The sequence below is a fragment of the Protopterus annectens genome, chromosome 8.part1, assembly GCF_019279795.1.
Source record: "Protopterus annectens isolate FY-2018-M chromosome 8.part1, PAN1.0, whole genome shotgun sequence".
Classification (NCBI taxonomy): domain Eukaryota; kingdom Metazoa; phylum Chordata; order Ceratodontiformes; family Protopteridae; genus Protopterus; species Protopterus annectens.
This window is the reverse complement of record NC_056742.1, coordinates 188,106,407-188,178,495: the sequence shown is the minus strand read 5'-3', so window position 1 is coordinate 188,178,495 and position 72,089 is coordinate 188,106,407.

Genomic DNA, 72,089 nt, shown 5'->3' with positions numbered 1-72,089 from the left:
TGGAGGCCAAACTGACCTCAAATTTGGCTTTGGTTGACTTTTTGTCCTCTGAGCTGTTTGTTTAGTTTGAGGAGAGTGACTTTATCCTCATAGGTGTTACACTTCCTAATTTTTGCCATGATTTTCTTACTTTTGTTATACAGTCTACCAATGTTGTGATTCCACCAGGGTGGCTTGTGCATTGAGTTAGTTCCATACTTCTTCCTGTTTGGTACAGATGCCTGTATGCAACAATTAACATCCTTGTACAGAGTTTCTGTGAACAGCTCCATGTAGGCAGCAGTGTTCTAAGGATTTATGGTCCCTTGAAATTTTGTCAGGTTATCAGTTAATAGTAGAAACTATCATGAGAGAAGTTGCTGAACCTTCCATGGTTAACTGGTGTTCTGAGTTTTATTTTTCTTCAGAGGAGACCATTTTGTGGTCTGACCTTACCAGGAAAGACATTGTACTAGCGGGTGTGCAGTACTCTCCCATATTTGTAAGGATCAGATCCAGTATGTTTGCACCACTGGTTGGTGTATTGACAATCTGATCCAGGGAGTTTTTGTTTACATAATTCAGGAATCTCTGGGCCTGCATGTTTTGCATTGTATAGGATTCCCAAATTAAGAGTGGTGTAATTAAAGTTACCTATAAATATGGTATGGAGTTTGATGGCGAGTGTTTCTGGTAAGATTAAGCACATGTTATGAGTTTCCTGAGTCATAGATGTCAACCTATAGCTCGCAAGGAAGTGGTGTAGGATTTTGTCTATGGTGATTTGAACATGGAGAAGCTTAAGTGCGTTGTCCTGTTTGACCAGACTTGAGGTATTCTTATTTTTGATGTAAATCAAGATGCCTCCATAGTTAGTCCCTGTCAGTATAGTAGCTGGTCTAAATGTGTGGAAGGTATAATAGCCTTGCACTGCTGGCGTGATGTACAGATCTTGAAACCATTGACTGCATAGATGTCAACATTCTCTAGTGTGAGGAGAGCCTCTAGTGAGTGGAGTTTCTTGTTCAGATTCCTAGTTTCAGAAAACATATACCAAATGTTTGACATACAGTAGTTGTTTACTTTATTTAAAGTAAGGACAATTCATTTAGTGAAAAACTGACACCTGGTCCACCCAAACTTAATACTTTGAGTGGGTGGCCACATTGGTGCAGCGGTTAGCATTGTCGCCTCACAGCAAGTGGTTCTCTGGTTCAATCCTCAGTTGGGGTGCCTTCTGTGCAGAGTCTGTATGTCCTCCCTGTGGACACGTGGGTTTCCTCCAAGTGCTTCGGTTTCCTCCCAAAGACATGCTGTAGGTGGATTGGACACTCTAAATTTGCCCTAGGCATGAGTGTGTGTGCCTTCTGTGGAAGGTTGGGCACCAGGCTGGCAACTTGACACCATAAAAACTCTACTGCCAATCATGAGCAGACAGGTGATCTGCTGTGGTGACCACTAACTGGGAGAAGAAAAAGTAAGAAATACTTTGAAACATTTCCAAACATCTTAATAATGTTTAACTCTAAATTAGAGTTGTACTCAGCACTTGATTTCAAAACCCTTTTCACTACAAAAGCTCCTCTTTTGCTTGGATTACTTTTATAAGCATGCAGCAAATTTACATGAAAAAAAATCCCCAGCAAACATTCCTTATCATTATACTACCCTTCTTCTGAAACACGATCATGTAGGCCCAGGAGGAACACAAACATAGAGATGTTAAATGATTTATACTTGTGCATCAGTACTCTTGAATCATTTCACAATAACATACAAATTAGTCTGCAAATACAGGATACATTTTATTTTGTTTCCTTAAAAGAACACTGTTTAAGCATTAATGTCAAGTTGTCTATCTCGCCTTCATTCTTGCTGGATGGGTTTGGTGCTGATCCTCAGCTCCGACTCGGCCTACTACTAAAGCTCAAGAGCTATTTACTGGCTCGAGGCCTCCCCATATCCCACAATGCTAGGCATCAGATACCCAGATCTCGTTTGCCGCTTCAGCTACGAGGTTGCGATTTTACTGGCTCCAGGTCATATAAATCTTTTCTTGTATTATTACCTTTATATTGTCTTATTTTTAGATAATCCTTCCCTGTTAGTTTAAATAGATTGTGTACCCCTTGTTATCCCACTCAGAAACTCGTTGTTGTTGTTAGAGAGTTTCCCCCCCCCCCATTAGGGTAGTGTTAGGCCCTGTTTAGCCACAATTAGTTAGTCTTGTACTTTTTTCTTCTATATTTGTATATTTTTATTAGTAGTAAGGTAGTTGTGTGGTTATAGTTCTACAGTTATTATCAGTGTTAGTTTTATCTAGTGCGTGTGTGTGTGTGCCTTGATTAAGCACTAGTTATTTTTTTCCCTTTGGTATCCCATTACCAATATGTCTAAAGATACCAAAGTTTCAGGTTTCAAGAAGTGTGATTCATGATGTCAGATGATGTCTCTGACAGACAGTCACACTTCTTGTGTTTATTGCTTGGGTCCCCTACACCTGCAGGACTCCTGCTCGGTTTGCCATGCCTTCAGCCCGAGAGTCCTGCAGGAGCATAGGAACAAGCTCATTTTGAGAGGCTTACTTAAGCCAGAAGGATCCCTGGCTAAGCCTCCGTCGGGAAAATCCTTAAAGCCCGCCAAACCATCGGCTCCTTGTTCGGAGCCATCACCGAGTGGAGCTCTTGCCTCCTCATCGATTCTGGCTGGAACTGACATCTCAAGGCCTCATTCGGCTCCGACCTTAGCGTCAGAACATTCTCTGAGCCGAAAACATTCAAGGTCCCCCTCTATAGAATCTGTTTGTTCGGCTCCGAGGTCTCCATTGCTTCAATCGGAGTGAAGCCATAGGTCTCACTCCTCTCGGTCCTCCAGGCTATCCGATCATGACTTGGAGAGGATGGTCAGCAGGCTCCTAAAATCGCAGGCCCTGGCCAAAATGTTGACCAGCCCTTCTCAACAGACTGTGGCTATCCCTGTGTCTTCTGCAGTTCCTCCTCTGACTCTACCACTGTGTTCGGAGCCGGAGCTCATCGGGGCTCGAATTGTAGGAATGTCGGAGCTGATACCACACCTTTTGGCTCCCTCGTCGGCTCCGATCTCTTCATTGGTTCCGTCCTTGGAGGGATCCGGGTGCCGAGACTCCCTCATCGGCTCTGAGGGAGCGAGAGGCATCGAACCCTTGTCCGACCCTGTTCTCCCTCTCGGGGCCTCAGCGCAGGTGAGCTCGGCCCCGACATTGACCTCGGAGCCATCCCTCTTGGTGCCAGGAGGAGTTCAAATCTCTTCGGAGTGGGGACCCTCTTCTCTGCCTGATAGGGGCGCGTTTGAGGTCATGAGGAGTGTGATGACTCCTGTGTCGGCTCTATGATCGGCCCCTTCGGCTCCTCCCCCCATGGTGCCTGCATCGGTCTCCATCCACCCTCCTGACCCTAAGCGTGGAGAACAGATGCTCCAGGTCACCCCATTGAGTATATCATCCTCTTCCGAAGCCTCCCCTGATCATTCAGAGGATCCCCCTCAGAAGAGAAAATGTAAGAGGAAACATGTTGACTCCCCCGAGTCAGTCACGTCTGATACCGACTTTGAGGATTCGGAAGGGTCCCCAAGGTCCCCCTCTGAGGATGTCCCTTTTCAGACATCCTAGAGATCCTTAGGCAGAGGGGGAACTGGACTGTCCTTATTCCTTTCCGAGGACGAGTTGGTGTACCTGGACGCATTTGGTTCTCGCCCTTCCACCTCCTGGGTGTCTCCACCTTTCGACCCGCTCATGTAAGTGGTGGCTTGAAAGGCATGGACAGCCCTGGACACAGTGGAACCAACTCCCCGCAGGCCCACTAAGTTTATTACAGCCCCATCCGACAAACAATTTCTGACAAAAGGTGTCCCTGTTGATGCCATGGTGGTGGCAGCAGCCACTAAGAAGGAGTTGGCTGACCCTTCGGTGCCTGTCCATCCACCTAATAAAGAATCTAGGACAATGGACAGGTACGGGAAGTGGATGTTTTCTTCAGCGACCTTTTCCATGCGGTCGCTGAATTATCTGTGCCATTTCACCTGCATTAAAAGGGATCTTCTCAAGGAACTGGGTGATACCCTTCAGGATCCATCAGCTGCGGGGTCTCAGGATAAGATTAACTCCCAGCTGGCGACCCTTAACTCTATATTCAACTCCTCCATATGGCTCATTTCTTATGCAGCCGATGGGGCGAGTAGGGCTGCAGGTACAGGCGTGGCTTTGAGAAGACATGCCTGGATGCAGTTATGTAACTTTGCTGACCCCTTTAAGGTGTCCTTCACCAATACCCCCTTTGATGGTTTGGCTCTGTTTGGACCACAGGTGAAGGATACCCTTACCAGGTGTGAGCAGGAAGGCAAGACTCTCTCTGCCGTGGGAGTCCATTTGTCTACTCCCTCTAGACCATACCCTAAAGGTCATAAGAGTGGAAAAATGTGGTTTTGGAAACCCCAGGGAGTCATGCCTGACACATGTGGTGAGTTCCCCTCCAGGGGCAGAGGAGGGAACAATAATAGATGCCGCCCAAGGGGCAGAGGGGGTACGCAAAATCAGGGTAGCAGAGAATCTTTCTCTGACAAACCATTTCAGCTCCCCTGAGGGGCTGCCCGACTGTCCACCTTCGGAGGCAGTCGGGGGAAAATTGTCACTGTACCCAGAAGCCTGGCAACTCCTCACACAAGACAAATGGGTACGGTCTATCATATCCAAGGGATACAAAATCCCCTTTGTCCACACCCCTGTACAAGCAAACAGGTCCTTTCCAGATGTTCCACCTGGTCTAAGGGAACAAGCAGTACTATAAATTTCAAAACTGCTAGGAAAAAGGGCCATCCAGCCAGTCCCAGCAGACCAGCAAGGATCCAGGATTTACTCCAAGTTCTTTTTGGTACCAAAAAAGACAGGGGACTGGAGACCCATTTTGGATCTCAGCAGGTTAAACAAATCTGTTCAAAGAACGAAGTTCCGGATGGTAACACTTCAGTCCATTCTACCTTTTTTGGGTCAGGACAATTGGATGTGCTTCATAGACCTTCAGGATGCGTACTACCATATCAAAATGGACAGACACTCCAGATGTTTTCTCCGCTTCTGGCTGGGAGCCAGTCACTATCAATTCAGAGCCCTGTCCTTTGGTGTCACCACAGCCCCCAGGGTGTTCACCAAATGCATGGCAGTGGTTACGGTTCACCTGAGATGGCGAGGATTCCAGGTGTTTCCATATCTAGATGACTGGCTCCTGACTGCTTCCACCAGGCATCAGCTACTATGAGCCAGGGATTATACCATCCAAACTTGCTCCGAGCTAGGTATCTCTATAAACATTGAAAAGTCTGCATTGTCGCCTTGTCAATCTATAACCTTTATAGGCGCAAGATTAAATACAAAAGAGCTGTCGGCAAAACTTCCCTTAGAAAGAGTATCAGACATTTGCCAACATGTCCAGACCTTACTACAGTGCAAGAGAATTCAGGCCAGATTTGTACTGAAAACGTTGGGTCTCATGGCAGCAGCAATCACATTACTTCCCCTGGCTCGTTTTCACATGCGGATTCTTCAATGGATGCTTTTTACCCAATGGTCGTTTCAACAGCTTCCGATGTCTCACAACATAATAATCACCCAATCATGCAAAGACCACCTTTCTTGGTGGATGGTCTCCTCTCAAGTACTTCAGGGCAGGCTGTTTGTTCTTCCTCCTCCTGTTGCCACGGTGACAACGGATGCCTCCCTGATCGGGTGGGGGGGCATTTTCAGGGCAGGACTGTCCAGGGTACTTGGCAACCTCTAGAGTACCACCATGTCTTGGAGATGAGAGTGGTACTTTTAGCGTTGCAAGCTCTTTAGGACTCTCTACCCACCAGGACTATTGCAGTTCACACAGACAATATGTCTGTAGTGTGGTACATCAACAAGCAGGGCGGAACCAGGTCCTATCCCTTATGTCGAGAAGCACTCAGACTCTGGCAGTGGGCGATCTCCTCTCAACAGTTTCTGATAGCAATGCACATCCCCGGGAAGTCCAACGTCATAGCGGACAGGCTAGGCAGAGCTATTCTCATGCCTCACGAGTGGTCTCTCAATCAGTTAGTAGCGGACAAAATTTTCCGCAGATGGGGTCAACCTTGCTGCGACCTTTTCCCAACCCCTCTCAACAGCAAGTGCGACGATTTCTTCACTCTCTTCCCCCTCCCCGGCCACTCCCCCAGAGACACTCTAGTTCACGACTGGCCCCGGGGTCTTCTGTATGCATTCCCACCATTTCCCTTAATTCCCAAACTAATTCAGAAAGCAACCGCATTGGGATCCAGGATGATCCTCATTGCCCCTTACTGGCCTCGACAAATTTGGTTCCCATTCCTGCATCGTCACCTGCTGGAGCAGCCTTGGAATCTGGACCCAGTGCCAGACCTCTTGGTCCATCAGTCAGGCGGGCTGCACCAATCCCTTCAGTCTCTCAACCTCACAGCTTGGTTGCTCCACTTCTAACCTTAGCCAGGCTTCCACATATTTCTCAGCCAGTGCGTGACATCATCCTTTCTTCGCACAAATCTGCTACCAGGAAGACTTATGCTAGTAAGTGGAAGCATTTCTCTTTCTGGGTGGAGGCTAGAAATATAGACCCCCTTTACAGCCTCAGTCCATCACATTCTAGATTTTTTAGCAGAACTTTTTGGAGCAGGATCCTCGTCTGCCACCATTAGGGTCCAATTAGCTGCTATCACTAATTTCCATGCTGGCCTGTCAGAAACCAGCATCATGTCCCACAAACTTTGTAAGGCCTTTCTTAAAGGGACTATTTTACTTAGGCCCCCGGTTAGAGATCCCCCACCTCTGTGAGATTTAAACTGATATTAACTTCCTTGATTCTCCCTCCCTTTGAACCTGCGGCCTCCTGTTCCTTAAAATTACTCTCCTGGAAGACTCTCTTCTTAGTAGCCATCACCTCAGCTAAGAGAGTGTTGGAACTTCAAGCCCTCTGTATTCGTCCTCCTTATATTGTGTTTCACAAGGATAGAGTTTCACTCAGGACTAATCCCTCTTTTCTGCCCAAAATTCCTTCTGAGACAAACCTGAATCAGGCTATTGATCTACCTGTCTTTTTTCCTAACTATTCGAACAGAGCCGAACAAAAATTACACCAATTGGACGTTCACAGGCAATTATGTTTTTATTTGGATAGGACTAAACAAACAAGAAAATCGAACCAACTCTTCCTATCCTATGCTGAGGGCAAGCAGGGCCTGCCAGTTTCTAAAGTAACCTTATCCAGGGGGTTGGCCTCTATTATCACTTTGATTTATCAATTGAGACATAAAGAACTCCTTACAAAACCAAAAGCTCATTCCACCAGAGCGTTAGCTACGTCGGTAGCTTTTCAAGCAAGACTACCAATGGAATCTATTTGTGCTGCAGCCACATGGGCTACTCCTCATACTTTCATTTCACATTATAAGTTGGATATGGCCTCTAGGAGTCAAGCTGATTTTGGTTCCACTGTGCTCAAGAGTCTGTTCCGATGAGCCACCCAGGGCTAAGGTGCTAGGGACGCTGTCCCATCCAGCAAGAATGAAGGCGAGATAGACAACTTAACATTAAGACGTTATGTACCTACCATAACATTCCATGTTAGTTGTCTTCTTCTCGCCTTCTTTCTTGTGTCCCACCCTTCATCCCCCTAGCTTGGACAGAAGAGAAGAATCCCTTTTGAGGCCTTCTTCTTCTGGCTGAGTTTTATCTAGGTTACGTCCTCCTCTGTTTTTAGTACTGTAGGAAAACCTTGTAGTTTGGACAGGTGTCCTTAAAAACTTTCCATGGTGTTACCTCTGCCAAACGAGATCTGGGTATCTGATGCCTAGCATTGTGGGATGTGGGGAGGCCTCGAGCCAGTAAATAGCTCTCAAGCTTTAGTAGTAGGCCGAGTCGGAGCCGAGGATTGGCTCTGAACCTATCCAGCAAGAAAGAAGGCGAGAAGAAGACAACTAACATGGAAAGTTATGGTAGGTACATAACTTCTTATTTTGGTACACACTGTGGTGTCATTATTTTCTACTGCACAAAATTCAAAATTATCTGACGTATATTTACAGCATATATGTTTTTGGCACTATTTCAGAAAACAGACTTTGTACTGCACCAAAATTTTGCAATATATCTCTTCACTAAATCAATGAACTAACTATGCACATCTTTGTTAAGCAATCTCTTAGCAATTTTCTGAACAAACCAGTTTGCCATGCAACTGTTTTCAACTTAATTTAAGTGAGCAATAATGCCTTCCAGGGTGTGTGTGTTAATGTGTAATTAATGCCCATCCAAGGGTGTGGTTTTGGTCCTCTACACCTCTTAAAGGGCATTAATTACACATTAACACACAACCTGGAGGGCATTATTGCGCTTAGAGAATGGGCTCTCTCTAAAAATTGTTGCGTTTTACTTATGTTTTTTTTTTTAAGTTCTATTTTTCTTTAATATATTTTTGATGTAAAATAGTTCCTCTGTCTAATGTTTCATACTTGCTGTAGTATATGTTAATGGTGTTGGAGAAAGTATGTTACATCCAAAATATATTAAAAAAATTAAACAGTACTTAAAAAATTTCATAAGTAAGTAAAACACAAAAAATTTACAGAGAGCTCATTCTCTAAGGGCTGGCAGAGATCATTCTCTCGTCACTCTCTCTCACACATTCTACCATGGGATTGTTGGTTCACTTTCACACTTCACTCACTCACACTCTCTCTATCCCTCACCACACACACACACACACACACACACACACACACACACACACACACACACACACACACAGACTCTCTGCTTTCATGCACACATTCACTCACACAAGATCAGTCATTGGTTTCACCCTCTTTCTTAACCTCTCAAAGTCTCCAGCTGCTTACATACACACATTCAGTCTCACTCTATTGATCTCTCTCACACGCAGGCTCCTCTGCTTAGATACATGCATTCACTCACACATCACTCTCACTTTCTCTCTCACTCTGTCGATCTCTCTCTCTCTCTCACACACACACACACACACACACACACACACACACACACACACACACACACACACACACACACACACAGTCTCTGCTTACACACACACACACACACACACACACACACACACACACACACACACACACACACAAACACACACGCACAAAACTGAGAGCTCACTCTCTTACTCACATACATGCATACAATCTCTTATACAAGCTTTATTTTATTTATTTTTCTTTATTTTATATTCACTAAACAGCAAAAGCACTGCTTAGCGAGTGTAAAATAAGAGCTCGCTCACTCTCACTTTCACTGACATGCATGCATACACTCGCACACACACACACACACACACACACACACACACACACACACACACACACACACACACACACACACACACACACACACACACACACACACTTTTTTTATTTTTTTTGTCTTTTTTTTTTTTTTTGACATTTTACATTTTCTAAACATCAGAAGCACTGGTCAGTGAGTGTAAAATAATGGCAGCCATTTAATTTTCTGAGTCTCAACTCCATGGCAGCTTGATATGCTGCCATGAAGTAGCGGAATCATTTTTCCTCGGGCATTACTTGTACATTAATACTCTGCTGGATAATGTTCGTTTTCCAATCAGGGTACTGGTGTAAGCCCATTCTCTAATAATTATTCAACTTAACTTCACTCTTGGTTTCCTGCATCTGTTTTCATTATACTTTGCTTTGAGAATAGTAGGGGGGAGCTTAAGGATTTTGTTTGGTGTAGAGTACCAGTTAGACTTGCCCTGGAAATATGCTTTCCTCTTTGTAGGTAATAAAAACATTTCAGGCAAATCACAGTTCATGGCTTACAATACCACTAACTTCTCATACTGGGAAGTTGTTTAAGTAAAATGCAGTCAACAACTGACTCAGGTTAAGGCTAAATTTGCTACCCAGTGAAGGACAACAGTGGTGTCTCCTGGAAATTCATGCAACATTAAAACAGTCTCTGGAGTCAGGTTCTGTTTCTTTTTAATAAATGTTTATTTAAAAAGAACAACGCAGCTGGGTATTTAACTAAACATTGGGGATAAGTACAAACAGACAGTTTCATGTCCTGACATAGTTTTCAGTTCAGTCTTCTCACCTGTTCAAATAATTAAGAATTTTCAAAGCTGGATAATAAGTAAATAAAAAAGATAGTACAAACATGCAGCTCATTCACAAGAAAAAAGAAAATTCCCAGCTTTATAGCCCCCCTAGTTCTTTTTCTTCAAACATGTATTTTTTTTTTTTACTTTCTGACAAACTGGCTGGTGCCTCATTACCACAATGTCCTCTTAGTTTGCATCAGCTTCCATTCAATTCTGTCTTTCAGGCTTCAGGGCTCAGTGCACCTTCTGACCCTAATTCATTCTCTCTCTCTCTCTCTGGTGAGATCATCAACACAGTTTCTTCTACCATTTCACTCATCTGGTCTTCAAACCTTCAATTTAAAGAAGAAGGAATCATTCTTCCTCCTCCTGTACAGGAATGTCATGAACTCCAACTAGCAATGAATACATTTTATGCCAATCTCTTGTGCTATGACTATTTGCATTGTCATAGCACAAGGCATACATCTAGGAGGTGTTATATCACACAGGATACTAAAGAGATCTCTTGTTGCTGTTGAATATCTGACTGATTAAGAACTTCTGCTGAGAGACAAGGATAAGATTATTGTTTCTAAGAAGAAAATACATTATTTAAACCTCATAGAACTGATACCAATTGTTGAAGACCTTTTCAGTTAGCACATCAAACAGAATTCTAATATTAATTTTTGTTTGAAAGGAATTTGACACAACTGACTAAGAATGAAAGAAGCCAAGCTTTTATTTCATATTGGTAGACTCGAGGAGAGTGTGTTGAGTAGATGGAAAGAGTACTTTGAGGGGCTGATGAATGAAGAGAATGAGAGAGAGAGAAGGCTGGATGATGTAGTGAATCAGGAAGTGAAACTGATTAGCAAGGATAAAGAAAGGACAGCTATGAAGAGGATGAAGAATGGAAAGGTTATTGGTCCAGATGACATACCAGTGGAAGCATGGAGGTGCTTAGGAGAAATAGCAGTGGAGTTTTTAACCAGATTGTTTAATGAAATCTTGGAAAGTCAGAGGATGTCTGAGGAGTGGAGAAAAAGTATTTTGGTACCTATTTTTAAGAATAAGGGTGATGTGCAGAGCTGTAGTAACTACAGAGGGATAAAACTGATCAGTCACAGCTTGAAGTTATGGGAAAGTGTAGTGGAAGCTAGGTTAAGAAGGGTGGTGATAATTAGTGATCAGCAGTATGGCTTCATGCCGGGAAAGAGCACTACAGATGAGATGTTTCCTCTGAGAGTGTTGATGGAGAAATATAGAGAAGGTCAGAAGGAGTTGCATTGTGTCTTTGTGGACTTGGAGAAAACATATGATAGGGTGCCTAGAGATGAGTAGTGGTGTTGTATGAGGAAGTCAAGAGTGGCAGAGAAGTATGTAAGAGTGGTACAGGATATGTACAAGGGTAGTGTGACAGTGGCAAAGTCTGCAGTGGGAGTGACAGATGTGTGTAAGGTGAAGGTGGGATTACATCAAGGATCAGCTCTGAGCCCTTTCTTATTTCCAATGGTGATGGACAGGTTGACAGACAAGATCAGACAGGAGGCCCCATGGACTATGATATTTGCAGATGACATTGTGATATGTAGTGAGAGTAGGGACCAGGTTGAGATGACCCTGGAGAATTGGAGATATGCTCTAGAGAGGAGAGGAATGAAGTTCAGCAGATCTAAGACAGAATATATGTGTGTGAATGAGAGGGAGGATAGAGGAATGGTGAGGATCAACAGTTCAGAATAATTATAGAATAATGGTGAGTGTGGAAGAGAGGTGAAGAAGAGAGTACAGGCTGGGTGGAATGGGTGAAAAAGAGTGTCAGGCGTGATTTGTGACAGATGGGTACCAGTAAGAGTGAAAGGGAAGGTCTACAAGAGGGTAGTGAGACCAGTTATGTTGTATGGGTTGGAGATGGTGGCATTGACAAAAAGGCAGGAGTCAGAGCTGGAAGTGGCAGAGTTAAAGATCTTAAGATTTGTACTGGGTGTGACAAGAATGGACAGGATTAGGAATCAGTATATTAGATTGTCAGCTTAGGTTGGACGGCTTGGAGACAAAGTCTGAGAGGCGAGTTTGCGTTGGTTTGGACATGTGCTGAGGAGGGATGCTGGGTATTTTGGGAAAAGGATGCTAAGAATGGAGCTGCCAGGTAAGAGGAAAAGAGGAAGGTCTAAGATCAGGTTTATGGATGTGGTGAGAGAAGACATGCAGGTGGTTGGTGTGACAGAGCAGGATGCAGAGGACAGGAAGAAATGTAAACAGATGATCCACTGTGATGACAGCTAACAGGAAAAGCTGAATGAGAAGAGAGAGAGACTCTGACATCTCGGATATACTGATTCTCTAACATTTATTGCCAATTGTTGAGCCAGCTGTCCCATTGGAAAGGATTTCAACATATTGTATCATTAAATAAATATACTGCATATCACTGCATAATTAAAGGCTTTTTGGATAATAACAATATTAAAACAAAAGATTCTTGTGGCCAATCTTCAGTCAATGCAGCAAAATCATGGCTGACAAATTCAACGTTGTCCAGGCATACTTAAAGGAGCCATGCCCTTATGCAACATGCATATTTTATACATCTGAGTTCCTCAGTTTTATTGTAACAATAAATAAATAAATAAATAAAGAAATATAGCAGTGCAGAATGCAGTAAAGTGCTGCATTTTGTAAAAGTTTGGAACAATTGTATGTTTTTTTTTCATCAACAGCTTCATATAACTCTTTTTCTAGACTGAGAGCACATTTTTTCCTACCAGATTTCTGCAAGCATTTTACAAAAACATTTTACAGAATGGTCTATAACATCTTCCTGTTACATATTCTCTTCAGATTCATCTTGTGTCAACTGCTGCTCCTTCATATGGGAACTCATTGGCCCATCTCTCAACAACATTGCCTGTATCACAGTTGCCACTGTTTTCTGTTCCTTCCCTTATTATTCAGCTTCAACTGAACATTTTCACTGGTTTCTTGCAGGAAGCTCCAGCACATCAGCATGTGTCAAATATTCTTATGCCTCCCAGTCTACCTGAATATCCTTTGGTTGGCGACTCATTGTTCTATTGTGCTGTGTGTGATATTACCTATGATAGATTTGCTATACTAGTAAATCCTTTACTTCACAGGTAATACATAACTTTAGTTTCTACTTCTTTAACTTTTCATTACTAATCCTTTTTACTACTTTCCCCCTTTGTTTTCTTATTTTTGGTGCTGTGAAATTTTACATATCTGGTTGCCTTTGCCTGTTCTCTTCAAATACCTTTGATGCTGATTTTTTATATTGATTAGTTTTGTTTTTTTCTTTGCGTAAATATTGCACCACCTCAGACTTCTTTCTCATGACCATACTTCTTCTTCAGATACTTCCTGTTCCAGTTGCTGCTCCTTAATCTGGGGACTCATTTCTCCATCATGCTGCGGTATTCCTCTGTTGTATATCCCACACTAAATCCTTCACTTCACAGATAATTCATGACTGCAGTTTCTATCTGTTTAACTTCTACCTTATTTATCTTCGGTTCTATATTCCCAATTTGTTTTTTTTTTTTTTTTTTGTTTTTTGCATTGTGAAATGTTCCTTATCTGGGTGGATTTGCCTGCATTTCTCTTCTAATATCATTGGAGCTGTTTTCTTTATTGATTAGTTGGGCTTTTTCCTTTGCATACATATTGTACCATATCAGACCCCTTTTCTTTCCTATCAGAAAGCTCCCAGGAGGCAACAACTTGGAAAATGACATAGAAAAATTAAATAAAGAGGCAGGCAAAGTGACTAAATGTCATAATTTTTTTTAATGAAAATTGAACAGGCATGAGACAGATCATCTCACAGCAGTATTAGTCAAATACAAATAAATTAGAAGAGATGGTGTTGCTGAAACTGCTTAAAAATGAAAATAGTGTAATGGTAACTTGAGTAGAAAATGCCCCTAAGTGAATGTATAACTACAGGAATTGAAAGGGAATAGAGGTTATCAAAAATTATGAAGAAGACTGAGAATTATTCTTACACACAGATGAAGTATATTATTGGTATGCAGTAAGTTGCAGTTCACATATGTGAAACCCAACAATAAGTAAGTTTAACAAATGGAAATGACTATGCCTCTCTACAAGTGAAGGCAAGGCTTTTTATGTTGAATTGAGGCCAGCAAATGTGGGAATTTTTCTTTTGACTTTAATGACTGAAACAGAATGATTAGAGGCCATTTAAGTACGAAGGTAAAAGGAGACAAAGACAGCTTAAGTGGAAGACCATTTTCACATCAGTTCTTCCTAGTATTAATGGGAATTCATGATGTTGCTAGCTTGAAAACTCAGCACTGATTTTAAAATATTTTGTCAGCACAACATACCATCAGTGTCCCTGCACATCTTCCTGCACATAAATACAAGGAAGGATATCTCATACGTACATAAAAATAAATAATGTGGATGGAGTCCAGGAATGCCTCAAATACTTTCAACATGATCAAAGTAGCATGGAAAACACAAGGCAGATAGGTAAGGAGGCAATTAACACCTTGCCAGTGCCCATCTTAGGCCTTATTTTCCTTCCTTCCTTTCTACAAAAAGACAGGCTAGTCATATCAGCGCTGAATTTAACAAGGTCTATCCAATTATCTACCTCAGTTTTGAAGGACAACAGTGAGTTAAACTCCTTCATTTAAAGAGGAGGTTTGTTCCAGAGAAGGGGTAGGTGTACCATGACTAATATATCTCACCATCTTATTTTATTTGTTTAATTAGATTTAGTTTTCTGGACCTAGTACTTGTAGGACTGTTCCTTTTAGGAATATATAAGAGGTCTTGTAGTTCTGGATCCTATACTGCCTGACAGCGAAGGTGCATATAACCCATAAGGAGTCTACAAGATACTGAATATAGGGATAGAGCTTGAAGTCTCTCCTGGAAGCTCAGATTTTTAAGCCCTTAATCTTATTAGTGAGGAACCACTGAAGTCTTTTCAGTTGCTTGATGGATCTATTGAGATACATTGCAGTGGGGGCATTATAGTCTATGATAGGCCTAATCAGTGTTTAATGCAGGGGTAAGGCCTTATTTTGATCTTTAAGAGATATACGATTTGCAATGACATGCATAAAGTAAAAGGATTTTCTAAATAGTGTTGCAAAGTAATAGTCAAAAGAGAGGGACCTAATCACTCCCATTCCAAGATCACACACTACATTCCTATTGTGAAGTTGTGTATTGTCTATACAATAAGCCTGAGGGAGGAATTGTTTACTACAGTCACAATTCTGCACATATTGGCTTTTAATTTGTGTCTGTTTTAGTACTCCAGTTATTAACAAATGTGAGCTCATGTTGGAATGTTTGTATGCCAGAGGGGGTCTTGAGGATGACAGTTTACACATATCTGAAAACTGGTTAACCAGAGATTCTCATTTGAGATTTGGAGAGCTGATAAATAGATGCCAAGTAGCAAAGTTCCCAAAACCGATGTCTGGAAAACTTCGCTGGATGCCTTCACAATCTTTGAAGAATCACATCGACCCTCACCATGTTGGTTCTGTTTATCAGCCAGTTTGCAATCTAATTTCATATGGGTCAGTTTGGAGTGCATTTAGTTAGTTTATTATGCCGATGTGAGTTATAGTATCAAGTGCCTTGGCAAGGTTTAGGTACACTGACTGGAGTGTATGCCCACTGTCCACTACCTGAGCCACTCTCTTAAAAAAGTTTACCATATTTATCAGACAGGATCTACCTTTGACAAGGCCAAACTACTAAGGTGGCTAGTCTATAATATTTTTGATAGCAGTGTGAATCAGGTCTGTTATGATATGCTCCATAGCTTTGGATATGAGACTTTGTAGATATTATGCCCATTATATCTAAATGTATAAATATCTTTAGGTAACAATGTAAACCATGCAACTTTTTTTCGCTGTGTTGTCTACAGCTCCAGCTAGAATATCACAATGATATGCTGACTGTGCTAAAAGAGACTTAAAGCAAAACAACTGTATTCAGATTAAACCAGATCTGCCTGTCTTGTATGCCTCAGCCTGAATGCAGACTGCCACATACTCAACTTTCTGGTTCTGCACAGAACATCTGTATAACAAAAGGAACATTCAAATTGTTGGCAGTTATGTTACCTTTTACTAGCAAGAACCTTCATTTAGCTCAATTAACTAAACTTTGTTTTTACTGCATTAGTATTGGAAAGTGTAATCAGAGCATTATTTAGTAATCTTTAATAACCACAGTGTTAGCGTCATATTGTTATTAAAAAAGGTTATCTGACAATTGGTGAGACAATCCAGCAGGATATTAGATTTGTGTTAAAAAATTTCTAGACACCCACTCTGAGCTGTTTTCAGTTTCAAGACTGTCCATCTCCTTTGTAGGATCCAGTGTCATTGTAGAACTCTCCTAGTTCCAGCAAAAAAAATAAATAAAAAAATACAGATGTGGTGGACAAAAAGGAAAATAAAAATATCCACAGGAATCAATGGAAATTAATCAAAGCTAATGGGTACAGGGAGCATGAAAAGAGCTACAGTAAGTAACTTGCTGCTTTCTGTTTTTCTGATATCAAAATGAAGGGATACCCTTTCAGAATTTCAAGACAGCAGAGTTGCCAACCTGTCTTTAAGTACACTAGACAACACAAATAATTCGAGTAGCATCCACCAGAGAAAATCGAAGAAAAATTCATTCATTAAGTTGCTTCTTTATATCAGTTTCCTATGTCTATTAATTAAAATGTTAGCAATGTAAAATATATTCCTGTTTCAACAGATTGGTCACCTCAATTTAGGTACAGTGCACATATAATGTAAGTTTTGCCAATGACTTGTATTATTTAACATATTGTATTCTTTGGACACCATCAGGGCTACCTCCATGTAAGGAATACTACTACATGTGTAAAACAAAGACCAACACATGGCTACCCCCAGACTGGTATGGGTAATGATCTACAGGGCTAGTTTCTCCAATGATCAGACAAGTTAATCATCTACCAAACAGCAAAATCAAAAATGTTAGAAAAAGAAAAGGAACACCAAAAAATCATGTAAGAACAGTAATTATGTTCTAGATATACAACCATAATTTAGAATATGCAAATAAGAAGGGTCTATGGCATACAGATTTAGGAGAAGACATCATCTCTACAACAGCTATCTTTCCTTGCTACCAGACAGCCAGACCTATTTGGAAATAGAAAAATCTGTCTAAACTCTTGGAAACTCTAGCCAGTTCTACTTTTGGGGCAATCTCAAATATCACAGAAGAAATTACAGGTATGTATACTGTGTTTCTACAAAAAAAAAAAAAAAAAAAAAAAAGATTTTCCCTTGGGGAGACATGTTCTTTGATAGGTAATAAGTGCTGTATGATAAATTTGAATCCATTCAAAATCATCATGAAAAATTCCACAGGTTTTACAGACAACCAGACCAAAGAACAATTAAAAATTATTGGGATGGTTTGCTAGTCTACTCATGGATTGGAAAGGGGGAAATAATAATATTTGTCTTTGCTGTGACTACCATTCTGGTTTTTCTTTTGTGTATAAAAATTTGCCTGGCTGAAGTTGCAAATCTAACTAATCCTTTTTCATGATGGGGGACTGAGAGATATCATATAAAGTAAAGATTGTGACTACCATTATATCAAAATATATACATATCTGTAAGTGCTAATTTCTTTAGTTAATAATGATATGTCGACTGCAGAAAAAGACACAAAGTAAAACAAAATTATCCAGGTTAAACCAGATCTGACTGCCTTTTGTGACTTTGCCAACATGAAGACTGCTCAGAAGTGATATATAAAAAAACAACATTAAAGCTACCTGTAATTTATTACCTTCCACTTAGGGAGCAAAAGCCTTTATCTAGCTCAGCTGGAGCTGCAATTTAGCAAACCATGTTTTTACTGCTTTATTATTGACAAAGTATAATCAGAGTGCTATTTAGTAATCTCTAATAACCACTGAATTAGTATATTGTCATCAATAAAAAGGTTATCTAACAAGACTCATCAGACTTGTGGGTCTATAATTTCTGGGGTCAGTGGTGGGACGTTTCTTGTGAAGTGGCAACACCATAGCTGTATGCCATAACTAGGGGACAAAAAACAGCTGTTATGTTCAGGTTGACTCAATTAAGGAATGAGCCTGCAGACACTTGTTTTGTGTTGTTTATTAGGTATCCAAATATATTGTCACGATCCATGGATGATGCATGTTTTTGTTTTACAAGTGAATCTTCTTTGCTGATAATTGGGGAGTTGGAGACCTTCAGGAATATGTGGGTTAGTATACTTGTCTCTGGGATGAGTATACTCTGAATATATTAATATGTTGACAATTGCCATCAAAGTAATTCTTTACTTTCTGAATGAGTTCTAAGCAATGCTGAGTGTTATTCCTTTTCATCCTGAAGGATTTTCAATAGCCTTTAGCTTCTTATGCTAGTCCAAAGTCATAGAATGCCTTTATTTTCCTTAAGGCATTTTTTTTTCCAATTCATTTGATAAAATCTTGATATTATCCTTGATTTGAGGGACTGTAGTTTTGCTGGATATTTTCACACCAACACACACACACACACACACACATATATAAATATATATATATATATATATATATATATATATATATATATATATATATATATATATATATAATAAAATGAAGAATGTTTTAACTTACAGTGAGGATCAGCTAGTGGGTAGAGTGAACTAATTTAAACATGAAGGTAATATTAAGGATTAAAGAATGCACCTGTTCTGATAGTTGTCAACTGCATTTAACAACAATAGCAGAATTACTTATAGCATTTCATTGAATATCCTTCAGTAAATAAAGGCAGTATTACTTATGGAAAGATAATGAATGAAATGTTACCTGTGTGTATCTTCTAGTCTATGTTGTGACATCTCTACTTGTCTCCTAGGCTATCAAGCATTAAACCTCCCCAATCTCCTTCATATTCCTTGTTGTCATCTGGGTCTTCTGTAGAAGATTTCTGCAGGTTTTAGCACTAGTATTCACAAGGTCACGTCAGCATTGACTACAATTAAGACACATGCTTTTATTTTTGCCTTATTTATGTTGTTTTTCAGTGTAACAATTCAAGCATGAGCTAAAGTGTGCAATCAGCTGCATAGCCCATATGCAGACAGTGCTTGTGTGTGTACACTTAAAACAGTGATGATAACTGTGATGTATAATTTGATACTGTAAGAAGATGCAGTATATATATATATATATATATATATATATATATATATATATATATATATATATATATATATAGCAAAGTTTTACTTTTTGCACACTTGAGTATTATACTTTATGTTTTATTGTTTCAAAATCTTTCTTGCTGTATAAAGTAAGGTAGTCTGTTATTTTGTATCATTTTATTTATTTATTTAATTATTTTGTAATAGTGTCAGGGCCGCAAGGAGAATATTTGATGGCATACCATTATGCAATTGTAACTGATAAGAGAGACATTTAAAAATTTTTGCTGTGATATGGTGTACCATATTTTCTGTATTTTAATGTACCATACTTTTATTAATGTATACAGACAATTTATAAGACTAATGAAGTACTGAAATTATTTGTTGTTGCATCAAGTAAGAGTGTGCTACTTATTTACTTGTTTAAAGTACTCTCAGAGAATATTTAAATATCTGTTGCTATGCTCTGGTCTTCATAGATAGGAGGCAATATACTTCATGGAGGAAGTATAATAAATTTCTGTTGTAAAATGTGCCATACTTTCTGTAGTTGTAAAATATTTACAGCACTTCTCACTGCCAAAATTTTGTATTGCTGGATGAAACAATACAGTCTGTTACTTTATTCATCTACAGCGGTCTCAGGAAAAATACTATATTTTATTTATTAATGGTTTCTTGGAATACTATTGTTGCTATAATATTTTATTTATTAATTAAAGACAACTCAACGCCATATTTTATAGAGTATAAAGTAAAATAATGTACAACAAATGTGTATAGATACACTTCTCCCTCCTCATATATACTTTTAATTAAAAAAAAAGAGTTAAACTGCATTTGATTTTTAAGCTCTCTCGGAATAAATGAAAATACAACAAATTTGAAACCCAAAAGTAAATGATTGCTGTCTTTATTTTGTGAGACTTCTTATTTTCTAATTAATCTAAAAGTCAAGAATTCTGCTGGTAGTATTTGATATATTTCTTTTCATTTCTGGCTAGAAATAAAGTGAAGGTACAACCACTGTTTTGGCTTCCAAATTCCAATTTTTTTTTTATTTAATTTCATAGAATCTTTAATTTCATCATTTTTAGATTCTGTTCTCAATAAACATACACTATTTACTTTTTTTCATTGAAACCAATATGTCAATACATAAAATCAGATATTTGTATCAATCTGCTTTCTCTCATTTAAAAGAGGCCAAGGTGTCACATCAACAGCAATTAAATATGTTTACTTTAAAATAAAACTAAACAACTATTTGTTTTCTCCAAATGGATACTCCTCATAAAGCATTTTTTTAAATTGTATCAATAATATGTCAAAAGGAGAAAAGCAAATGCAATATATTCTAAATCTGACTCCAAAATACTTAACGCAGACTGCAAAACACACACACACACACAAACACACACACACACACACACACACACACACACACACACACACACACACACACACACACACACAGTTAAATAAGATAAAATATACTGAATTGAGGCAGTTGGGTACTCATGACCTGTTCAGAAGCTAATTATGCAATCCTCACTTTATTCAAGTTTTTTAAATCTTCATTTTGCTACATCTAGAATCCTTAGTAGTCAGAATCTTCAGATGCACTGGAATATTTATTTTATCATATTTATTTTATCAATTTGAACCAAGTCACATTCCCCTTCAATGCTTTAGCAATAACACTTCAAACTTAGCTAGCTAAGATGAACACAGTTATTTTATAAAAGAAAACCTAATCTACTTGATTGCCTATCAAGCCAAACAAACAAAATTGCCATTCCTTCAGGACATGTCTTCCAAAATGTGCTTCTCAATACAGAATTCCTAATAAATGAAAATGGCAAAGCAGTCCCAAAACATATACATATTTATTTATTTATTTATTTATTTATTGCAGTTGGTTTACCAGGATAGTCCATTGGGCCAAAATGAACCCATTTTCAATGGAGTTCTGGGGAGAAAAGCTCCAAAAATGTAGATACAGAATCAATCTATCTAGGTTATATCTATCAACAATATAGGTATAGCAGGTTATTAATGATAATTATACAGATGTAAAAGATTAAAGCAAATAATTTCAAAATAGTACAGCAAACATTAGAAATAATACAGACTTGTGATGAAACATACTGATGGTACAGACTAACAGAAGGAATAGTACAAAGTAATACTGAAAGTCATTGCATATTAGGAAGCATAGACTTAAAGGCCCAGTCTAGTACATTCTTTGCAAATACCATAGGAATAATAATGTGTGTGTTGGGGAAAATAATAAGGAAACAAATACCATAGGAATAGTAATGTGTGTTGGGGAAAATAATAAGGAAACAAATACCATAGGAATAATAATGTGTGTGCTAGGGGAAAATAATAAGGAAACAAATACCATAGGAATAATAATGTGTGTGCTAGGGGAAAATAATAAGGAAACAAATACCATAGGAATAATAATGTGTGTGCTAGGGGAAAATAATAAGGAAACAAATACCATAGGAATAATAATGTGTGTGCTAGGGGAAAATAATAAGGAAACAAATACCATAGGAATAATAATGTGTGTGCTAGGGGAAAATAATAAGGAAACAAATACCATAGGAATAATAATGTGTGTGCTAGGGGAAAATAATAAGGAAACAAATACCATAGGAATAATAATGTGTGTTCTAGGGGAAAATAATAAGGAAACAAATACCATAGGAATAATAATGTGTGTGCTAGGGAACATAATAAGGAAACAAATACCATAGGAATAATAATGTGTGTGCTAGGGGAACATAATAAGGAAACAAATACCATAGGAATAATAATGTGTGTGCTAGGGGAAAATAATAAGGAAACAAATACCATAGGAATAATAATGTGTGTGCTAGGGGAACATAATAAGGAAACAAATACCATAGGAATAATAATGTGTGTGCTAGGGGAACATAATAAGGAAACAAATACCATAGGAATAATAATGTGTGTGCTAGGGGAAAATAATAAGGAAACAAATACCATAGGAATAATAATGTGTGTGCTAGGGGAACATAATAAGGAAACAAATACCATAGGAATAATAATGTGTGTGCTAGGGGAACATAATAAGGAAACAAATACCATAGGAATAATAATGTGTGTGCTAGGGGAAAATAATAAGGAAACAAATACCATAGGAATAATAATGTGTGTGCTAGGGGAAAATAATAAGGAAACAAATACCATAGGAATAATAATGTGTGCTAGGGAAAATAATAAGGAAACAAATACCATAGGAATAATAATGTGTGTGCTAGGGGAAAATAATAAGGAAACAAATACCATAGGAATAATAATGTGTGTGCTAGGGAAAATAATAAGGAAACAAATACCATAGGAATAATAATGTGTGTGCTAGGGGAAAATAATAAGGAAACAAATACCATAGGAATAATAATGTGTGTGTTGGGGAAAATAATAAGGAAACAAATACCATAGGAATAATAATGTGTGTGCTAGGGGAACATAATAAGGAAACAAATACCATAGGAATAATAATGTGTGTGCTAGGGGAACATAATAAGGAAACAAATACCATAGGAATAATAATGTGTGTGCTAGGGGAAAATAATAAGGAAACAAATACCATAGGAATAATAATGTGTGTGCTAGGGGAACATAATAAGGAAACAAATACCATAGGAATAATAATGTGTGTGCTAGGGGAACATAATAAGGAAACAAATACCATAGGAATAATAATGTGTGTGCTAGGGGAACATAATAAGGAAACAAATACCATAGGAATAATAATGTGTGTGCTAGGGGAAAATAATAAGGAAACAAATACCATAGGAATAATAATGTGTGTGCTGGGGAAAATAATAAGGAAACAAATACCATAGGAATAATAATGTGTGTGCTAGGGGAAAATAATAAGGAAACAAATACCATAGGAATAATAATGTGTGTGCTAGGGAAAATAATAAGGAAACAAATACCATAGGAATAATAATGTGTGTGCTAGGGGAAAATAATAAGGAAACAAATACCATAGGAATAATAATGTGTGTGCTAGGGGAACATAATAAGGAAACAAATACCATAGGAATAATAATGTGTGTGCTAGGGGAAAATAATAAGGAAACAAATACCATAGGAATAATAATGTGTGTGCTAGGGGAACATAATAAGGAAACAAATACCATAGGAATAATAATGTGTGTGCTAGGGGAAAATAATAAGGAAACAAATACCATAGGAATAATAATGTGTGTGCTAGGGGAACATAATAAGGAAACAAATACCATAGGAATAATAATGTGTGTGCTAGGGGAACATAATAAGGAAACAAATACCATAGGAATAATAATGTGTGCTAGGGGAACATAATAAGGAAACAAATACCATAGGAATAATAATGTGTGTGCTAGGGGAACATAATAAGGAAACAAATACCATAGGAATAATAATGTGTGTGCTAGGGGAACATAATAAGGAAACAAATACCATAGGAATAATAATGTGTGTGCTAGGGGAAAATAATAAGGAAACAAATACCATAGGAATAATAATGTGTGTGCTAGGGGAACATAATAAGGAAACAAATACCATAGGAATAATAATGTGTGTGCTAGGGAACATAATAAGGAAACAAATACCATAGGAATAATAATGTGTGTGTTGGGGAAAATAATAAGGAAACAAATACCATAGGAATAATAATGTGTGTGCTAGGGGAACATAATAAGGAAACAAATACCATAGGAATAATAATGTGTGTGTTGGGGAAAATAATAAGGAAACAAATACCATAGGAATAATAATGTGTGTGCTAGGGGAACATAATAAGGAAACAAATACCATAGGAATAATAATGTGTGTGCTAGGGGAACATAATAAGGAAACAAATACCATAGGAATAATAATGTGTGTGTTGGGAAAATAATAAGGAAACAAATACCATAGGAATAATAATGTGTGTGCTAGGGGAACATAATAAGGAAACAAATACCATAGGAATAATAATGTGTGTGTTGGGGGGGGGGATAATAAAGACGTTTGCTGGAAAGAGAAGGAGAATGAAAATAGCCAGTGTTAGTTATGTAGGTTGGGAGCAAGAGCATTCCCACTGGGATGCTAGATATGAGTAAAGAGATCTTTTGAAAGTAAAATGGTTAGAGGTGGTTTGAATGGACGGTGGTAGGGAGTTCCAGAGGCGAGCTAGGCCATAGGATAGAAGGTTTTTGCCTGGGGGATGAGTAGGTTTGTACACTTCTAATAGATTTTGATTATTTGACCTTAATACTCTATCAGGTAGGTGCATTTTAAAGGCAGAAGAAAGGGAGGGACAGAGGGAGGGGTTGAGAATGAGCTTCCCACAGGGCCAAAAAATGCTGGTGTTCTAAACTACCTATGGAACCATCCCATATGGTGATATAACACACCCCCAGTAATAATTTGAAACTGTTACACATCCTAATACAGGCACCCCATGTCTCATCAGTAAACTCTAGCCCTTTCAATGTTGCCACCTGTTATACAAAGAATCCATAGCAGATCTATAAAACTTTCTGAGTTTAATTTTGCATACCTTAGTACAAGTCATTTTGCCTCTTAACTCTTAACACTTCTCCTTGAATCAGGGAAAACTTTCACATGGTTTTGACTGACCAGACTTAGAATTCTTGACCTTCCCAGAATTACTTAAGCAACCCCTCACAGCTAGATTCAACTTTTTAAACTTTAACCATGCACCACCAGGAAGGTCATATTTGTCTTGAAAATCACTCCACTCACAAAAGATAAAACCCACTTCAGAGGAAAGTTCTATAAATGTTCCACCATCAAAATAACTTTAAGCTGCCATGACCTCCAATATACAGAGCACTCCACAATCTGTATGTATATGTTATACCACAGGCCAGTCTTCAAGACTACAAAATAAAGCTAAATGTTTATAAGAGAAAAAAGTGAAAACATCATAGTGAATTATGACTTGGCATTCAGAAATTTAACAGGCTGATCTTCTAATAACATGTCACTTAAAAGTACAAGATAACAGCATTTTGCAACTGAATATCAAGATACAGCATCCAAACAATTTCAGTAGAAAATTTCAGACTGTTTCAGAGACATAGCATTGCACTAAAACGTTACACCAGTAGATTAATACTGTAATTAGAATGCTTATGGCTGCCGAGTAGCATTGTATGGTGTCCATTAAGTCTGATTATATTACTTCAGGGTGGTAGGAAGCATCTCATGTCCAGAATATATCTTTATGATTTTGTCATTGCAATGTATATTCAGAATAAAATGTACTGATTGCCTAAGGATAGAACAGTGGAAGAAGTTACATTTTATGCTCAGCTAACTTGTCATAATTCTATGCAATTTTACTCGTAATAGTAAATGCAGGTACTGACATTTGGTCTTTTACGCAAAGAACACAAGTAGACATTGCAGCTTCATCTGCAGACATTGCTTTGGTTTATTTTGTACAAAGGTACCAAATACAGGGTTTCAAATGCATTTCACTTTGCATGACTTTCATTAGTAGTTGGTATGCAACTCTTCTTCTAAGGATGCAAAATGCAATATATATCCAGAATACAAATGCACTAATCTACCATTACATCAGAATAACAATCATAATTAATTCTCTATAATATGTGTCCTCTTTTAAGCATCCAGCAACTCTGGCAATCAGAAATCATGGAAAAAATGTCTTTTTAAAACACATGAATATGCTTTCAGTTTCTTATACGGCACACTGTTCACAGACAGGGTAGACAATTTAGTACAGACAAGATGGATTCAGACACAAATGATGACTTAGCAGTCTGTGTATAGATCCAGAGTTAATACAGTCTTAGGAAAGTTTGCTGCTCTGGTTATTAAAAGTGATTCAATTAAAGGATTCTGGAGATGTTGATGTTGTCATATTTGTAAATGACTGGCCTTCATGCAAATCAAAAGAAACTAGCATTCAGAAATGTATTTAGCTCTTCAGTCTCTTGACAATTTAGTGTGCTATCTCAGAAAAGTAACCATCATGACATTCTCAAAGCAGTCTCAGTGGGTCAGCTTGCTGCAGAATTTATTTTGTTTATTTATTTTATTTGCAGTTTGTTTACTAGGATGGTCCATTGGGCCAAGAAGAGCCCATTTTCAATGGAGTCCTTGGGAGAAAAGCTTCATAAAAGCAAACAATTACATTCAAAGTGTTATGTTACAGTGAATACAGTGGTACAAGTAAATACAGTAGTATAAGTAAAATCAAAGCATTTAAAGATACAATTTCTGGAATGAACAAGTAAAAGTTATAAAATTATAAGTAATTATTGCAGATAAATTTGATCCTGCTATACAAGTACACGAAAAGGACACTAAGTACATGAGATGTCAGAGGTGTAGAGATTAGAAGAAATTATATGCGGTGGGAGCAGGAACATTCCCAGAGAGATGTTAGGTGTGAGTGAAGTGAGTTTTTAAAGGTAGTGTGGTTTGTGTTGGCCTGGATGGATGGTGGTAGGGAGTTCCATTGATGTGCAAGGGCAAAGGATAGGAGATTTTTGCCTGGGGGACAGGTTGGTTTATGTAGTTCTTTTGATTGTTAGATCTTAAGTGTCTTTCTGGAAGATGCATTTTAAATGTGGAGGAAAGGGAGTGAGAGTGGAAGGGGCTGAAAATGAGTCTATGTGCATAAATAAGTTGAGTGTAGGTGAGATAATTTTGCAGCTATAACCAATTTAGTTTGTGAAGGGCTACACAGTGATGTGTAGAAGATTTGTGGCTTGTGGAAAACTTGGCAATCTTATTATATCAGGAAGAAGGTTTTGTCTTAAGAGAGGATTATAGGTTGGTTAGGAGTGGGGCACCATATAGGGGAGAAAGGATGAGAAATGTGGTAGAAAGAATGAACTTGGTAGAGGGAGTGAGGTAGCGATTATGGTAGTAAAACATTCCAAGTTTCTGGTGTTTCATTTTATGTTTATTTGTAGGTGGGAGTTGAATTTAAGCTGGTCATTGATGTGGACACCTAGTAGTTTGGCCTCAGATACTAATTTGAGGGATGTATTGTTCAAGCTGGTGATTTAAAATGAGTTTTTGTCTATAGTAGCTGTTTTAGAAGGGGTAAATAGCATAAGTTTAGTTTTTGAGGGATTGAGTGCTAGGTGATTGTCTATCATCCACTGTTCAGTGATAGTAAAAGCATCTTTGGTTAGTTTATGAGTGTGGGGATAGATGTGGCAGAACAGATTATAGTTGAATCATCTGCACATTGGATAAGATTTGCGTTAGGGACTGAGTGGTGGAAATCGTTTATGAAAATATTGAATGGAAGGGGACCCAGTATGGAACCCTGTGGGACACCAGTGGGGGTGTTGAGGAAGGAGGAGGTGGCTTTTTTCCATTTAAGTGCTTGCTGGCTATTTGAGAAGTAACTGGTGAACCAGTTGAGAGAGGAAAGGGATAGTTTTAGATTAGAGTGTTTAACTAGGAGAAGGTTGTGAGAGGTGGTATCAAAGGCTTTAGAGAGGTCAAGAGGGAGAGTAGACACTATTCTGCCAGAGTCACGGGCTTTGTTAACAGTTTTGAGGAAGGAAAGAAGAGCAGTGGTAGTGCTGTGGCCAGGTCTAAATCCATGCTGTGTGGGAGTTAGTAAGTGATTGTCTATAAGATATGGTAGGAGTTATAGATGGATACATTGTTCAAGAAGACTAAAAATAATATGTCTCTCTCTCTCAGCTAAACATTGCTGCAGATGATTCAGGCAAGAATAAAATGTATAAGCTGTTTCCAAAAAGGAAAAAAAGTTCTCTGCACACTAGAATGACAATAAGGGATCTATAAGAGGGATTACAATTTTACTCTTGTATTTTTGTCTATGTTGGAACACTCCACCTTGGTATTGCTCCCCCAAACAAGAGGCCCCAATGGGTGTCTATACTATTAAAGCAGGTATCCTGCTTTTAACAATTTGACTTTTAAAGCTAAGTCACAGTCTTTTAATCATGGAAGGACTATCTCATTGGAGTGGATTTGGCTACAGGATCCACTAAGGACAAATCTCTTTCCCATCTGATGTCTCAATTTATTCAGCTAGCTTGCATAAGCTGGGTGAACTCTTGCTATTTTACATTTTCCAGCCTTGTTATCATTGTTGTTTACTTATTATCAATAGCTGATATAGAAGAAAATGTTTTGCTAAATTCAAAGGGCACAAATAAGGTAACCCAAAGAAACTTACTAGTTTTAAGAGCTAAAAGTAACTAGAAAACACCAAAGATAAAGTACTCATGAAAAACTAGGTTTACTGGATACTTGCAGGGGCATTACACATTAATGGCTATGGGTATACATTTATTTCACAGACTGTGGATGCATCTGCACAGATGTTCCATAGCATCTTAGACATCAGCACAAAATATATGTCATCTCTTCAGTACACAAACATGATATTTTAATTTCCTTTAGTGACCTTTCAGACCACAGGACCAGTGTTATGATGGTAACCATGTTAAAAGGGTCTAAGACTAAGGTATACAAAGTAGACCCACTTGCACATAAGAAGGAAAACGCCATTGAGTTTCTGCGTGTATCAATAATATTTATTTCCAAGGATGGACTCAGCACCATACACATTAACACTTCATAGAAAAACTGTGATTAAAGGACAGTTGCAAAAAAGGAAAGAAAAGAAAAAAAATACAGTGAGAAAGATGAGCTAATTCACACACTGGAAGAATTTTCACCTCAAAACTATTGCATATTTGAACATTACATTTTAAAATGAGGTCATAATCCAAAAAATAAGAAAACAAAGATTAGCAGCTTCAAAGAAACATATAAAAGGAAAATACATATTTGCAAAGAATATGCTTGTACAACTTGAAAGGCATAAACAGACAAAGAATACTACTTGTGTATCTAGTTTACAAAAAAGGGTTCAAAGAAAAATTTCATTCATTCTGATTGAAAGGAGTATTACTTGCCCAAAGACATTAATGAATTGCTTGCAAAGTGTTTTGTCATACAAACACACACACACACACACACACACACACACACACATATATATATATATATATATATATATATATATATATATATATGTATATATAGGTATATATGTGTATAATAAAGTGCCTGGCTCAGACAGTTTAACAGCAGAGATGTATAAGGTTCACTCTTACATGTTTACTAGAGTCATTACTTCAGCTTTTAATAAATGTTATTTAACCTGGTACTGTGTTCTTCTCCAATCATCCACAGAGGATGTTTTAGCTGTGTTCCTAAAACTTGTCCAGTATACTTGCTTAATCTGGAAGCTAAACTGCTTGATGGCAACCTAAGAATACTACTGTATCTATGCTCTAAGCCCCAACTATTACCCCTGGTGTTTACTGTAAAATGAGTGTTTCTTTTTATGCTGCGACATCTCTTGTTTTGTTATAAAATTCACTGGCTTCACCTTGCCCTATGTCACAGCCATAAAAGCTTAATACTACAATATGAGAGTTTGTACTCTGACCAAAACATATCCCATCATTCTTCTTTCTGTAAAGTGGCACAAGATCAGGAGTCCTTTTTCCTCCAGACACTTAGGCCTGGCCAAACTCACCCTATATGACCTATTACAGAATTGTGGTAAGCAGCATCACATAATCTAATTACTTATATATGGTGACGATTCTCTGTTGATAATCTGCTAATCAATATACACAGCTACCTATCTTGCACCAGATTTGACAGAAGTCTGCTGACATTTCTGTACTAAAAGCAGATGTGTAGAAAGTCTGTGTCTTCTATTGCAATGCAGGTGTCAGTCTCATTCACTCCAGTACACTTTCACCTTCTCATGGCATACTATTCTCACAATCACAAAAAAATGTTTTCTAGAGTTTATAACATATTTGATGTCCCTCAAATTTGGCCATTTTTCAGTTTACACAGTGAACTTTCCATTTTCTAATAAGCTGTACCTTATGATACAAACAGTATTATCAGCATCATTTGGAAAGACTAAAAGGTCATCTGCACAAACAATTTTTATATTTACTCTGATCTGTATGTATACCTCTAGTCGTCCACTTTTGTTTAATAGCTATTAGTATTGGTAATGCAGTTAAAGGGAAAATCCACCTTAAAAGTAAAACAAGTATGTTTTCATCATATATCAGCATTGTATGCAAAAAAATAATGAGAGATGGGGTGGTTATTAAAGGGAAATAATGCTCCAATTGCCAGTGTTGTGAAGACCAACCCCAGAGGCATTGGTCCTCCATGACTCATGAAATTCCATTATTTCACTGTAACACTCAGACAAAATTTCATACATAAACACACACACACACACACACACACACACACACACACACACACACACACACACACACACACACACACACACACACATATACACACACACACACACATGAAGGTTCACGGACTCTCATATACATAGAAACACACTCACAAACAAATACAGAGATGGAAACATACACATGCAAGGCGCCCAATAAGTATGTCCACTTTCTTGACTGTGCACACCTAAAAGTATCAAAGTATCTCATTATGTTCAAATGAATGAACAAATACATAAAGTGCAAAGCACTGCACTCTCCCTGCACACACATATACACACACCCTTCTAGAAGCTTCTGAGATTAACTGTATCAGTTTTGCTTATTTTTTTTTTAACTATGATTACTAAACACAGGTTTTTAACATCTCTAAGTGAGGGGAAAGTAACATAACATCTTTGTAACTGCTGTTCAAGTTACTTTTTACTACTCTAGTCTTTTTTTTGTTTGCTTTTTTGCCGAGTAAAAAACACATTTAGCCAGAATAAAGAATATACCATTTTTTCTAACAATGCTTCATGATATCTCAATACACAGCTCTGAAGCAGAGTGTAATTATTTATTTACGCAGAAGATTGAAGGTTGATATTGGCTAATCAATCTCCACAGCTAGCTATCTTGCACCAGATTTAATAGAACTTTGCTCACATTTTTGGACTAAAAACAAACATATAGAAAGTGTGTGTCTTTATTTGCAATAATGGTGTCAATTTCATTTAGTCCAATTCACCTTCTCATGGCCTACTGCACTCTTTAAATACCTAGATATTTTTCTTCATCTTGAAGCATTTTCCATGACAGCTTAAGTTTTGACTGTTATATTAACTGAAACACAGCAACACTTGATAAAGTAATGCTTTAGTAAAGTTTGGTAACTATCATCTTAACTTAAGACTTTGCTGGAGCTTATATAGACTTCGTTTGGTCCATTTATTTTAAATCTAAAAAAAGAAAAACTGGTAAAACTTTATATTTTCATATGAATTAGAAGATACTTAACTTAGGATAAGAGATAATTTTTCAGCAAAAGCTTCTGTTTGATGGGCAGGTTAATATTCTTGCATTGATCTAATAATTCACAAGCCCATTGACTCTTTCCTTAACATTCATATCTGCTATGGTTTGAAACTTCAGTATGAATTGAACACCTTGATACTACAGATGTTTTTTTGGTTTTAGAAATTAAAAGAATGACAGACACATCACGGTAAACTTTTAGTATTCTACAAGGACCCTAACACCATGCAGCTGAACTTTCCTTGGTGGCTTTTTACAAGGACAGTTTGTTGTCTGGAGCTTAGACTGCACAAATAAAAGCAATTGTCAGGAAAGAAGGAACATTTGAAAGTATAGTTACCAGACAGAGGTATGCATTGAACCCTTGGGTAATATCACCCAGTCCTGGCACTCTGTTTCTCAAATTTGGGTTTGGTTGTAAATTCTGTGCCAAATTTCTAGTGTATTAATATCTACATGGAAGAGGTATTCATTACTTAGTGAAATAGGAGCTACATAATGTGACATAAATATAGAGGCAACCATGATGGAGCAGAAATTAAAACAGATTTTGCAAATTTTGAAAAAAATGATGCAATATGTTTGCAGTCTTTTCATGCAGCAGTGCATGAGCACAATGGAAAACCTATTTAGCTTGGTGAGAACAGAAATTTTATCTCAAAGTTTGTGCGGGAGGAGGTTCTTGTCTTTCAGCAATATAGACACAAATAATGTATCTACTAGGAGAGTGACTAGAAACAATAACTGCATTCTCTCTCTGTTGCTTTTCTTTCACTCCCAGGACTTTTCCAATGCTGAACACACATGACAAGCACTAGACACATCCTAGTCAGAATATGCTGTGAATCATCGCGCATCCACTATTGTTGTTGACATTATGGCATAACAAAACTGTGCACACTTCTACATATAGGACTCTTCAAAAATAGACTTATAAGTGCATATATTATGAAGTGGGTTTTCAAATGTCATATGACTGATTGACTTTGCTGTTACTGTCCAGACTTATGAAAGCACATGCATTTATTTACAAGTCTGTATGACAAAACACAGTTTTTATTTAAATTGAATTATTTCATGTAAAACGGAGACTGTGCTGTATGATCTGGAATAATGGATAACAATATCTGTACGTATTTACATGGTTTTATATTTTTCACAGTTTATATGCAGAAGAGTTCTGTTAAGGAGGAGGGATATGGAAGTAAGATACTCCCAATCATGCATTGCACATTATACTTCAATGCTAAAAATCTGCTGCAAATGGGATTTTTTTTGTACCTGATGGCACAGATGAACTTTGCTGTTATTATGCAAATCTAAATCTATGGCAGTGCATCTGCTTGAGGTGGTAGTAGCTCAGGAGGATGTAAAAAAATCTCATGGCAAATAATGAAAAGAGTAAGAGGAAGTACTGAGATACCCTGCATCAAATTTCCCCAAGAAACTGAAATTCTAGCTCAGGTCTCCTCTGAAAAGATCTAATGGAAGAAATGGAGAGAAGTAATCGAGTTTTCAGAAACTCTAAATTCATACCAGTGAGATGATATGATTGGATTTCCGAAAACTCAAAGCTTTTGAATGTAGTATGTGGTGCAGTGAGGTCTGGGAAATTGACTGTTTTCCTCAATGTAGTGCGATCTTGGTGTTGGTATGTATAATTTGCAGTGGGCTGTTTGCCCCCCTGCAAAATGCAAAATGTAAAAAAAAGATACATTTGCATGTGTGTGTGTGTGTGTGTGTGTGTGTGTGTGTGTGTGTGTGTGTGTGTGTGTGTGTGTTTTAATGTTCTTGTTTTTAGAAATTCACTGATATCATCTCTCTCCAATATGAATTTCAAGTTTCTGAAAACTCGATAAACTGACACAGATCTATATATATATATATATATATATATATATATATATATATATATATATATATATATATATATATATATATATATTTGTTGTTGTTGTTGATGTCTTTCGGCTTTTCCCGGTTAGGGGTCGCCACAGCAGAACTCTGGTCCGCTAATGATTGGCAGTAGATTTTCACAGTGTCGAGTTGCCAGCTCGATGCCCAAACTTCAACGAAGGCACACCCATTCACGCATGTCTTTTGGAATGCCACTCGACCTGCAGGACATGCAGACTCCACACAGAAGGCATTCCCTGCACACTAGCTGAGAATCGAATGGGAGAACCTCTTGCTGTGAGGCAACAACGCTACCGCTGCACCACCGCATGCAAGTATATATATATATATATATATATATATATATATATATATATATGTATATATATATATATATATATATATATATATATATATATATATATATATATATATATATATATATATATATATATATAAAGGATTATATGTAAACAAATTATGTTTAGACATTTTCTGATAAATAGAGGTACAAGAGAAGTGAACAGAACCCAAATACTTTTTTTTTTGCATTTTTTTTGGATGTTTTTGCTGATAGGAAAGTGGATTGCTTGAACTCTAATTCAGTATATATGGGGTTAGACTTTTCATTATTCATTTGAAAACACAGAAAGGCAGTTGAGGGGCCTATAGGTACTTGATCAGTTTAACTCATTATCACAAACTGCACTAATCATGCTGAAGTGTTAATCATGCCTATGTAACTAGGCCATGTGAGCAGCCTTGTACCATTACATGTGATAGTGCTTGAAAGGCAGACCACTAACTGTGCTTAATGTGGGTGTAATTTAATCAAGAGTACTGCATTTACTACATTCAGTGCCATGATTAGACATATTTGGTGCCAGAAAATGCCTTGATATGAGCAAGAAGTGCAAAAAGGAAAAAAAACATGCTTTCATGTTCAGTTGAAATGTAACTTTCTTTTTGCATTTCAGCTCTAGGCAGTTCTGAACAGGCGTACTGGCAGTCAGCAGTGTGAAACTTAATTAACTGAGTTTTGGAAGGCATTAATTTGTTAAGTGAGATGTATTGCATTGGCAGGCAGACATCAAAAGGTAATGGCTAAGGGGAATCAATGCTGATTCTAAGCTCTATACAACTGTGAACTGTCTATGACTGAGGCCAAGGTATAGACCTCTTCAATCTAGGTGTTTAGTTAAACCTAATCTGAAAATGAGGGAGACGTATGTACAGAAAGGATGTGAGATCAGGGATAAATTTATGTTACTTTCCTGGAATATTAGAACTGAATGTTACCCTGTTGTGAGAAAATAATTCTGAGAACGCTGTCTTGAGAAATGGGTGAAGAGGAAGTCTTTCTTCATTGTAGAGCTTATATCTTAAGGTTCAGGTTTGCAGCCATCCCACTGTACTTGGCAGTCATTAGGCTGATCATTCAGTGTATTGCCCCATTCGGTATGTACTCATCCAAACAACTGCCAAAACTGGAGCAACCAGAATTTTCCTCCAAAAAAAAAAAAGATATATAACAAAGCCTAAATCATAAATGTGTGCAGATCTCAAAGCCTTGTCCCCTTTTCAGTATCATACATGCTACTGAGAGGTGCCCTCTGACTCATGGTTAGAGTTTCAGCAGAACCTATCCTGTCAGACCTTTCACACATTTACCATTCCAGTGGTGGCATTAACACCTAATCAAGAGACTTTGAGCTCTTCTGCAACATAAATGAGATATGTTGGAAGGATAGGTATGTATCACAAAAAAAAATATGCTTCTAAGGAACCATCTTTCACACAATATAAAACAAAGTACTTCTCTTATGCTGTTTCATCTATAATCTTGATGAATATGTGGTTACTACAAATTCACCTGTGGTTTAATACCCATGCCTTTTGCAGAGAGACAGCATGTAAATGTGTCAGCATATCCTTGTTCTTCCCATCTCTGTCCAGAAAATATATAAGGGTTAAAAACTACCATTGGAATGTAAGTCAAGACTTTAAAATCCTCATAGTTTAGTATTCTAGCAAGTACCTATCAACATATGGGATGTCCTTTTCTTCATGAAGTTAAGCTGAAGATAACTGATATGTACATTTCTGGTGTGTATTAGTGTTCATTTCTGAGGGGGAACGCGAGGGGGGGGGGGTAGGAGTACCATTTATGGTTAGCAGTTGCTTTCATCCAAATGTCAGAGTTTACTGGGAAGATACAATGAAAAGCTAGGAAACTTCACAGTCAACTTGAAAGGACAATTCTAGAGGTTGGTTGCATCTTTGGACAGCACTATACCTGCCTTCCACATTTCCATCAAATTATGAGATGTTTTAGGACAAGCACTTCAAGTGGAAAGAGATATAGCTGCATGGGACCATAATCTTACTACATGATGAGTCAAACATTTAGGACAATGAAAAGAAAGATAATTCTACATAGCTGGAAGCAAAATGATGGACAGGTAGGTATTTGGAGGAGGAAAAAAAAAACAGACTGTATATTCTTTTCTAGAAATTATAACATACAATATAATAGGCTGCAGAAATTTCTGCTAAAAAGGTCCTTTAACCTGGAAGGACAGGGTGCTGCAAGCAGTAGAGAGAGAGAGAGAGAGACAGGTCCATTCCCATAAGTAATTGAAGATATATTTGGTTCTAAAGTGATTAAACAAACAGTGTGGAAATAAGGACCCACAGAACGGAAAACAAATGACAAGTGCAGGGAAAGATTGCCATGAGTTGCTTGTCTACAATCAGTACTATAACTATAGCAAGAAAGATAAAGGGTAGGATGTAATTAAGTGGAGAAGGATAGAAGAGACCCTTTTAAAAATATGGAATGCAAATTTAAGACCTTGCATATAAGCTAAATAGACACTAATGCAGATGGGAGAATGAATGAGACTATGGAATAATGTTTACAAAGTGATATAGCAGAATAAGATGCCGCAGAGGCATAAAAGGTCATTAGGAAAGATTTTTGTTGGGTCAATGTCTTGGAAATGAAAGAAGTGTTAGTCAAATTTTGGGTTAAAGAGGTATGTTAGGGAGTATTTGTAAACTAAGTATGGGTCAAAAAGATCATGACAACTGCTGTAGTGGGCAAAAGATTAATCAGGAGACTACATTAAGGCAAAGGTACAGAAGTTATGGCAGGACATTTTTAATATTGAGGAAAATATGGTATATCTGAAGAGAGTTGAATTATATTGAACTAATACAAAAATGATAGAGGATAATGGGAGAACATCCCAGGGAAAGGTGGAATTATGGGTGAATTACCTAACATTATCGGGAAGCCATTTATTATGCATGCATTTTAAAAAATAAATGAAACTAAGGTTTTCTTGACTCGTTAATAAATACTAGAGCAGTTGGTGAAGATCTTGAGAATTTCCATGGTATTTCTGTAATATATGTGGATACTAATATATTAGTACAAAACTTAGACAAGACTATCATAGCTATATTAAGCTTAGACCAAACAGGACTTACTAAGAGTAGAATTTCCAAAGATATTTCAGAAGCAGCGTTTAGATCAAGCGGTTATGATTTTTTATTTGCCACCAGAAAGCCTTTGACAAAATTGGTGGTACATTTAGTTCAAGACAGTAGTAAAACTTGGTGATGAATGAAACTATACTGTAAGAATGAATTTATTTACATGTCAACAAATATTAGGATAGTATTAAATAGGGGTGCTTTCACACAAAGTGGAACTAGAAAGAGATAGGCATCATGGGTGCCCTTATCACCACATTTATTTTTTCTTAGGTACTGAACCATTAGCACAACAGGTGTGGTCTTTTCTAGAGTCAATACAGGGCAAATGGATGTTTTTTCAACTATTGAATGATAGTTTTTAATAAAATAGACTTTGCCTTTGACAGGCTTGCAGCATTAAAAAAAATAAGAAGGAATCAGATTTAAAGAGTAAAAATTCTGCAATTAAGAGACAAATAAGCATGAATACATATTTCAGTGACTACTATGCCAAGATCACTGGCAATTTAATACTTAGGATTAAAAGTCATGAAAATATGGGGGGAGTGAAGGTTAATTGTGAAGATCTGATACACTATACCATATATATATATATATATATATATATATATATATATATATATATATATATATATATATATATATATATATATATATATATTTATATATATATATATATATATATATATATATATATATATATATATATATATATATAGCTATAGATATAGATATATATACATATATCCATATTGGGGTCTATATTAAAAGACCGAAGAGGTGTTTCACGGAACACCTCTTAGTCGACACTTAATGAGTGAATGCACTAAAGCACGAATGCTCAAAACAGCAATTTCTTTCCCTGGGAAAGAAATCACTTGGCCATCCCTGTGTGTTCACCCCTTTCCTCACTGTAGTGCTATCTCGGAGTTAGTATATTTAGTTAGGAGGGTGGGGGGGGTGAAGCCCTCCACGTTGTTATGTTTTAAAGTGTGTATGTGTATGTTTGTACAAGTAGTTTCTTTCCCAGTGAAAGAAACCGCTGTTTTGAGCATTCACACTTTAGTGTGTTCGCTCATTACATGTCGACCAAGAGGTGTTTGCTAAAACATCTCTTTGGTCATTTTATATAGACCCGTATATTACTAAGTGGAAATGGAAAGTTAAACCTTAAGGGAACAGGCAAATATATTCTAAATGATACTATACCCACAGAAACATATATCCATTTCTATATATCTATATATATATATATATATATATATATATATATATATATATATATATATATATATATATATATGTGTGTGTGTATGTTTTATAAATTATACTGTGTTTTCGAGAATCTTTTCTCCACTGGCCTCTGCTGAAAATGGACATATTTCCAGCTGGACTAGCCCGGTCAACAAATGTAAAATAAATAAAAAAATAAATTCATTAAAAAAAAAGAATATATACATATATATATATATATATATATATATAAATATATATATATATATATATATATATATATATATATATATATATATATATATATATAGGCATATTTCGGTAGACTGAAATTTCACTTACCCGAAATTCATATCACTGAGATGAAAAGACCGATGACCACACAACATCGATGTCCTGGAACACTGAATTTCCACTTCATGTAAGTAATTGCCCTAAAACATTGAATTTCCACTCCAGGTAAGTAACCGCCTGGCCACCCTGAAACAAAAGTAAAACCTAAGGAAAGCAAACTCACCCCCTAACTAAATATATCAATGCCGAGATCGCACTACTGTGGGGGTAAGATGCAAACTTCAATAGGGCAGCCAAGCGGTTACTTACCTGGAGTGGAAAGTCTGTGTTCCTGGACGTCAGTGTTGTGGGGTCATTGGCCTTTTCATCTCAGAGATATGAATTTCAGGTAAGTGAAATTCCGGTCTAGCAAAATAGACCCATATATATATATATATATATATATATATATATATATATATATATATATATATACATATATATATATATATATATATATATATATATATATATATATATATATATATACATATTTCCATGTATATATATATATATATATATATATATATATATATATATATATATCTATATATATATATATATATATACATATATATATATATATATATATATATATATATATATATATATATATATATATATGGGTTCACTATAGAATCTCGAAATACTGAACTCCCGAATTTCAGTATTTCGAAATTCTATAGCCGAAAGCTTTAAATTGCGAAACCCCAGAAGCGTGAAATTCAAAATCCCGAAGTTCGGAGATTTTGAAATAGTGCTTCTAGTGTTGTGGTGTGTGAATGGATAGGTGTAAGTTCAGGTAAGTATGTATGTGTAAGTGTGTCGGTTAGGGGCTTTGGTGTATGTTAGTGTGTGTTGTGGCTATGATGTGTGTGTGCAAGCGGCTATGAAATGTGTGGGTGTGAGTTACCTTTGTGTGTGTGATTGTGTGATTCCGGAGTTAGTATATATAAGTGTGGAGGTTTGGGAGGCGCAACCCCCCCTCACATGGGGGCGCAGTGGGGCTTGCTTGTTCGTAGTGTAGGAGTGTACGTTTGATTGTGGGGGGACATTGTGTGTATGTATATGTGTATGTTTGTGGTTTATTTGTAGTGTAGGTTCGCGATTTTAAATTTCGCGGTTCTGGGGTTTCAGGATTTAAAGCTTTCGGCTATAGAATTTCGAAATACTGAAATTCGGGATTTCAGTATTTCGAGATTCTATAGTGAACCCATATATATATATATATATATATATATATATATATATATATATATATATATATATATATATATATATATAGATATAGATACACACACACACACACACACACACACACACACACAGATATATATGTATATATATATATATATATATATATATATATATATATATATATATCTATAAAATAAAATTAGGCAATTGCCAATCCACCCATATAATCATTGTCATCGTCATCATCAACTGCCCCGTTTTTCCCATTTTCTACACGGGGTCTGGGAGAAGTGGCAACTGTTGCATCTCTCTCGATTCAATGCCACTCTCCTGTCTTCTTCAACACAAATGCCTGACTTCTCTCACAGTCCATCCACCTCTTTGCCAGACACCCTCATTTCCTCTTGTCTTCTTCCTGTCTGTTCCAAGTCTTCCTCAACATTTTCTCGTCCGCCTTTCTGAACATGTGCCTAAACCACTATATATGTTCTCTTTGACATTCTCTGCAATTAAAGCTAATTTGGGTTCTGATTTGATGTCCTCATTTCTTCATCTGTCACAGTGTGCATTCTATCAACCGTCTCGGGCACTTCATCTCTATCCCCTCCAGCTTCCTCAAATGCTCTGCCTTTACTGTACTGTTTTCTGCGCAGTACCCTAGTATTGTTCACACCACTGTTTTATACACCTTACTGTTCAGGTTTTTTAGCGTTCTTCTGTCATGCACTACCCCGACTCTCTCTGCCAGTTGGCTATCACTCCTCTGATTCTAGCTTAAACCGCCTCATTCAGACGTCCCTCCTACTTAACAAATCCACTCATATTCTTGAAGCTGTTATCCTGTTCCAATATTTTCCCTTTAATCTCAGTTCACAACGTCTTCTGATTTTCCCACATTTGTAGCCATTACAACTATCTTATATGTACTCAATTTCATCCCATGTGCCTTCAGTTTTGCATTCCATTCCCTTATTCTTTGCTGAATTTCTTTCTCACAGTCTGCCTCTGATGTCACATAATCTGCATATAGCAATTTTGTTAATCTGTTCCTTCTGATCTGTTTGCTAATATAGTCTATCATTAATGTGAACAGAAGTCAGCTCAGAGATTAACCCTGATGCACACCGACTCCTATTGGGTACCCCTCTCTGAGTCTTAGCACTCTTCATACTTGAGTCATTAGGTTCTTGTTCATAGCCTGTACTAATTTTACCAGTGTTTCTGATACTTTGAACCACTGCAAGACTGTCCAAATCATTTTCTTAGGACCTTATCATATGCTTCTACTAAGTCTAGGAATTCTTATTTAGACTACTTCCCCATCTGTAGATTCTTCTCTGCTATCTTTCTCAATGCAAGCATCTTGTCAGTTATGTTGTATCCTGATCTGAATCCAGACAGCTCATTTCCCATCTTACTATCTAGTACTATTAATTATTCATTTATCGGTCACCCTCTCCTGAATTTTCATGCAATGTGACAGGAGTATGATGTCTCTGTGCTGCTCACATTTGTAAATGTCCCCTTTGTTCTTGAACACTGGCACTAGTATTCTTAATGTCTAGTCATGCGGGATACAAATTTCTCTCCATAATTCTAAGAGTACACTCAGAAGTCATTTTCTTCATTCAGAAATGACTGGAAGTACTGATTCCATCTGCCTTCAATCTCCTTTGATGGTTGTCTGACTATCTTCTTTATCTTTGTTTTTGCCTTGTAACCTAATATAATTTGTTTGTGTCATCTACTGAGTCATTTTTCCAGAAGTGGGTAGAGTGCCTCTGATGCCTTGTTCTTTGTTATTGCATCTCATCCATTAACCTCTTTCTTAGCCAATATGTATTCCTTCTTAGTTTGCTCTGTCTTTTCTATAGAAACCTTTTTCCAGCATTCCTTCTTTCTTTCTTTTGATGACTTCCTGTTCTTCTGATTTTCATAATCAGATTTCCTTATGTGTTGTACTTCCTTATCTGACTGCGCTGCATACCTATTTTATAGGCCACACACATGCTACTTTGAGAAACTGCCATTCTTCTTCAATAACACCCTTTTTCTCCTCTTCCTGAGGTGATAGAGAATGGATTAATTCCTAGAGCTTTTGCACTTTCTTTGCGGTCAACTTCCAGGTCTTCAGCATAGTCTTTCTTAACCTTACAGTCTTCTGTGACTACTGTTTTCAGCTGATTGTGGCAAGCAGTGGTTTATGTTGTGGGCCCACTGTTTCACTGGGATGACTCTGCAATCACTGGTTCTACCGCAGTGCCTCTTCCTTACTAAGCGGAAGACTACCTGAGTTGTAGGTTAGTCACTCTTGTATGTGACCTCATGACTGTCTCTCTTGCTGAACTATGTGTTGGCCACTATCAAGCCATTTGACAGACAGAAGTCTAGAATGACCTCTCTTTCTTAATTCATGTTATCCCCACCCATGTAGTTCCAGGCAGTCCTCATCTCCTGTTCTGTCTGTCCCTGTATGCACCTTCTAGGTCTCCCATTATCAATGCCAATTCCTGTTGTCCTGCTTTATGTAGTAGATTCTGCAACTGCAGTCTGAATGAACTATTTTCCTCAATTTCACAACCCTACTGTGGAGCATAGACTGAGATTATGCATAATGCCCTATCCTTTCCTGGAGTCTGATTGTCATGAGTCTATCGCTAATTCTGATGACATCCCTCAATGTATCCTGAAGTATCTCCTTCATTACATTTCTCAAGCCATTTCAAGTCTGCCCTACTCATGAGTGCAGACTCTGGAACCAAGCCAAGTGGCTTTGCTATACTGCCCTTCCATCTTTGCCCCTGTATACATAGACTGTCCATCCTCCTCCTTACTATAATGTCTTCCACTTCCAAGCTGTATTCTGTTATTGAATCTACTCTGAGTATAGCATTTCTTATTTCATGTTTGGCAGGTTGATTGGTTTTATATCCAGCTTTTGCTCAAAAAAAACTATGCCAGTAAACCAATCTGGGCAACTGAACACTAGGTAGCCAGTAACTTATGGACCCAGGGCTTCTGGGCTTTATGGACACAGTCTTGACAAGAAACAATTAGACTTTGTTCTTAATAATTATATAGGCAAGCTAATTTTGGAGAGTATTTTAATTGTATAATAGAGGATTCTAACACCAATAATAAGAGAAATCTAATGTACCTCCAGTGAGAAAACACTTCAAAATTGGATATAATCTGTTAACATGAATGATACATTTAATATTAAAGATCACAGCTCACTGCTTTTTTCTCATCAGGATGACAAATATTACACATATACCAGAATAGATAGAATTCTAGTTTATCAAGACATAATTTCTAAGATATTTCTAAGATTTATCTTTATCTTATATCATTGCTCATACTCTAAAAACTCAAACCAATTTTAAAACATTATCTTTTTTGACCAGAATAACAGTTCAAACACTGGTTAATGTCTGAACTAAATTTCTTTTTGGAATCTAATAACATTTCTGATATTAATATAGTCATGATTTGGGATTCATTAAAGGCATATATATATATATATATATATATATATATATATATATATATATATATATATATATATATATATATACAAAATGTCCAATCTTAACTCTTTGTGGCTACATCTAAATTTACTAAAAATAATAAATGTACATTAAAAGAAACAGAAACATTAAATAAACAATATTTGCCATTGTATCTCATAAATCAAATTTGGCTCTAGAAAGATTAAAAATTACTTCCTACTCATTATCACCCAAACATATACATACTCAGTCAAAAAGAGTTTACATGCAATCAAAATGCATAATATTCTAGAAGTTAGACATGAACAAAATAATAAAAACACTACTGAGATTGGAGATATACTTGATGCTTTTAGATTCCATTATACTGCTCAAAACCAAGATCCCAATTCAGATGTCAAGAAATCAATAATAAATTTTGACTATCTTAATATTAAAAAAAATCCCATCAGAATTAAAAACTCATTTATAAAAACAAATCTCTCATAAAGAAATTATAGATAAAATTAAAAAAAATAAAATCAAATAAAGCTCCAGGTATGGATGGAATGATAATAGAAATTTATAACCTGTTTCCTCATTCTATTATTTCCCTTTTCACAAAACTTTAATTGAAGTCCAGTTTCAAGAAAAGATCCTTCCTTTCTGGAAATATTTGTTAATTGCTCCTGTATTAAAAGAAAACAAAAATCCTCAACTTTGATCCTGTTATAGATCTATCTCACTTCTAATTAATGATTATAATAGAGAATAAAAGAACTCATAGTCCATATAATCAATTTTAATCAAATAAGTGTTATTCATCAAAGGCAAATTCATGATATTAGTCATATACTAACCCTTATAGACTTTGTAAATAGAAGAGATGAAAAAACTCTCTTAGTTAGCCTAGACATTGAAAAAAATTATTTGATTATTTGAATTGGAACTATTTATTTACATTTCTAGAATTAGTAGTGTTTACTACATGTTTTATTTCATTTTTAAAAAATATTTATAAAAAGAATAATGTTTATGTTAAAATCGGCCCCTTCACTTCTGACAATATTCATTTGAATAAAGGTACTAAACAGGGTTGTTCATTATCTTCAATTCTATTTGCCTTAGCCATTGAAATTTTTGATATTTTAATTCATACAAATTAAAATATTACTGAAACAGATAGTTTAAAACATTACTCTTATACAAGTATGCTGTTTGCAGATGACATATTATTATATCTTCATAATTCAAGATCACATCTTTTAGATTTAGAATCCACAATAAAGTTAATTTTATCTATTTCTGGTCTTCACTTCAATCAATGTATAAATTCATAACAATAAATTAAAAGAAAAAATCAAATATATAAGAATCATATTATTGGCAAACAAATTTCTTCATCTGAATACTTAGGAATCACTTTATTGAAGTCCATAGATGAAATAATATCTGTCAGTTATGATAATATTATAAATGTATTAGATATTTGTATTTCTAAATGAAAAAGTTTATTTCATTTGAAGATAGGCGTTGGTTAATAAAGATAATTATTTTACCTAAGGTTTTGTATATCATTCAAGCCCTATCTCGTTTTTCAGATAAATATCACATTAATAAAATAGACAAACAATTATTAAACTTCCCCTGGTTTACTAATAAATCTAGAATAGCATTATCTCATCGTATCAGGCAGTGGGTTCTTGGAGGAGTTAATTTTCCAGATATTGATACTTACATTAAAGCAACAATTTAAACATATTTTAAGCCACATGGATATGAATTATAATTCTAATTGGAAAACATTATACTTACATCTTCTTAAAAATAATAATGACAACTTGAGTAGGTTTAATTCAACTAATCAATAAAAAAATTCCTTTGGCATTATCTTTGTAATTTTATACAGTTTAACATTTTCCCTTCCTGAAAGTTCTACTTATTTAAACTTTATAATTAAGGCATTTAAAATGCAAGTTTTTCCACTATAGATGTTAAAATCTGATTTGATTCTTTAATTACCTTTAGCATCACTAGAATTTTTTTTAACAAAACTCTTAGTCACATATTCATTATTGGGAAACTAAGAATTATGCTTGTTGCCAACTTTATTTTAAAAAGCTAAAAGTCAAAGATATCCAGCAACATACTAAGGAATATGATTCAAAGCCCCAAGACTGATTATTATTGCAAATTGTCAAAATACAAGCAAAAGAACTATGTTGCTCACTCACTCACAATTTAAAGAAAATCCCAAGTGTTTACATTTTTATGAAACTATATATATATATATATATATATATATATATATAGTAAAAGAAAAAAATGAAAATGTAATTTCAAAACTTTACACAATATTTATAAAATATCTTATAAATTTAAATGTTACATTTTGGAATCATTTCACACTGGGTCATGTATCTTTTTAAACCTCTGAGAATACATCTGAGATATTATCATCCATTAAACATTCCTTTTGGTGTCATTATTGGCACATATGTACATGGAAATTTCAACATAGAGCATTCCTAACTCCAAATAAAAAGGATAAAATTAATTGAAACAATAATACTGTTGGAGATGCTTGCAAGAATGTAATGATGATTGGATACATGTTTTATTTTAATTGCCTTTCTCTAAGTCAGTGTTGGTGGAATATCAATGACTTTTTGACAGCTTTATTCTTTGACACATTCTCATTATCCAAATCTTTAATCTTACTTAATGTAAATGATGGACATGAGTTGAAAAAAAGATAATCTCTTTCTGCTATGGACTACTCTTGCAGTATCAAGGAAAGGTGTTACCAGAAAATGGAAATTAACTACATCACCAGTTTTTGAAGGCTTCTTATCATTCTTAAAATAAACTACCAAAGAAAAAGAACTTGTGATTCATACTAAACCATTTAGTTAACAATAATACTTGAATAAAAGTGACATCCCTTATTCACATTTTCAACAAAATATTGTCTTTAATAAATAAAAATAAGAAAATAAGAATATTTGTCTGGAACTTTAATATTGTCACCTATCGAGTTCAGGCCTTGTATAAATGTACATAGTTTGAGTATGCTGATCCTTTGTGTGTTTATTCTTTTATCACTATCATTATATTATTACAGTAACTGAATATTTATTATCTCTTCATGAGAAACAACAATATTTTTAAGCAATATAAAAAGGAGTAGAATACTGCCAAGATTTAAGAAGGCTACAAAGTTAGGCTTTTGGATATCAGTAAGCAAATTTTATTTCCAACCATATAAAATCAGGTGCAAGGAACAACCCAGTATTAAAACTGGAGGTGAAGCTTGGTATGGACAAATAATGTCCAAGAGGGTGTACGCATCATTCAAGATATTTTACAGAAGAATGATAATGAATACAGGGTATTTTGATTCCTAAGATAGGAGGGGTTTATTGAGAAGTTTAGCAAATCAAAGCCTGAATGGCTAAAATCTGAATTGCTCAAAGTTGTTATTAAAGGAAGGCTACTGAGAGAAGACAGTAAATTGTATCTGAGTTTCAAAAACCGAGTTGGGAGAAAGACAAGGGCTGGGGAATTCAGGTGGTTTTGTCATGTATGGTAAACTGTGCAAATGTTTGATTCAGCAGATATATGGTGGAAGTTTGGAGAGTTTGATGAAGATAATGCTCTTTAAATGATAGGATTAATTTTACCTGAAGACAATGGAAAATACTGAAAAGGCTAACAAGTTAAAACTATGATAGTAGTTATGAGATTAGCATGAATGCTTAATCCACAGATGGTTCAGGACAACAGTGCAAGTTTACAAGTTGAGGAAGGTGGGAATAGGCCATTGCTGTTGCTGTCAGTAGGGGTTGTCCAAAACTGAAGCACACCTTTAAAAATGCATAAAGAACTGGCTAAAAAGTCTTTATCATATAATTACCAAGGCACAGTAATTTACTTTATTTGGAAATGAAGGAAAATTAATGTCAAAGAAGGATGGTATGAAAAATCAATTTCTTATTTCTGAGGAATGGGTGAGAAGCATGGTAGATGATGGCTAAAATGTCAATAGCAAACAGATCACAAGCACAGAAAAATAGAAATATACACAAATACAGATATAAGGCTGAATTGACAACAAGCCAGAGCCAAATGGTAAAGTTTTACGCGTTTCGTTCAATTTATTTCACCATGAACTTCTTCAGAATAACAATCAAGTGACAAATGAACATTTAAATAGTAATTCAATTTGTCCATGTGACTCTATTATCCAATAAAAAAGACTAAAGCTTTCATTTTAAAATAAAATAATGTACAAAATACAAATATATATTGCACTTCACATAAACCATAAAATCTTGTAAATATGACAGATTATATAATTCATTAATATAAATATAAAATCTACATTTCTATCTTTTATGGTCTTTGTGCTTGTAAAAAACATTTGATGTTTATAACATCATTAAGCCCAGGAGGCTCATCAGCTCTAAGCAAAATTTGCCATAGTGCTTCTCTACATTCTAATTTAACCTTAAAATTCCCTGTAAACTGTGCGTCATCAACTTTTTCTAAAACTGAAAATCTAAACTTCTTAAAATTAACACAAGATGTAGCATGCCTAGCCAATGCATTAGAAATATCATTTTTCTTAATAGCTGAATTGTGTTTGTAAATACACTTACTTAATGCTCGAATGGTTTTACCTACATAAAAGTTTTCACATGTATCACAAATACAGATATATACAACATTCTGGGTTTTGCAAGTAAAGTAACCTTTACTAGAAATTGTCTTCTTTAAATGTTTTAAAAATATAGTGTTGTTACCAGAAATAAATCTACATTGTTTACAATGGTTGCATGGAAATGTACCATAATTGCAACCGTCATATCTAACAACTGTATTACTTTCTAGTAGGCTCTTAATATTCACAACTTTCTTATATGTGAATAATGGATATTTACCTACAATAGAACATAAATCATTATTTCCCAGAATGACCTTCCAGTTATTCTGTATAATGTTTTTGATACAAGCCATTTCGTTAACAATAGGTATTGGGAAGGCAAGTTTGTAGTCTTTAATTAAATGAGAATCAACATTGCGCACTGTGTCTAATACACTGACTGCATGTTGCAAAATTGGACGTGCTAGAAATATGTTTAGGTGGACAGGGTAGTGATAGCAGATCATGCAGTGGGAAGTCAAAAATATAAAATTATTAACACATGAAGAGCAAAGTTATCTACACAGGAGTATGTATTTTTACATTTGATTGTGGTTTCAGTGTTGCAATATGGTTTCTGGCCAATGTGTTTTATATTTTTATTATTGTGATTGTTTCCTATCCTTGTGATTCACTTTGGAAAATATAAAAAAATATATTTTTTAAGAAAAGCTTGAGAATTCATTGGCATTTATGAATGTAAAGAACAGTTTTTAATGAACAACATAGCATTTACTGTTCATAAGATGCTTATATTTTTAACTTTTTTTAAATTGTTTTTTAAGTAGTGCTGAGGAATAGAAATATTTTTATTTGTTATTATTTATTTTACATTTGTTGACCGGGCTAGTCTAGCTGGAGATATTTCCATTTTCAGTAGAAGCCCGGGGAGAAAAGCTCCACATACTTAATAATAATATATAAAAAAGCAATAAGAGGCAATGCCACATACATTAGGAAGGAATTAACATAACATTTTAAAGTAAACCATTGGGTTAAAAATGTGGAAGATAACATTTACAACATTTATTGGCAGAGTAGTAATGTAAAGGAAGAGAGAGAAGATAGGTTACAGGCTAATAGTAGAGTATTAGTCAGGGTTGCAGCAAGGGCATAACCATTGAAGTTTTAGGTGATTTTTAAGATTAAGTTTGAAGAGGGGAAAAGAGGAAATAGAGGTTAGGTTGGGTGGCAGCATGTTCCATTGCTTACCTGTGGTGGTGGAGAACAAGGAGTCACCAGCTAAGTTGTTAGATTTGGGTATATAAGCTAGGAGTTTATTAGAGGAGCGTAGGGAATGAAGATTGTTATAGGGTGTTATAAGATTGTTTAGTGTAGGTGTGTTGTTAGGAAGGTAGAAGATTTTGTGAGCAGTTGTTAGTTGAGAGAATATCAGCGCATTTTGCAGTTCAAGCCAGTCTAGCTGGTGTAGGTTAATGCAGTGATGGGTTCTGTAGGGCTTACCAGTTACAAACCTTGCAATACTGTTGTAGGCTTTGGTAAGTTTGTTGAGATTGTTTTGCTTTAAATTGGTGTAAATGGGAGAAGCATAGAGGAGGGTAGAGAGTAAATGAGAGTGGGCAACAGTAGTTCTTGCTTTTGGGGTGAGGAAGGGTCTTATCCTATACAAGGAGCCTAATTTTCTGTTAACGGACTTAATGGAGTTATTAATATGATTGTCAAAAGTGAGTTTATTGTCTATTGTAACTCCTAATAACTTACAGGTCAGATCAGGTGATATAAGTGTTCCATTACTAGCTAGTATGGAGAAGTGTATGGGAGGGGTCTTGTTGTTGGGAGTAATCAGAAGTAATTTGGTTTTTTTGGCATTCAAGAGTAAGCACCGGTTATTGAACCATGTTTCTACTATGGAGAAGACAGTTTGGCTTAGAGATTTCAGCTCAGGAAGAGACTTTGCACAACAGATGATAGTAGAATCATCAGCATACTGTATGCAGGTGGATTGAGGAATAGCTACATGAAGATCATTTATGAACAGAGAGAAGAGAAGGGGTCCTAGAATAGAGCCTTGAGGAACTCCTAGTAAGACAGGGAGATATGAAGACAAGTGATTTTGCCACAAAACAGCTTGTTTTCGGTTGCTGAGGTAAGACTTGAACCAAAGGATAGAATTAGAATCCAGAGAGAGGGATTGTAGGGTATTTATAAGTAGGGAGTGATTGACCATATCAAAGGCTTTTGACAGGTCAATGAAGAGTGCAGATGAGAGGTAGTTATTGTTCCGGTTGGTGTTAATAGTATTGGTGAAAGATAGAAGGGCAGTGGTGGTGCTGTGAAAGGGTCTAAAGCCATGTTGGCAGCTGACCAGGATATAATTTTTAGTAAGGTAATCTATTAGCTGATGATGGATACATTTCTCCATGATCTTAGCTAGGGGTGAGAGTAGTGCTATGGGCCTATAGTTGGAGTACTCATTAGAGTTGCCTCCTTTATGTAAGGGAATGATGTGTGAGATTTTCCAAAGATTGGGGATAGTGCTTTCAGAGATGGTACGGTTAATGAGAATAGCTACAGGATGAGCAATTGCTCTGGATGCAAGTTGCAGGTATTCGGCTGGAAGGTTGTCATCAGAGGGTGTACAGGGTTTTAGCTTGTGAATTAGTTTCTGGATAAAGGAGATTGAGATGGGTTTTATCTTGAAAGTAGGAAGATTGTCATGCTGGGAATTAGGTAGGTTAGTGTTTGTAGAAGTTAGCTGTGTGGCCAGGGTTTGAATGGTCTCTGCAAAATAGGTATTGAAGGCATTGGCAATTTCTAGATTGTTTTTGTTATCTGACTCTAGGGGTGGAAGGGTACTAGAGTGGCCGGGCTGAAGAAGGTTATTAATGGCAGTCCAAAATTTTTGTGGATTCTTAGTGTGAGATTGTTGAAGTTTACTGTAATAGGCTTGTTTGTCAGAGAGTATGGCTTTTTTAGTAGTATTACGTAGTTGTCTAAAGTTCAGGTGTTCTGAGACATCTCTAGTTGCTCTCCATTTAGCCCATGATTTGTTTCTTATAAGTATTTTTTGTTTTGTGTCTTTTGAGAGCCAGGGAGCAGATTTGAACTTTATCCTAATAGATCTTTTGGGTGCGTGGGTATCTAGTATTGTTAAGAATTTGTGGTTAAAGTAGCTGACAGCTTCATCTAGTGGGAGGATTTTTAGGGGGTTCCAGTTGCAGGCATTTAGTTCCATTTGAAATAAGTCAGGATTAAAATGTTTCTTAGTTCTGGCAGTAATAAACTTGGGAGGTTTGTTTATGTCATTTTTGTGCCATTGTGTCATTTTGTATCATATATAAGTATGTTGCTTGATGTGCAGCATTCCACAGATGCTAGGTACAAATAAGTTTAAAAAAATCAAGATACTCCCTCCCTCCACAATCCTGGATGGGGTAAAAACTGTTGGTTTTAATATCATTTGAAAGACAAGGTGAAACCACAGCCAGATGGCTGTAGCTGTGACATATATCTAAATTGTGTCATTGTACAGATGAAAGCAGCATTTAACTTGCCAATAAAGGAGATGATCTACCTGTCTGTTTATAGAGGGGAGAAGTAAAATGTATATGTGATCTTATAAAGATTTTTCCAGCTTTTATCAGATTAGAACATAATTTTACTTTAATAATAATAGCTGTTTACCAATGTCAGCAAGACAATCTCAGGATACAAAATTGTAGGTGACGATTATGTTTGAAAACTACAGAATCTCTGCACTCTATCCTAGGTCATGCAAGCTGAAACAAATTCCTTTATGTAGTGATGTGTGATTTTTAAGGGGAAATGGACTTCATGATATGTAGCAGGGAAACAGAAAAAGTTTCTAATCACTAAACAATATCTAGGTAGTATTATGGGAAGAAAAAATATGGAATAAAGGTAAAATTGGAAGGTGAAGTTTTACTAAAGTAGGTAAATGATAAGCTTCTCATACCATTAAACCACCTTCATTAAAGTTGATACATGCTGACTGACTGATTGTGACTGACACTGTACTTAAATTATAAAGCTGTTGAAACAATCTAATTAATTTATTGGGTGCAGAAAGTTTGGTCAAAATTAAAAAAGATAATTCAATTTTAATGTTTTCAAAGACAACCTTCAGGACCCACTAATAGCCAACCCTCACAAAAACTTACTTTGAGCAGCTCATGTTCCAGTTTCATTCACATCCTAAATTAACAGAAAACCCAAATGCAATTCACTTGTCTTTTCCTCTGTATAGCAGTTGCACTGTTATATGAATCAACTGGGTATCTATTTAAACTCTAAATGCACAAAATAATTCTCCCTCCCCCAGTTTAAACACACACTAATACCACAAATCCCATAACTTTCCTGTCTTTCCTACCTACATGCAATTTTGACTTGTCACTGTACTCTTCACATCACACAAAAAGAAAAAAATGAAACTGAATTTGTAACCAACTATTTGACTTTACAAACAAATACGGCCTGCTCACAGATTCCCAACATAACTTCATAGTGATCTATGTTCACTCATTTTGAATGTCATTCTGGGTCAATGTTTACTATACCATGGAAAGTGGATACCTTTAAACTGCTGTTTTTCAGACCTCACAGAGAGAGAGAGGATGTTTACCTTGTACTACAAAAACTGACAGCCTTGGATTCAGCTCCAAAACACTCACATGGTTAAATAACTCTTACAAAGAACTTTGATAAGAATTAGTTCTCAGAAACCAACTGTTTATGACAGGAGTTCTGCAGGGTTATATAACAGTACCTATACATTCCTTATTCATCAGGCATATAACCTTATCCATGCCATCATTAACCTTCTAAACAACATAGCTCAGATGTGACCACTGGCATTATAAAGAAGCATTCACAAGCAACTTCAGCCTTTTATGCCAATGGGTTTCATCTAATAAACTAAAACTGAATTATCACAGATACAGCTACTGTACTCTTCAGAACAAACCAAAAGAAAAGAGAACATAAATCTCTCAACATCTCAGATAATGTGAAATAATACAAACATTTTAGCCTTCTGATGGACTGGAGTCATACCTTTAAGAACATATTGTAATATTTGGCAATGCTATTTTATGCACACTAAACTTGTTTTGATTGTCTATGGTTTCTGCTATACCTGACAAAGCAGTTTTATATTCTCATGCAATGTTTGTTGTAAAATGACTTTGAAGTAAACTGTATCATCTTTCACAGAGCCTAGGTAATGACTGAAAAAGGATTACAATGAAATAATGAATGATCAAACAAGAAATAGGCATTTTCCTCTTGCATGTAAGCTTAATAGAATGCAGTGTTTTTTTATTTTCTGTACAATTTGCCAGTGATAGGACTGTTTTATTGCATCAGTGTCAGTTTTATAAAACCATTTTAATCCTCACATATAATCCTAAATAAAACTGACTGCAGCTGCATTACCCACACACACAGAAAAGTATTTTAGTTTGAATTCAGTATAGTCGCTGGATGACAAGATTCTGGTTTTGTTTGCAGTTTGTGACATTTCAGTAGAATTATAAATATTTGTGCATCCAAGATAAAGTACGCCTACCATTTTCTCAGATATTCTCAAAAAAAAGGAAAAAAAGAAAAAAAAAATTAAAACCTGCCAACATCAGATGTTATATTGCTGCAAATTTCAATAGATATGCTAGCTGTGCCATGGTCCCCTCAATATATAAGACATTTTTATCAGAAAAGAGAAAACAAAATTAGTCAATACATGTTAGACATTCTTGAACTGCTCTTAGCCCCTGCAGTAAAATTAGCAAAATAAATAAATCTTTTTTTTTTAATATGCTAACCAGCATCCATTAATCACCAAACTATTTGTCAAATATATAATACATTTTGATTTGTTTTTTAAAATATCTTCTTCAACTTGTCAATATCCTCAAGGGTAGACAGGTAATTAAAATGTCCTACTAGAATTATATCAAATTTTGTCCAACCTGAAAATTCTATTATATATATAATCATATGACACCTCGTGGTACCCCTGGTGTATGCATTGAACGACACACATAAGCAAGAAATTCTCAGATATATTTAGGACTGAGTTGACAGAGAAACACAACAGTACCACTTGGTGTGGTCAATTTGAACTTTGATTATGTTTTTGTTCTACAGAGCAGACAGAAAGGGAAACTGGAGGAGATGAGGTAGGTCCAGCATGGAAGAACTGGACAGTGGAAAGGTTGATGGAAAAGACTCAAGACTCAATGAGTATTGAACAGAGAAGGACAACGTCAAGACTGAAATAAGTTAATGGAGCAGTATTACAGGGGCTTTCCTGGATTCTGTGCTCTTCAGGGCTCAAACATCTCTGAGGAAATGGACAAAAGATTGTTACCTTTGTTAATGACACAAATAAATAGGTGCATCAGTGGAGGGTGGGGGACTACAGTGAAGGACAGAATAAATTAACAGATAATTGGCAGCTGAGCTTCAGTGCAAACAGCTGCAAAGCACTGCACTTGTACCATATGAAAAGTAGTTTAAAATATTAGCTGGGAGGTGTGCAACAGATGGAAATAGAACAAGAAAAGTATGTCAGAGAAGACAGCTAGTATCAGAGTGACAGGACAGATGCATCAGCAAACAGAACACTGGGGTGTACCTCATAGGGTAGGTTCCAAATGTAAAGATGTAATGCTTCCACTACACAGGAACCTAGTCAGACCATATGCAGAGTGCAACATACAGTTCTACAGACCATATAATGAAAAGGACATCAAGGAACTCAGAGGAAAACTACCAGAAACATCCATCAGAGATGGGGAACAGGGTGGAAAAATGAGGGTGTGGTATTGCTGCAAAACATTTTGCCATGGAGCTATAAAGATTTCAGTTTTAACAGTAAGGAAAGACAGAGTAGGGGAGAGCAGGCAGTATTTTCTAGTGGCTAACTAATTCACGATTATCCAAAGGTACTTTTCTACAGAGAGGGTAATATGAACATTTCTCTTTTATGACAAATAACTAGCAACTCTCCTTAACTTTTCTAAACTATGTGTACAGATGTATATACAATTTGTCTTCACCTGAAGAAAGTTGCATTTCTTATAATAGTATTATGCTTAATACTATTTTTAATTTTTCCCCAATGCATATGATGCATTTTTCTTATTTGGGCTTTTAAAACCATTTTTGTTACATAAAAGCCATTTATATTAATTATGTGCACTTGTTCTCTTTATCATACTTTCCATTCCATAGAGAATTAATCACATGCCCAGTATCACAGCAAGTGGCATAATGGGTTGCAGAGTATAGCCCATGTGAACATAGTTCAATTAGCAGCTTAGACTCTCAATGGCACTGTCATTGGAAAATGGGCATCCCCATCCTTGGTATGGAGGAACTGCCTACACACAGGATCACATGCTTGGTGACTGGGCATCTCTGGTAAAAACCACAGAAACAGTCACATAGTGCCTTATTTGGATGGGCAGGGTGTCCTGTTGATGTCAGCCCCTTGCAGATATGAAAAGAGGTGCCATAGTACACACTAACACTACAGATTGCATCTGAATGGGTAAAGTTTATAGGCACAAAATCTTAAGCCACTTCTGACACCTGTCTTAGTGATGACCTGTACCAGTCAACTCTCACTCTCCTGATAGGAAACAAATGGGACAATTAGTCAGAAGGGGACTGATAAACAATCAATATTCCAAAGTCATTTCAAGATACTCTAGTCATACCTGTCATTAGATGTTATTAAAAACTCTTCTGTCAATGTCTGCTATCCTAACAACAGAACTTATACAGCAAACCACAGCCATATACATATAGGTTCCTAGGTAGGTACTAGGCTATTGGCCCAAGGGCCTACGTAAGCCTAGCCAACAAGGGTCCCTGGCTTACGCCACCCAAGAAAGTTATTTTCCTGTGCCACTGTTGAGATGAGACCCAGAAGTGATCCCCGGGGTATATTTCCTATTTCCCATCCACTCATCAAGATTTTTCTTGAAGATTGCTAACGAAGAACTTTGCTTGACATAGATGGGTAGCCTGTTCCAGAGTATGGGGAGTCTCTGGGATAGGAATATATCCCTCCAGCATGTCCTGTTTATTGTGGTGACAAGGTTTAGGTCCCTAGAACATGTAGCTCAGAGGGATTGGGATTTCTTTAGGTGTAGCATGTCCAACAGCTCTGGGTTTGACATAGCTTTATATGTTAGGCAGAGATCACCTCAGAGTAGGCGATATGCTATGGAGTAAAGCTGGAGTTTTTTGAGGCGGTCAGTGTAGGGCATTCGTTTGAGTCCAGTAATCCTCTTTGTGAGGTACTTCTGTGGCCTTTCTAGCTGCTGCAGATGTCTTGTGAGGTACATTCCAAAAGGGGCGTTGTACTCTATAATGGATCAATGAGTGTCGAGTAGAGGGGAACGATGACCTCTTTTTTCCTGGATGAGAACCCTTTTATGATGAGGTGTGCACGTAGAAGGACTTCCTGATTACTGTAGCGATGTGACTATCAAAGGAGAGACTACTGTCCACCTGGGTCCCAAGGTCTCTTATCACGCATTCGGTGTTAAGTAGATTGCTGCCTATGTGGTAGTTCATGGGTACAGAGTTTTTACCAAAGGGGATGACACTGTACTTTTTGGCATTGAACTTGAGGCCATGGCTCTGACACCATGCATCTGTTTCAGAGGGGCCCTTCTTTAGGATGTTCACATCATTTGGGGACTTGACTATGGCTCCTTGTTTGCAGTCATCTGCGAACTTCGTTAGCCAGAGGCCTTCTGTGTTAGCCTGTACTTCAGAGAAGTAGATACCAAACAGGATCGGTCCCAGGATGGAACCCTGTGGTACTCCACTTGTTACTGGTTTGAGGTGAGATTTGGAGTCTGCAACTTTTACAGTGTGGGTTCTGTCAGTGAGCCAGTTGGCAACCCATCTTGTGACGTAGGGATTTATGTCTAGTTTATTGAGTTTAGCTATAATTCCAGAATGGGGATCGTGTCGAAAGCCTTGGCGAGGTCAAGATAGGCTGTGTGAACCACCTTACCCTCATCTACGGCTTTGGTGACTGCCTCAAAGAAGTTGATCAGGTTCAGGAGGCATGATCTGCCTTTCACAAACCTGAACTGGGTGGGATCCAGAGTTTGGAGGTTACCAATGTCTTTGTTTATGAGTTCCATGATGATACGTTCCATGGCCCTGCAGACCAGGCTCATCAGGCTAATAGGTCTATAGTTCCCAGAATCAGTGGTGGCTCCCCCTTTGTGGAGTGGGAAAACTGTTGCTGTGTGCCATTCTGTGGGCACAAAGCCTGATGCGAGGCTATTATTGAACATGGTGCTTAAGTGGGGAGCCAGTTCATTCTGAAGTTTGTGTAAAATGTAGCCTGGGATATTGTCCGGTCCCATGGATGCTGTGTTTTTGGCTTTAGAGAGTGCAGCTTTCAGCTGCATAGTTGTGATTACAGGGACTCTGCATTCTTCCTATGTCTCTAACAAATCAGAATCAAACCCAGAGTGGCTCTGTTGGGAATATCTATTCTTCTTTTAAGATATTAACATTTGTCTGGCTTATGTGGCATGTTCAATACTAACTGTGTGTGCAGCATTCTTTGTGTTCCCATACTATTTTTAACATACACAACAGTTATGAAAATAAAATGAATTCAGTTGCAGATAACTAATGCAGTGACATGTCATGCAGACTAGACTGCTCAACTATTTCAGGACAGACTCAAATGAGGATCCGTTTGGCCACAAATAAAACTATGGCTAGTTGTACTTAGTGCTCCAGATATTTCCCTCCAGTCAGCATGACTATCAAAGCATGCATAAATCATCCCATTTGTGAGAAACCAAACTAACTGCTTAACTTTTATGTGGCTTAGCAGCTTGATATCATGCTCTGTAAGACTAAGTAAAGTAAAAATAAAATAAAAATAATACAATTAACATCTGAAAGGAGCATGATACTGCCAACAACAACACTACAACAAATTTAACAATTCATTTCATGTTTTGTAGGTTGGTTTATCTGTGATACTTAGCCATGTTACTCATGGAGTTCCTTAAAGAGATAAAAGCCAGATTCACTGGTAGGAAGTAGATTTACATCACTAAGTCTGCTGATTCTGAGTGTTTACAGCTGTACTGGATAGCCTCTTATTAGATATTTTGTACAGGTCTCAGAAAAAATTATATTTTCTGTTACTCTATTTATCTAGAAACAGACTTTGGCGTTTTCAGTTTAAGTTGTGTTTGGTTCCTTAAACCTCCTTGTTCAAGTGACAATTAGCACCCAAACTGTGTATGGAAAACAAAGTAGCATTTGAAAAGCTCCCCTTTTCAGGACAAAAGTAAAAGGACTGCATTCTTTTTTTTTTTTTGTTTTGCTGCTGTGTTGTTTTTTTAATGGCCATTGCCAAGGGGATACTACAGACTTCAGCTGAAGCCAGAGGGAGTATAGTCTTTGTTTTCTTAAATGACTGCAAGAGGGCTATAATTGCATAAGGCTTCCATTAATCAGGTTAGTTCCTGAACATTATTACTCTGTCAATCCACCTGCAAAGGGACTATGTCACCATGGAAGATTTCTTGCATCTAGTTCTAAAGAAAGATACACATTATACTCCATTCGTTATCAGTAAGTCAAAATGCACATATTACAATGACATCACAGATTCTTCACATCACCATTTTGTGCTAAAGCTTGAGTTTATTTTATGAGAAATTCCCACTGGAATTTCATGTTTTTTGTGTACACGTGGATACAGATCTCTGTGGCCTAGTGGTTTAGTGGTTTAGGTCAGTCTGTAAGGTCCTTGTCTTATATTAGTGATCATTACATTCAATAAAATCTTGTACAGTATCTGTATCCACATACTGCCAATTTGTCAAGGCAGAGCTTGAAATTGTTGGGGCATTAAAAAAGCCGTTTGTGTTGTAACTTTTTTGAATAATAACTGCTTATGTCTTTTTTTATATATATATTTTGGCAATAAATTTCTCAAGGCCACCTAACTTTTGCAGTGGTTTCCCATGAATCACAATAGACTACCCAGAAAGCTATACTTGTTGTTTGAAGTCACTACATTAGCACATGAATGTGCCATTAGACTATGAAGGCTCCCTCAAACATTGATTCAGGTACCAAGTATAAGTGTAATTCAAAGGCATTCATCTTACAAGTACATTTTAAGATACAATATGCCTCTCATCCTTGGCATTACCAAACATAATGTAGCTTAACAATACTATAATCTCATTATTTTTTGCATATCATACTTAAGTATTTTTTTTTCTTGATTGATTATAATCTATCATAAAAAGACTAGCAAAGATATGCATCCAGCATTTTCAGTATTTGGTCTCAACAAACTTTAAACCACTTCAGAATAGTAGGACAGGCAGTATAATGAAAAGAACAGATTTGATCACCTATACAAGAGCTTATGGCACTAACCCTTGGTGCAATGCAAAGACCAAGCAGAAAATCAGGGAATAGTGAAGTGACAGCTATTTCACAAATGTAGCTTCAAGACAGGAAACACTTATTTAAGCAAATTCTGACTGATGAGTTAGTCTTCAGAAGTACAGTCATATATGGGCATGCTCATTTAAAATCTTTACCCAGCATATCCATTCATGCATGGATGTACATATGGATAAGTACAGTTGTCTTTCTTTGTTCATCATAGTACATATTGATAATATCCTCAATTACATAGACTGCCAGTTTTCCTATAAAATATTATGATGCATTAACGTTAAAACCATGCACATAAGATTCGTTTTGACATTTTAAAGTCAAACAGTAATCCATTTAAATTTGCAGTACAATGTTCCATGGATAGACTACAGACACATCTGATTCAAGAAAACCAAATGATGCCGCAAATCAAGTAGTCCAAAAAGAGACACATGGGGCTGGAAATCAGGAAATAACAACAAAATGAATCTTATTAAACACTGTTAAGTGCCTTCGTCTGGTGAGCGTCACCAGACTTCTTCAGACAAAGTAAACCATGCATTATTGAACTTATATACCCATATGAATTAAATCAATTAATCAACTTGAAAAAAACATTACAATCAATTAAATATTTAAAAATTTAAAAAGACACAGCCCTAAAGTAGGAAAACTTCTCTTATGAACTGAGGAACACCAAGAAAAATAGCATTTATATTACACTGTTGAAAATCCAAACTGTCGACAGTGTAATAATCGACACAAACATCGAACACACACAAAAAAAAAAAAAAAAACACAACACAAATTGCTCTATGCAGGGGGCAAGCCCTACTGCACCCCCCATACCCACCGCTACTTAAATATACCAACTCCGAAATCACACTACATTCCAGTAAATGGAAATCTCCCCTTAGGGAGATTTCCATTTACATGTGCGATGAATTTCGCTTTCGACATTTTGGTGCCAACAGTATCAGCTTCGATATTGTCAGCCTTCAACAGGGTGAAGTAGACCCAAAAATATATATATTATATTCAACCATGTTTAAAATGTATAAAAGATATAAAACACAGTGACATATAAAAACAGGTTAAAAATACTTGGAAAATATAAATAAAATACCTTCTAGAAATACATTTGAAAAATAATTGAAAAAAGACATTTTGAAAAATACATTAAATATATACACACTTGTATATATGCTGAAACCTTTTTGTTGTGATCATTTAAATACATATTTTCTATTCATCTATCAAAAACTTTTAATTTAAGCCTGCTGGAATTGAATATTGCATCATTGAGTCCTGGTGGAGAATAAGCATTTAAAAAGACTTGTCACCAGACTTCTTTCTCCTCAAGATGCAGCTTCCAAGGTCCCAGCCTAACTTCACATGTCACTTGTTGGATCACTAAAAATTTTAAATTATGGTCTGGGAACATCTTTAAATGTCTGTATAATGCATTTTTTTACATCCTACTGTTGGATTTCATAAATATGTTCGTATATACGTTGTGCAAGTTTACACTGGGTCTTCCCTATATAGAAAGCTGGACACTGGGAACAAACTGCAGTGTAAACAACTGCATAAGTGAGGCAATTGTATTTTCCTTTAACCACAATTTTTTACCACCTATACTAATACTTGATGCTCTCAAGATGTGCTTACATTGATGGCACATACCACAAGGTGCCACAGTCCCCTTAGCCTCAATGACTAGGGGCTTTTCTAATAAACTTTTAATATTCCTACCTTTCCAAAATACAAAATTAGGATGGTCACCAATGGTGTCCAACATAGCCTGTTCCTGCATGAGAATAACCCAGTTTTTCTTGACAATATCCTGCACTACAGGACTGTCGCTGGAATATGTATAGACAAAAGGAGATATATTCTCCTGAGAATTTCTAATACCTTTGGATAATTCGTCATTAGTAACTATAATACTGGTGCATAAAAAACATTACTTCGTTTGTTAATTACCTCCTGTTTTATGTTGTATATCAAACTGATGGGATACTGTCTATCAAGAAACATATTACTCATAAATTCACATTCTGACAAAAAGTCATTAAACTGAGAGACCATCCGGGCAGCTTGAACAAACTGACCCTTGATGATCCCCCGCTTGACATGCATAGGATGACTGCTAGAATAATGGAGCATACTGTTCGAATAGGTGGAATTCCTAAAAATGGTTGACTTAATGTATCCATCACCTGTTTTAGTAATCAGTACATCCAAATAGGAAATCTTTTCTTCTTCCACTGTATAAGTAAATTTAAGAAAATTAGTACTTTGATTAAGATAATCAATAAATACAGAAATATCTTCAAAGGTTCCTGTCCATGCCACAAACAGGCCATGAAGGTAATGTAGGTACAAAGGGATGTGTTCAAAAAAAGGAGAACAAAAAAGGAAATGTTTCTCCCACCAGGCCATTACTATGTTAGCAAAAAGGGGTCCACAAGCCGACCCCATTGCTACACCCTCAATTGTTTGAAGTGCTGGCCCTTAAAATACATATAATTATTTTTTTTTTAAACTATTTCCTTCAACTGGGTATACGTATTGATATGGCCCTGTTCAATACCAAAATTGGTATACAAAAAATTAGAAAACCAATCGAAACCTGTACCATGGGGTATGCAACTGAAAAGGTCCTTGACATTGATCGTGATAAAAACTCCCCCCTCCCCAAATGGGATAAGATTGTTACATTTTCCCCAAAACTGCCATGAATCCCAACATAGATGTGGGAGGTTCAGGACCATATTTTTCAGTTTTCTATCCAAGAACCTGGCTATATAACTAGTTTTAGACCACCCTGAATCTACTATTGGCCGCCAAGGGGGGTTAGCCAGGTCCTTGTGGATTTTCGAAACTCCAAATATAACTGGAATTTTAGGAGTTTCGATAATCATATAATTATATTTGTCAATACCAATCTGGTCCTGAGTGACCATATCAAAAAGCTCCCAATCAATCCTATTATATGCTATATTGACCTCATTATTAGAGGCCTCACTATAAGTACTACTATATAGTAGTATGAGCATGTTCTGAATATAGTCTTCCATTTGAACAATCACCATCCCTCCCCCTTTATCTGATTGCATAAACCTGAGGTCAGTTTTACCCCTAAGTTCAGACAATAAAGTTGTTTCAAGAGCAGTAAGGTTGCTGGAATTGTTATCTGCCCTAAAATTGTACATATAATGGTAAAAATCCATCTCACATGCTGTTTCAAAAGATTTACACAAATGATGTGGATCAGGGTTAAAAGTACTTGGTATTCTACAGTCATTGTTGTTACTATTATAACCATGATTGTCATTTCATGTACTGGAAATTCTCAGGAGATTATATGTCCTTTTGTCTGTACATATTCCAGCGGCAGTCCTGTAGTGCAGGATATTGTCAACAAAAACTGGGTTATTCTCATGCGGGAACAGACTATGTTGGACACCTTTGGTGACCATCCTAATTTTGTATTTCGGAAAGGTAGGAATATTAAGAGTTTATTAGAAGAGCCCCTATCATTGAGGATAAGGGAAGTATGGCAGATTGTGGTATGTGCCATCAATGTAAGCACATCTTGAGAGCATCAAGTATTAGTATAGGTGGTAAAAAAATTGTGGTTAAAGGAAAATACAATTGCCACACTTATGCAGTTGTTTACACTGCAGTTTGTTCCCAGTGTCCAGCTTTCTATATAGGGAAGACCCAGCGTAAACTTACACAATGTATATATGAACATCTTTATGAAATCTGACAGCAGGATGTAAAAAAATGCATTATATAGACATTTAAAGATGTTCCCAGACCATAATTTAAAATTTTTAGTGATCCAACAAGTGAAGTGTGAAGTTGGGGGGGGGGTGGCTTGGAAATTGCATCTTAAGGAGAAAGAAGCCTGGTGGCAAGTCTTTTTAAATGCTTATTCTTCACCAGGACTCAGTGATGCAATATCCATTTCCAGCAGGCTTAAATTAAAAGTTTTTGATAGATGAATAGAAAATATTTATTTAAAGACCACAACAAAAAGGTTTCAGCATATATACAAGTGTGTATATATTTAATGTATTTTTCCAAATGTATTTTTTGCAATTAATTATTTTTCAAATGTATTTCTAGAAGATATTTTATTTATATTTCCCATGTATTTTTTGACCTGTTTTTATATGTCACTGTGTTTCATATGTTTTATATATTTTAAACATAGTTGAATATAATACATATATGTTTCTTGGTGTTCCTTAGTTCAGAAGAGAAGTTTTACTACTTTAGGGTTGTGTCTTTTTAAATATTTAAATATTTAATTGATTGTAATTTTTTTTCAAATGTATTAATTGATTTAATTCATATGGGTATATAAGTTCAATAATGCATGGTTTACTTTGAAGAAGTCTGGTGACGCTCACCAGACGAAAGTGCTTACTGGTGGTTAATAACGATTAGTTTTTGTGTTATTTCCTGATTTCCAGCCCTGTGTGTCTCTTTTTTCACATCTGATTCAAGGAATGTGGCTAAACCCACTTGGTTATTCACCCCTTACCTTCCTTTGCAGCTGAGTAAGTGTTTGATGCATTTGTTTCCCATCTACTCATATCTTCTTAGACAGTAACACAATTGCAAAAAGAAGGCATTAAACAATTAAAATATATTGTACAAGGGATTTTATATTTTCTTTTAGCAGTCATCTTATAAGGCAGGCTTTCTGATTCTAAAGTAAATAGTCCTTACTCTAATTCCTTGTAGAATTATATTTATTAATTGTAGTAAGCTTGTGTTTATATTTAATGTTGGGTGTGCAGTTATCCAGTTTCTTCCTGATTTCATGTCATATAACCTAGTCTTGTGATGATATTCTTGTTAACACAAACCATTTGACAGTTTGTAATGGGTTGCTTACCCATGGGCTATCAAACAACTCTTTTTCGGCATACCATTTACTGAAAATATATAATTTAAAAAACATTTCTTGCAGGGGAAAATTCTCCCCTGAACCACCATGTAGGGAGCTCTAACCCCACATTCCCTCAATTATATATCCAAAATCAACAGTCCCACCACAGTGGAAAGATGGTGAAATTTCCCAAAAGTATACCACTGGTTCACACAATGCAGCATATTGCAGGGAAATACTTAGCAAAGTAAAATATTGAAACAACAAAATAAAAACAGGCCTCTCATAAGATAGCCATAATGGGTAGGTGTTTTCCATATTCTGCAGCTGCTTAAAACAATAAATGCAGCACAATCACTATGTTTTCAGCTATACAGACAATAAATAACAAATGCATGCAGTTGTATTCAAGTAAAAGCAAACAGAACATAAAAGATTCCTTATAAAGTGTATAATGTTTGTCACAGTTTAATTTCTCCAAGTATTTTCAGTTTTTAATACATTGACTGGAATGGAACCCATTCCTAAGTCAAAGTATGATTAAAGTTTATATCAGTATTGTTTCAATCTTTGATTTTAGCCAAAAGTGCTGTTCACAGCACCCACAATGTGCCCAGAAGTAACAACTTCTGCAATTCATACAGTGTTATATGTGTCGGTAATATAATTAAATATACTGTAAATTCTTTTTTATGAGGGCCCATTGCTCCTGCTACTAATGGAACTGTCTGCCTATCCTTCGTCTACCTTGCCCTCATTTCTGCTTGCAAATCCTGGTATTTTATGACTTTGTGTTTGTTTGTACCTAAGACACTGTAATCACTGGGTGTAACAATTTTAATGATTAATGCTACTTTTGTCTTCTATTTATGGACTACTACATCTGGTTTTCTCGCATCTATTTTTTTAACTGTTGGTAATGGGTGATCCCATGTGATATCAATTTCATCATTTTCTATAATGGTTTGTGGCTTATGTTTTGAGTGCTTCTCAACTACTTCAGTATCATGATGTTTGAATAATCCCCAATGCGACAGTCTTGCTACATCATTACGCCTTTCAATATACAGGCTTTCTGCCATTAGTGAATCACACCCAGCAGCAAGATGGGTGACTGCTTCCAATTCTGTTTTACAAATCTGCATTTTTCTGTTTCTCCCACATGTTCAATGGACTTTTTAAACCAGCATGTATTTAGCCCACTGTCCTGGGTCACCAATATTAACCTTTCATCTTTTGGTTTAAATTAACCTCTCCATAACCATTCCTGCATTAGAGCCTGATCAAAATGAGGTTGTTCTAGGAGTTTTCTCTACCTGCAACTATATTTATGGATTTTCCACATTTCTTGCATTCTCATCTGATCATTCATCTTATATTCCTTCTTTTGTCTTTTGGCACAAAGAGTTGCTGCCCAATTTTATCTTCTTCTAGTTCGATTTCCATTCCTGCTTGACACAGATATCCTTCTACTAAACTAAGCAGAGAAATCATCTTAGACTTCTTCTTCTCATGTATTTTTAAAATTTTCTACATATTTGGATATTTTAAGGTCAACAGATATGTATGCAGTCCTGTGATTGCAGATCTATACATGCAGTCAATTTCGAGAAGGCCCATACCTCCTTCATAATAGAGAATTGTCCCGGTCCCCTTCAAAAAACACATTACAACAAATGACATTTGACGACCTTTATTAAATATCCATAACATAGCTTTGTTCACCAAATTCATTAATTACAACTTATTCATAATATAATTGATTCTAAACACAGCATAACATCCTTGTAATGTTAATCAGGGCAGTGTATCTACTCAAACTGCCCCAGTAAAAACAGCATCCATACTTCTGCTTGCTTACTTTACTTGTGAAGCACCATCCTTGTAATGTTAATCAGGGTAGCGTACCTACTCACCCTGACCAACAAGCAGGGTTCATACCTCTGCTCGCTTACTTAACTTATGAAGCAGCTTCCCATCTCACTTCATACACCATTCATTGAATTACCTTCCACCAAATAAGCAGCATCCTTACCTCAGCTTACTTATCTGTTCAGCAAGCTTCCTCCAACTACTCATTTTCCTATCCCCAGATCCTCGAAATGAACATCCAGACAACAGAGGGGGAAACAGAAGAGGGCAAGCTTATCCCTTTTCTCCACCTACCACCACTGATAAATAGCCCTACTTCCCCCCAACCCACCTATGAAAAGAGGGAGGGTGGGTGGGTAGCATGTTCACGCCAAAATGTGATTGCTTAACACAGCTACACTAGACTATACCTCTTAAGCCCCTCCCCGTCATTATCTCATTTCCTCCCAACCATCCCTGCCTCCACTTAACCCTTTCACCTCCCCAACCCACTTAACACCCCCTAATATCAACCTAACCCCCATGAAGATGTCCCGGGACAACTTGGTTTGTTGCCAAACTTCATTTGTCCTGGTCCCCTTCTATAAACACATCACACCAAATGACATTTGACGACCTTTATTAAATTTCCATAACATGGCTTTGTTCACCAAATTCATTAATAACAACTTATTCATAATATAATTGATTCTAAACACAGCATAACATCCTTGTAATATTAATCAGGACAGCGTACCTACTCACCCTGCCCCAGTAAGCAGCGTCTATTCCTCTGCTTGTTTACTTTACTTATGAAGCACCATCCTTATAATGTTAATCAGGGCAGAGTACCTACTCACCCTGCCCAACAAGCAGGGTCCATACCTCTGCTCACTTACTTTACGTATGAAGCAGTGTCCCATCTCACTTCATACATCATTCATTGAATTACCATCCACCAATTAAGCAGCATCCTTACCTCAGCTTGCTAGCAAGCTCACTCCAAAATGTGATCGTTTAACCCAGCTACACTAGACTAAACCTCTTAAACCCCTCCCCATCCTTATCTCATTTCCTTCCAACCATCCCTGCCTCCACCTAACCCTTTCACCTCCCCATCTCACTTAACTCCCCCTAATATCAACCTAACCACCCCATGAAGATGTCCCGGGACAACTTGGTTTGTTGCCAAATTTCATTTATAGCCTTGGTATAAACTTTTTTTTTTTTTATTATTTGATAAGCATGAAGCAGTCTTCTTTTTTTCATGTCCAACCAATGCAACACCTTTTTAGGGCCAGTCAATCACCTCAAAATTGCCAAGTTAGAACTGGAAGAGCAAATTGGGTTATAGCTTGGGATTTGTTCCTAGATGTGAGGGCTGTTTTTAGTTCTAATTTTAGTCTTCTAAAGTATTCCTTACTAAGTTGTATTCACATTTGTTCATATTGTATTGTTGAGTGCTCCACAGTTCAGAAATACTTACACACTCCCTGCTCCTCAAGTTGTTTTATATCACATTCCTGTCCTGGACTGATATTTTTGGCACTGAAGCTTTTCTGCTTTAATGGTTGCTTTTCCACACGTATCAAGACTAAATGACCTTATTGTATCATCTGAGAAAGTTTTGACCACTTGCAATTGTGCTTTCACTTTCACAGCTGATGAACAATACAGTTTTCAATCATCACCAAAAGAAGATGACACATCTTACACACCGTTGTTTTCTGGAAGCCAAGTCGTAGCCATGACCTAATCTGTTAAGTAGCCATCTTAATGGATTAAGGGCAAGACAAAAAAGCAGCAGTGACAATAAGTCATCCTGGAATACCCCCTTTGAATTTTTATCCATAGGATAATAATTTGTCTTTTACCATGGCTTAGCTACAAAGTAGTTTGCCACTGTGTCATGGTCATTGTATTGTAATTCATCAATGTAGGGTGTATCTTATACATTTGTAAGAACTCTTTTCTCCATGAATGTGGAACTCTGTCAAATGCTTTTTTGTAGTCTATCCATGTCATGCTTAGAATGTGCCTCTTTTTACAATTCTCCATTATGACTTTATTTATTCCCTCTTAAGCAGTAGTAATCTTCCTGTTTTTAGCCAGGTTGCCATGTTTTCAGGGTGCACATATAACCAGTTTGTACTCATGACTTCATTTAAAGATGTTAATACTTTTAGCCAGATGTTAGGTATTGCATCTGGGCCCAGGGTTTTCTGGTAAGGAGCTTTTCGTAATTTTGTTTTAGTTTCTCCGGCCGTTACTTCATCCAATTTCATATCTTGTACATTTGAACTTATTATCCTTTCTTTTATATTTTCTATCCATTCAGCATCTTTGTTATATTCCACATGATCTTCACAGAGATTTCTCCAAAATGTGTCTATTTCTTCTTTTTTAGTTTGTGTTTGTCTTCCTTTTGCCTTGTTTTCCAATTCTCTATAAAAGATTTTTGATGTCATCAGTAAATTTGTACTGTTCCTTTATATTTATCTACATAACTTATAAGTTGTTTTTGTCTGTGCTGCTATCTTTAGTTTAGTATTTGCAATGGTGTACAATAGATCCTACTATGTTCTAATATTGCCCATTGCTTTTATCACATCTATCTTTCTGAGCATTTTTGTTGATCTTTTCCCTCTTTTGTACACTTCTAGTAGTGACACTTCTTGTCTTAATTGCTTTATAATTTCCTCTATTCGATACGTCCGTGACAGCATTTGATTTCTCCCCTTCCTTTCCATTGCTACCCCGTGATTCTGTGGTAAGACTTTACCTGTTATTAATTTCACTGCACAGTAATATATCCTATTTACTTCTATCACATGAACTTCTGTGAGCAGTCTTGATTACTGCATTCATCTGTTTTTTCAGATTTCTAACATTTTGGGTCTTATTAACTTTCTGTAATCTATTTCTTTCATCAATCTTAATATGTCTATCCATCTGTATTAAATCAAGCAACTCTTCCTTAAGATAATTTTCTTTTAAACTAAGCATGCATTCTTTGTTCTCTATTTCCTGTGGGTATTCTACAGAAAGTTCCAGAACATCGTCCTGTGCCATATTCTCTTCTGCTTCATCCTGTGTTATCTGTTGCTCTTTCATACAGGAACTTACTGGCCTGTCACTCTACAACATTGACTATGTCAGAGTTGCCACAATTCCCTGTTCCTTCCCTTGCTGTGCAACTCCAACTGAACTGTTATACCAGTTTGCTACTGAGGACTCCAAAGTATCTTCATATTGCAACTGATCAGATGCTTCCCAATCCACTGGTTCCTCCTTAATTTGGGGACTCACTGTTCTTTCATGCTATGATGTTATCAGAGTTAGATTTTCTACATTAAATCCTTCATGTTACTGGTAATCCATAACTTCAGTTTCTATTTCTTTAACTTCTCCATTACTAATCCTCTTTTCTACATTCCCCATTGTTTTCTTATTGTTTGTAGTATGAAATTTTTCATATCTAGGTGTATTTGCCTGTATTTCATTTCAAATATCTTTAGAGATGATTTTTTGTATCGATTAGTTTTGTTTTCTCCTTTGCATAAATATTGCACCATATCAAATCTCTTTTTCTTTCCCATGTCCATGCTTCTTCAGATGTCTCTCACTCCACCTGTTACTCCTTAAGTTAGAGACTCATTGGTCCATCACATTGTCACATTACCTGTGTTAGACTTTATACATTAAATCTTTCATTTTGCAGGTATTCCATAATTTCAATTTCTGTTTGTTTAACTTCTATCTTAATACTCTTCTGTTCTATATCACCCCTTAATGTTCCTATTTTTTGTTTTGTGAAATTGTCCATATCTGGGTGCCTTTTTCTATATTTATTTTCAAATATCTTTGGAGTTGCTTTTTTTGTATTGATAGGTTTGGCTTTCTCCTTTGCATAAATATTGTGCCATATCCAAAGTATTTTTCTTTCCCATGTCCATGTTTCTTTTTTATACCGTTCAAAAACCCTGGATTTAGTTCTTTATATTTGCACACTTCCTGTGTTGCTTCTTTTTCTTGGTGGATCAATGTTTTTTTATCTATGTAATGTTTTTATTGATCTGATGTATTAATGAATATAAATTTGGGTTTGAAGCTTTTTACAGTTTTTCTTGTACAAGTATTTTTCTTTCCTCTAATTTCTTTCTTAATCTTTCTGAATATCTTCTATCTGGGAATACTGAGCTTCTTGCATAATAACAGCAATAGAAAATTATGTCCTTATCCTCAGTAGTCTATTCTGTCATACTTATGTTTTTTTTTGGCCCATCAGTTTTTGTGTTTTTTTGTGGACTACTATTACTTTCAACAAAGGGAAGGGGGCATCCTTCCCCTGAACCTTGTCTAACCCCATTGTAGGAATTTTTTCATGTCTTGAGGATTCTACACTGCCAGTTTTTCCAGTTCTGGCATCAGTGCACACACCAGGATTGGACACTTTTTTATCCTGGAGTTTGTGCACCCAGCTCTCTTTTTTTCTTTTAACCTACCTCTCTCCATGATATGTGATGTCGTTCTTCTTCTTTCGGCTTTTCCTAGTTAGGGGTCGCCACAACGGAACTCCGGTCCGCTAATGATTGGCAGTAGATTTTTATGGTGCAGAGGTGCCAGCCCGATGCCCAACCTTCAACGAAGGCATGTCCATTCACGCATGTCTTTCGAACGCCACTCGACTGCGGGGAGGACATGCAGACTCCACACAGAAGGCGTATAAGATATATCAGATATATCAGTGTTGTCTTGTTGAGATTTGGTAAAAAAAATGGCCCACCATGTGGAGGTACTCACCAATACTTGAGGATGACTTCAGTTCTGGTAATGCTACTCTCCTTTTCTTGCTGATTTCGTCATCTCTCTATTCCCATTATACTACCGCAATGAAAATTAATGGAATAATATCACAGATAATTTCAGGGGACATACATATGGGATACATCATTTAACAGAGCTTGGGGAAAAAACATTTTATGTTCTTCTGCTGTTGTTTAATGGATGGCACTGTCAGCTTTAAGTGACTAGTTCCAGACATTACTTTAACAGCATGTAGGAGGTGCTCCATAATTGTTAAACACCCTTTTAAGTGTTGTCAAAACGGGGTCTCTTACTAGAATAACTCTGATACAGAATGACTTTTAAATGATATTGGAGCATAATCGCAGCATTCTTTGTACTATGTTCAAATTAAATTTATTGGAAATTACTAGCTGTACTATCAGACAGACTGTGAACAACTTATTTTTTTTTTCCAAATTAGATATACTTTATTGCCAGAAGAATCAAACAATGCAATAAGGCAGATATGCATTGCAGGAATGAATCTAACAAGAATATTATGTATACATTCTCAATAATTAATGGAATTAAAAAAGTAAAACAAAAAAATGACAGAATAAGTTAAAGAAAAATACCTAAATTGTAACATCATAATGCCTGGGTTTGCATAATTTATCTAGTGCAAATTTACATTTTTTAATTAACAGTAGAGAAAAACAGCAATCCTGGAAGAACTCAGTTATACTATTGCTGCAGACAAAAAAATGGACCAATACTCTTGGAATTCTTTTCATTTCATATTTAAACTATACCTTAAGCATTGCTCATATACTGAAAACTTTTCCCTAACTCATCAAGACCATTTTGACCACTGCTTAAATATTATAGAAATTGTAATGAGGGCCACTTTTCTGAGACATTTTCTTTGTGTATTATAAAAAGACAAGTCTGGCGCCCCTATTTCTAATAACCAACATCCAAGGTATTCAAGACTTG